Source organism: Dermacentor variabilis, chromosome 2 (genome assembly GCF_050947875.1).
Source record: "Dermacentor variabilis isolate Ectoservices chromosome 2, ASM5094787v1, whole genome shotgun sequence".
Lineage (NCBI taxonomy): Eukaryota > Metazoa > Arthropoda > Arachnida > Ixodida > Ixodidae > Dermacentor > Dermacentor variabilis.
In genome coordinates, this window is record NC_134569.1 from 41,523,704 (window position 1) to 41,595,792 (window position 72,089).

At 46.2% G+C, this 72,089-nt stretch overlaps 1 protein-coding gene across 3 annotated transcripts; it reads right to left on the reverse strand.

Moving 5' to 3' along the window:
- Window positions 1-657: 657 nt before the first annotated feature.
- LOC142571695 (acyl-coenzyme A thioesterase 10, mitochondrial-like) lies at window positions 658-25,171 on the reverse strand. Of its 3 annotated transcripts, XM_075680230.1 has the most exons (14): window positions 24,790-25,171; window positions 23,536-23,654; window positions 19,574-19,616; window positions 19,448-19,471; window positions 18,521-18,702; window positions 17,593-17,789; window positions 16,625-16,698; window positions 14,267-14,334; window positions 10,530-10,641; window positions 9,748-9,838; window positions 7,697-7,782; window positions 5,229-5,316; window positions 4,166-4,322; window positions 658-1,201 (listed from the first exon to the last, which is right to left on the reverse strand). In XM_075680230.1, exons 1-14 carry the CDS (start codon window positions 24,801-24,803, stop codon window positions 1,077-1,079), a joined length of 1,380 nt encoding a protein of 459 aa, XP_075536345.1. In that variant the 5' UTR covers window positions 24,804-25,171; the 3' UTR covers window positions 658-1,076. The 3 variants fall into 3 exon arrangements, with proteins under 3 accessions (XP_075536345.1, XP_075536346.1, XP_075536348.1); XM_075680231.1 differs by lacking the exon at window positions 19,448-19,471; XM_075680233.1 differs by lacking the exons at window positions 19,448-19,471; window positions 19,574-19,616.
- Between the last annotated feature and the right edge of the window lie 46,918 nt (window positions 25,172-72,089).

Consider the following 72,089-nt stretch of genomic DNA (forward strand, 5'->3'; position numbering starts at 1 on the left):
ACCCTATAAGCATGACAAATTTCATTGCTCTACTACAAAAAATTTCACCTGTGATCCCGACCTCCCCCCTTAACAATGAACACAGCAAAAATGAAATTGACAATTACAGGGGGTGCACGTTAAAGATCAATTTCTATAAATTTCCTAGAAAATGTTTCTGCACTCAAGAAATTGGGCATATTTATGAAAAAAAAATGTCTCTACACAACGAGAATGGGCACTGCATTGCATTGTAAAATATTAATGGCACTGAGGTAGACAATTATTTTTTTCTGCCAGAGATATTTGGAAATGCACCTAAGTGTAGTAGTAGTAGTAAAAATTGTGCTGAAAAAATGATTGCCATCTTCTGATGTTTTCTTCTTTTAGTCATGGAATTTTTACTGTGAAAGTCATGGAAAACCTTGAAAAGTCAAGGAATTTCGAAAAAGGAATTTGCTTGAACCACTGATGAAGTATGGTTGGTGTCATTTTTAATGTGAAGTGTTAGTGTTGGACGAAGCCACAAACACACAGTGCTTGTCCTTGTGCCTTCGTCTAACATTTGCACGTCACGCAAAGATTCAGCATTAGTGCTAGTCTTTCTTTCTTGTTGTTTTGTGTTGCAAAATGCTTGTGCTTCACAAAAAAAAAAAAAAAAGGCGTTAACTACAGTCACCAGAGGTAAAATGGGTGCTTTAATATATTCATTTTCATACAAGAGTGTGAAATTCAAGAACTGGTTGGGAAGGGGTAGCATGTTGTGAAATGCTAGAATCTTGTAAGTAAAAGCTAAATGCTGTTATGCATGGGTTTACGTAAGGTGTTTCTGGACACCAAAGGATCACTGCAGTATTAATACAAACATGTATTAAACAAGTGCTTTCTCTTTGCTAGTTGCATCCGTAGCATACAGGCAATAGTTATACGTATACAGCATCGTAAATGTGATCGCTATTGAAATCCCTTGGGGCATGAGTTGATCTGGCTGCTGTAGAATGCATCCTCACAACCTCAACTAGAGCATCCAGTTTAGTGTTGGTTGTCCTGCACAGACCACACTTTGTTGCTAAACTCATGTTCATTTTTTTGATTCATTATGGCTTGTGTTGGTAGCTTTTGCTGTTACTTTTGTTGTGACCATGGCTCTGGCTTGCTGCAGGTCGTCGCTGTGACATGGCATGGTCCAGGTACCGTTTTCCTTCAATGTACAGCATACTTTCTGCATGAAGAACAAGCAACATGAATTTATTAATGCGCCTTTCCTTAAGTGCAAGAAGTGCTTGAACAGAGTCAAGTCTCTCTTCATAAGGCACATGCTGGCCTCACATGAACAAACTTGCAAATAGGTGATGCACAGCTATGAGCTGGTAGAAAGCAAAACACTACACGACTGAAGTGTTGTTCTATGCCGCCTTTATGATGCTGCCTTCATTGATGGCATGTGTTTTTACCAAACTGTTAATACTACCTCAACTCAGATGAATGCACCACAAACTGTCTGTTACAGTGGTGCAAAAAAAAAAAAAAAAGAAGGAAAGATGCCTACATGACTTCATTTTAGAGAGAACACATCTTGCATCACACGTGCAGTGATGCTATATTTATTATTAGCCACATAGGTAATGTGGCTAATAACGAAGGAGTGTACGAGTCTGACGACGCTGGCCTCCCTCATACCCTGGTGTCTGTTGGTGATTCTTCTGATGAGCCTCATCGTGCTCATGATGCCTGACCGTTTCTCCGTTAGTGCCGTTTGATTCTGTGATGAGTCCGAGCACTTTAATCTACTTCACCCTGGGTGTTTATTGTCCGTCTTTGGTGCCTATGCAAATTTCTTCGTATGCAGCATGCTGGATGTAAGCCTTGGGGGGTCTTTCCCTAAGTGTCGGGCGGTAGAGGAGGAGTTCCAATTTTTCTGACGAGCAGACGAGACCGTTTCCGACGTGGTACTCTTCCACCACTTCGACCGCGGTCTGTAATCGCTGTTCGATTTCTCCATCGCTTCCCTCGCACACCCAGATCGTAATGTCATCCGCGTATATTGTGTGATGCACTCCCTTGATGGCATTGAGGCGCTCGGGGAGGCCAATCATAATGAGATTAAAGAGCATCGGCGAGATGACTGAGCCTTGCAGAGTGCTGATGCTGCCCATGTTCCTGTCTTCGGATGTGGGTTTGCCCAGCGTTAAGGAGACTTTCCTGTTTGTGAGGAAATCCTTAACATAGCTGTACGCTCGGTTTCCTAGATTGAGTGCGGCAATGCTGCATAGTATGGCTGCGTGAGCTGTGTTGTCGAAGGCTTTCTTGAGGTCTAATCCTAGAATGGCCTTTGTCTTGTTGTCGAGTATCTGGTGTTTGATTTGCAACATTGCATCCTGCGTGGAGAGATGAGCTTGAAACCCGAGCATGGTGTCCGGATACGCTTCGACATCGTCCAAGTGTGCGTTGATCTGGGTGAGGAAGGCGTAAGGAAGGCGTGCTCCATCAACTTGCTGACGCACGACGTAAGAGATATTGGTCGAAGATTGACGAGATCTGGGGGGTTTCCCTGGTTTGGGGATGAGCACCATTTTTGCTGTGTTGTGATTTTCTTTTCTTGCATTGTTTCATTCGACCCATTGAATAATTCTATCAATTTTGTCAGTCCCGTCAGGGTCGAATTAATGGAAGTCGAATGTATAGTGATAAAGAAATGGAAGCACTAAACAACTTGGCAATAGAAAACCAAGGCCCATATAATGTAACGACTTTATACTAATTTTCCTTCTTGCACCTCGTCAGTAGAAGGAGCGGTACTCTTTCTACTCCATCACCAGGATTGGCCAGTGGTGAGCAGTGATTGATAATAAAGAAATATAATTGAGCAAAAGGAATCACTACATTATAGCAGCCCAGTATCTGTGCTCTTTCGATTCTCTTGTAATCCAGATGTATCATCATCACATTATCCTAAAGAGCAGAGCTTACCCCGCTTTGTAGAAACCCTGAAAAAGCTTAAAGCCACATTTAACCTGAAATTCAATGTTCTTGTTCTTGTATGTACTTGTACCATCTGGACATTCTAAATGTGCCGATTGCCTTGTGTATTTATTTTATATGTTGTGTGCCTGGTCAGCTTCGAAATATTTTGAACTCAATGAAAACATTTACTGCGGCCTTCAAGATAGCAAGGCAATCCGCCTTGTTCAGTTTGATGACATCTCCACGTGCACCAGCACGAGATGAAGATTCATGCTGTAAAATTGGAAGTGAGAAACCACAAACTTTACAAAGGAGGTGTACAGGGCATAGCACATGTCCTGCTAATTTCAATTCATTAATCTATGTATGGTTTCATACTTCCAGTTTTGCAGTACAGACATGCACCAGCTCACCCACTTATCAGTTCTAGTCAAATATTCATGCTTGTGCAAAATTCAGACATCTGCTGTGAAAGCAATGAGGCCCCCCCCCCCCCCCCCCGACCTCAAGCATGCACCCCCTCTCTCAAAATTTCTGTATGCCAGCTATCCTGGCATAAAACGACATGCGACAACACCAGTCTGCCCAGCCACCCCACTTCCTGGTCAAGTGAATACCCCCCTGCCCCATTATATATATATATATATATATATATATATATATATATATATATATATATATATATATATATATGGTATCCTAGCTACTCCAGTGTATTATGTAATGTCCTGCTGAAATGTGTTCTGACAACCAAGACTGAATTTGATTGGTGCAAAATAATTATAAAATTAGTTGCATGCTATGCACTGCTTGCACTAAACAAGGTCAGTGGTTGGATTACTTGCTTCCCAGATATACAGTACTCACACAAAGTTAATCTCATGACTCCTTAATGAGATGGTAATGTTGCATACAAATACAAGAGTGTTTCAGCTCCAGATGATCAAACTTTACTATCATGGTTAAGCATGCTAGGTTTTGGAAGTATTTTGACTGGATGGGCCATTTTGGTTTGGCGTACAAAGCCTTGCGCAGTGGCACATTACTGACATAAGTCTTTCTGACAAACGTGCCATGCATGTGCAGCATGAAGCATGCATGAGCAAACTGTGTATATTATACGAGGTGTTGTTTTAAAATCTCCAAATATAGACTCTCTAGTGGCAACAAAAGCAGCAGTTGTTCAGGGCACCTGGCATGCATTCTCATTTCTACAACTTACCAGGATAAGACCTAGGGATCACTCTGGGAGCCGGATTTTCTCCATCGAGGCAGAAAGTGAAGTGGAAAACATTTGTTATTTCCTTTGTGCCTATGTCAGGTTTGATCACCGTTGCATTCACATTGACTTGGACAAAGTTGCCCTGGGTGTACACCACCTGAGTAATAATAGCAAGAGAGGTAGTCTTAATTGTCAAGGTGGAAAACTAGTACAACAGCCTGCCGGCATAATTTGTGTAGACGGCTTACTAAGTACCTTCTCTTTTCACCAGAGCAGTGAAAATCTAGGTGCTTCTGCTTGTTTCTTTAGCATGAAATGCTCACAGATACCAAACACGTTTCAGCTCAGCTTGAATAGCTCTCGCAGAGCTCCTGCGGCTTTGTTAGTTCTGCGGAGCCTTGCCAAATAATGTCTGTCATTGGTAATGAGGCCTTCACCATACCACCAGTTGCAGTGGGGTTTGAACCCTTGACCTCTAGATTCCGAGCCTAGTGCTCTACTGAATATAAGCCATGTGCTTAGAGCAACACTGCTGCTTGCCAAGTGTATGCTGCATGTCAAAGGAAGAGTAAGTATCCTGACAGCAAACACAGACTGTGAAGACATCAGATTAAAAATTGTAGTTGTTAAAGATGGCCATGAAGGTGAAAGAAGTAGAAAGAAAAGGATCTGGCTCACCAAGATAAATATTATACAGAAACTAGTTACCCTACAACTCAATAACTCTGGGTACGTGCAACTGCAGCAGGAGTTATCCCGACTGCATAGGGATAACTACAACACCTTGCCTGCATGTTACTGTGGATAAGTAGGCACAATAAAGCACCATGCACACATCGATCACAAGCAGTGACACAGAAATAAATATTCTAAAATAAAATCCACAAATTATAATGTCTTCCTGAGGATCACTGGTTATATTAGAGCATTTAAAGTAAAGGGCAGGAAGTGGTAAGGTAATTTGGTAAGGTAAGGTAATGTTGCTGCTATGCAACCATCTCATGATGCACAAAAAAATAGGTAATGCCATGTTTGGACTTCACTCGACATTGGCATTGCATACCTGTGAATCATAGTGGAGCAGAGAGCCCAACTCCACTGGCTTCCGAAACCAGATGTCATCTGTGTGGTACGTCTTGGGGCGACGTCCACTGTGGAAAAGGAAGATTATTATTTACAGTGCTTCTGCATCTGTTTCTAATCGTTAAATGGATTGTCGACATTACAATGGCATAACAAATTCTGAAGCCCTACAAGACAACTTACATTTAGCTGTTTCTGTGTTCATTTCATAGAGAAGTTGTAGCTGCAGAGTATGCCCTAATTATGCAGCACAACAAAATCTACTCGTAAGGAATCACACATAACAATATAGTTATATCCTTTATAACTGGCTAAACAAATCATTGCAATATAAAGTTATAACTTGTTCCACGTGAAAATAAAATGTGTGTAAAAATAGAATGAATAGAGAACACAGTGATAATGCAGTCCTAGTTGAATTATGGCGGAGGAAAAGCTGTCTAAAAAAAATTTGCACTACATTAAATAAAACAATGAAGGTCTGCCACGAATAACAATTCTGATGTCGGCTAGAGTTTTATCAATTGGAACGTCAAGCATGTTCCACATTTCAGAAGGTAATTTTGAGCAGTTTAAAGGACTTTTGGCACAGTATGCAAAACAACTGGATGCAATATATACATTCAGTCTTCTCTACATACAAAAGGAGCAACCTCAGATTTTTTGCTATTAGAGTAACACCTGACACACTATTTCATACACTGTTGTCTAAACGTGAAGCAAGGGGTCCCACTTTATGATTTAATTTCCACTATGTAGGAGCTTCAATGCCAACCTATGGATTTGTCAGGACAGGCGGGCACAGGACTTTGATGTACAGTATGGTCTACTTCAAAGGGAATGCATAACAAGTAATAAAGCCAATATAAATGAAACATTTGTTCCTATTATTGGAAAGGAGTGGTTGTTGTAATCAGTTGGGCATACTTCAAAAATTTTCATTTGTGATGTTTTTGTTTATACCCTACAATGTATTTTCTCTTCTGTATCCTGTCCTGCTTAAGGCATCAAATGGATGCTGGGCATATGTGAAAATAAATAAAAAATATATACATAAAAATTTAGCTGTGGGCCTCTATGCCATATTGCAGTGATAATATATGGCAGTATATTAACCTTGTGTTCTCTGTATAACAGCGGACAATAGTGCACACACTTTCAACATTGGAGCCCCTCCAGGATACTAAGGCAAATATGCCATCCAAGTGAGTGCACAGGTTCTGTTTGTGAATGAATTTCTTGACACTAGTCCATACGAAGCAGTAATGGACTATTGTGCTCACATTACGTCCATCCTTAGTGGCCATCACAAGGCTCATTATCATAGGTCAGCAGGAAAGTGGATACTCACTCACCAATATTTTCACAGGCTTTGTACTCACTCGCACTCGGGTACACTCACACTCATCGGTGGTCACTCACATTCCTACTCATGGCCACTCATACTCACCAACACTCGCTCATGTTCATAGTCACTTCCATTCACACTTACTGCCACCGCCTCACGGCCACATTTCTGTTCACTACCATTCTACCATTCATGGGCGCTCACTTGGATACATACTCACATTTGCTCACACTCACTAATAGTCACGTGCACACTCACATCCACTCAAAATTACTATCACCGACTTTCGTTTCTACTCACACTAAGTGGCATTCACTCCCAGTAATACTCACGTCCACTCAAGTTCACCAGCACTCCCTCACATCCACACCCATGTCTACCCTTCATCACTCAGTAAACTTCATTTCATACTTAGCAAGCAACACTGTGGGTACTATGCAAATAGCGCAGCCACAGATGCCTTTTTTGGCATGTTTATCAGTGCAGTTATTTTTATCTGCAACACTTTCAACAGAATAACTACTTCGTATTTTACAAAAACTTGCAGACACAAATTTATGTCAAATGACATGTTATTTGTGCACCTTTGTTCTTCCAGCATGTGGTGTCCTGGTCGTGAGTGCAAGCGACGCTCTGTGGCCGCTGATGGTAGAAATGTGTCACTCCGCTTGTTTGGTGGCACAAATAGGTTCTGATCTCCGATGCGTTTTATGTAATAGAATCTATTACATAAAAGGCATCGAATATATATATAAAAGCATGAGGCTTAATTTTACGTTTATGATATAATACTTACCTATACTTTCATACGTGACACATAATTTTTACGGTCATGATGCGAACAGTGAGAGAAGTCTCTAAAGCCTTGGTAGTGTTGCCTGCTATGTATGAAATGAAGTGTAATGCTCTATCTTGTGCCAGTAAAATGAGAGTGGAACAAGTATGGGTCAATGAACTCATGAATGGGTATGCCAATCTATGCTCAATATACCTGCTGAAAATTTGCAGCTTGCTTTCCTACCACTGATTGATTATTGACATGCCCTAACTATTTCGGTATGATGTTATGGCACTATAAAATCAGGAAAAATGACACTGACCTGAGGATGTAAACTGTTGCCCATGCCACTTCATAGGCATTTCTCATGAGGAAGCCACCAAATACCTTGTTGTAGAGATTCTCAAACTAGACACCCAAAATAAGAAGAAAGGAACTAGTGTGAAGCATATATTAGGTGGCAAAAAACTCGCAAACATCATTGGTTCATTTTTCTATGCATTATGATTTAGTTTGACTTGTGGTGGGCAAATAAGTTTTAAGAGGAATACTGACAAACAATTTTTATTACTTTATTGAACAGCCGTAGACCCAGTAATCGCGTTGTGGAGCCTCAATTCCTACAGAGCACAACAAATAATTCATTATGTTACTTTTTACTGCGTCCACTTCAAGATGTGCGCCAAGTGCAGTGCGGCTTCGGACGTGAGAAAGGAGACTGTTCACACTACAGAAACCTTATGTGGCGGTTTCACAGCGGTCACTCACCCACACACACATGCTACGACAATGCAGCCAAAAGCCAAGTCTATTCAGCACTCAACAGAACAAGAGGGGAGAGCAGGTTGCCTTGCATTTCGAAGAGAGGTGCACAGTCACAAGGGTTAATTTCGCAGCTTTCGGCGACGCAATCACTGGCCTTCAACCACTGCAACAGGCTGGTAGGCGCACTCTTGAGTTGAGTTGTTTGTGATATCACGTGACCACCACCTCCATTTTCGGTGATGTGGATAGGCTCCTTTTTCATGTCGGAAGCCACATTGTATTAGACGTGTTTCAAACAGGTCGCACAAAAAGTGCTGCAATTAATTATTTGTGGTGATTTGAAGGAATTTGTACCATAATTATGGAGTCCACAGCTACCTTAAAAAGCAAACGAAAATGGGACAGAACAGTTTCGTGTCAGTAGTCCTTTAATTTAGAAGTAATTATCCACATCAATAGCACTTCAAGCATGTACGTTCTCAAACTTGTGACAATGCAAAGACTACCTTTAAAAGAACATTTTGCACTCATCATTACGGCTATTTCACATGAATTGCCGCCTTCCAAAAGGTTATATTATAGTATATCACAACTCAGTTAAGAGCAGGCTAAAGAAAAACACAGATTTAGTTAAGATTATACATAGCAGACTGTTTTGAAAGGTGGATTTCTATTTCATTGAAAAAAAAAAAAAGTTTTCTTAGTGGGTAAAATGAAAGCAACCCTTTCCTTTTTTGAAATTTACACCCGAACAGCAGCACTGATGACATCATGTTTTTCATGGTATTTTAGTGCACCTGGGCTGTGCAGAAGTAGGTTCACAAAAATACTGGGTTGCAAAGTCTAATTATTTTCTTATACACAAATTATTAACTAGCATTGTTTAGAATGCACCACTAAGGAGCTAATACAATAATTTCAAGGCTGCATCACCACGTCTTCTTATTTTTGGTGTCCTTTTTCGCTTACCCAGCCTCCTCTCATGGTAAGATTCACCTAGCCATTGTTAAAGCAGCATAATCTGCCAATCAAGCTTGACTAAACATTTCGCTTACGTGTCCTTCTAAGCTTAATTCTCTGATAAGCTGAGCAGAAGAGTTGTTGTCCCTTTGTTTCCGCAGACTGAGTAAACTTCAGCGACTCTGAACTTCTGGTAAGACAAAGAGCCTTTCAAGCTTCTTCCACAGTCATCTTAAAGGAGCCAGCTGTAGCGTGTGGTCACGCAAGGAGCCTAGTATGCCACGAGGAAGCAGCTTTATGAAACCAGAAATCACATGATATGCTACCTATTAACACATTCACTAACGCTTAGGTCACGGTTGGTCATGGCAGTTATTCCCCCAGTGCAGATGCAAAATTGTGGGTCTTTCCTGTAGTACAGAACAGATTCTTTTGGTAATGCAGATGAAAACTTTTGTTGCCTTCAATTTCAAACAAAGAAGTGTCACCTCTCTGGAGCTAGAGAAAGATGTGAAGATGTGCGGACTCACTGGTGGGCCACAAAACATCTAATATATAGGACATGTTACTCTTGCAGTTGGGTTACAACATGCAAAACTCATCAGGACTTCAAAATTTAATGCTGCTGAGTGAATGTGGCCACATTACCTCGGGCTGACAAATGATGACATTGGTTAACCGTGCATCCTGCATCCAAATGGCCCCATTGGGGCACTCATCAGATTTTAGGATATATGTCCTGCAATAAAAATGAAGTGTAAGAAGCAGCTGACTACAGTGGTAGGTACTAAAACAAAACCCTTCATGAAGCAATTTTGTCTCGAAACAATAATCATCAATCTTGTGCCTATTTTTGTTCTTTAACATGTGCTTGGCACTTTCCTGTCAGGTACACTGTGCATACCCAAGTTTCCCAGTGTTTGTAACAAGAAAATAGTGGGTGCAATGCATTAAAATAGGAAATACAGTAGAGCTTTGTAATAACGAATATAGATATAACATACTGTCACATATAGTGAAGTAAACCTAGAATGTTTCTCTCCTATATCATCATGTAATGCATATATGCTTATAATGAATAACTGCTTAAAACAAATACATGTATATTTTCCTATCAGATGTGACTTTATTATAACAAGGTTCACCTGTAGTATGCACACAGGATCAATAATTTTTTTCTATGAAAACGTAATACCCTAAATGGTACATAATCTTTAAAATTAAAAAAAAAATTATTGGGTTTTACGTGTCAAAACCACTTTCTGATTATGAGGCATGCCGTAGTGGAGGACTTCGGGAATTTCGACCACCTGGGGTTCTTTAATGTGCACCTAAATCTAAGTACATGGGTGTTTTCGCATTTCACCCCCATCGAGAATAATCTTTAAAACTAAAGGCTATCTGTTCTCAGCAGGGTGTAAACAGCTTACTCTGGATCAAAGTCTTCTAGGAAAAGCTTGTGAAGGAGATCCCTCTCTTCTTGTGTTGGTGGTTGTTTGAGAATGCCACTTGCTTGGAATTTTTTCCTTCGTGCAACACTGGCTGCAAGGCAATGAAAAGGCAAAACAAACTTGTACTTGAAATTTTGCTACTGATGCAAGACTGTGCTAATCATACTTGTGGACAAATTTCTGTGGCTATATGAAGCAAAAGCTACGAAACATATGCGAGTGCTGCTGGATAGAGTCCCAGATTAGACTGCCACTTTTAATGGAATCAATATAAACTTTAGTAAAGCGAACGCTTTACTAACTGTGTTGAGGCGAGTTTCGCTGTCGCCAGCAATTTGACCTTCATTTGATCGCAGCTGTGCCCTAGCCTTGGCAACGCATCACGTGACTTGCCGCGCCGAAATCCGCCGCCGCCAAGCCGGCTTGGCACATGCGCTCGCCACAGCTGTGTCACTGCCTGACCATGTGCCTCGCCGCGCGCCTGGCTAAGAGCAGCACCACGCTCGCATAGTCAGTGCGAGCTTGGCCGTGGATGAGAGCGAGGCCGGGCTGTCTTTTCTTAGTGCTGCGGAAGAGCAGGAGGCTTTGAGCCATCATCGCCAAGTGGCGTCTGACCACACTGTGGCTATCGCCCGGTGAGCTGCTTCACTGGACAGCATCCAGAATGCAACAGATGTCGCACCATCGAGATCAATGTAGCAACTGCATTTGCACCCTGCCCGTTTGTGCTTCGACGCTGCGCATGTTCACGGCATCTTTTTTCATGTTTAGCACTTGTGCTTTCCCTGTGGCACAACAGGCGTCGCACCGTAGAACGATGCATGCCTAACCAAGCCTAATCACAGTCATGTCTAGCCACCGACCTAGGCACAGCCATCATACCTGGCTTAACAATGATTGTATATCTAAGTATAATAATTACAGCTAAATACATTAACACACATACTAAATACACTAAATACAGTGAAACCAAGACTTAAACAGGCTAAACCAAGCTTTTGCTTTGCATATACAGGGTTAGCTGAGGTAAGCCGCAGCCACTGTTTTCATTTTATTACATTCAGTATTTGCAGAAAATTTATATTCTAGTGCCAGCTTTTACTGTTGGTCGAAATCCAGAAAATGCTAAAATAACCTTTCGACTTAAAGACATCCACAAATCGTGACTTGGAACTGTTGCAGCTACAGGACATAACCTTCAGGGAACACAGCAGCATCCATCACAACCACTTCACCTTAAATTTGGCGTTATTCTTGGGCTGGTGTGTAACGCTCAAAGAATGCAGGTGTTGCAGTGGGCATTAACTTGTTCTCAGCTCACTTGGGCCACAAAGTTTGAGCATGAAATAAAGTGTTCTGTCTTTATTTTTTCGTCATGATTTCAAGTGTCCCTATGCCTAGCAGGACACATCACTCCAACAAAGCAGGAGTAATTCAAATATGCTAAATTTGAACTTGCTAAAGTGTGTTACTGCCGGGACTTCGTTTGTGCCCCATCACTAACACACTTTAGCAAATCAAAATGAATTATCAGCTCGTCCAAGTGCACACCGTGTTAAATTTGTTTTGGTCTCGAAACTGACCACAGTAAGTCATTATCATAATCAGCAGCAGCTGCTTTTTGTCCACTACAGAACTGAGATTTTTCCGAGTAATGTACAACTACAGTGTTGCATCAGCCAACTGCTTGCTATTAATTAAATTCATTAAATAAATTCTGGGGTTTCTCAATGTAAAACCATGAACTGATTATTAGGCATGTCGTAGTGACCAGATTCATTTTGACCACCTGGAGCTCTTTAAGGTGCACCTAAATCCAAGTACATGAGCATTTTTGCATTTCACCCCCATCAGAATGTGGATGGCATGGCCAGAATTGAATCTAAGACCATGTGCTCAGCAGCGAAACGCCATAGCCACTGCTGTGGTTGACTCCTTGCTATGTGAGCACATCTTATAATTCCTTCGCACACCACTCAATCCTCTGCTCTTTTTAGCTATCATTTATCTCCTTGTTTATATGGCTAGTGTCTGAGGCTATGACACTGAAAATATATTTTCTTATAAGTACCTACATGTACTTTATTATTTTTGAGTAGTGAGTGCATGCACTACTTGAACTATGAAGACACGTTTATTTTCTGGTGCTCACAATTTCAGTCCACAAAAAAAAAAAATAAATAAAAAAAAAGGACAAAGAGACAGAAACGCAAAAGAAATATGACGAATTGGGCCAATGTATCAAGACGCACAGTATTCTCAAATCTCTAGCAGACACTAGAAAGGTTTGCCTGGACACACCCGTGAAATATGACTCCACAAAACTATTAAATGAACTTTAGAACCCTGTTGCATTAACTAATGGGTGGGTGGGGAGGGGGGGGGGTAGAGTAAATGTCACCTTGGTTATAGCATTCTATTGTAGACTACTGCATATGTTAATCCAAAATTTTGCTTGCTGAATGAAGATGGCCTTTAACTTAACATTCAGTAGTATTTCTGCTGCAAAACCTCTGATGTATTCTGTAATTGTCTACACATTTTTTTTTAGTTTAACATTTCAATGTACCTTACTTCCGAAACTATTGAAATAGTGACCACTTAAATTAGCAGGCATATTCTACATATTACTGTCTTCAAGCCGAATGTAAAATATTTTCGTTGGTAAAGGAATCATCTCATCAAAAATGTTGTTCACATCTTGTCATTACATATAAAAGGAGAACTTCAGTATAATATTTTTTCCACATATGATATAACGAACGTTTTGATATTTTAAGTTCAGGTTGTTGGTAATGATAATTACTATAAGCTGTATAAGTTTCGCTATAATCTGGCAAACAATCTTTTAGAAAAGGTACATCAAAGATTTAAGAAATACAACAATGACATTTTGAGAAAGACATTTCACTTTCATGTTTTTATGTTTACCACAAGCATTAAAAATGCTTCAGCTGAATGAACATCATTTCTTGCTTTCTTTCCATCATCCCTAAAGTGTTTCATGAGGCTTCTTTTCTTTCCTCAGCACTCACTACTCCTTGTGGAACTGCAGCACTCTGCTTTGTCAACCTTCTCCTTACCAAGGCACTTGAGAGATATCTCATAGAATACATGTGATTTGATGCCAAGTGCACTTAGAATGGCACTTCACACTGAATTTTGATTGCTGTCCACTTCGCATGTGCTTTTGGAATGTTGGGGCACAAAAACGTAGGAAGATGTGTGGGCAAAATTGGACAGAGGTCAGTGAAACAGTAATGTGGACACAATACACTAGAGTAGCCCACTCATTATAAAAATTTGGAGTGACAACTAACGAACCCAGTATAAATAGCATGCATTTTGCATATGAAGTCACATTTTTCAATAGAACACGCAAACACAATGACGAAAACAGTTGACATGCAAACCCAAACAGCGTCATTTTAAATACCAGTGTGCCCAACGAGACACAGTGCAGGGCTTCGGTGAGGCCATCCAAGCTTACCATGGCAAAGCTTTGTTCCTCAGGCCACGTAGATTTTTTATTTTTTTTTACAAAATATGTAATATAGATTTCTTTGGTCAGTTTATTCTACTGTTCCCCCCTCTTAATATCCTCCTGATACTGCACCCTTTTACCAAATTCAGTGCAACCACATTTAGGCAAGCTATGCCATTATCTAGTATTACAGCTGGTATGTATGAACCAGCTCACATTAAGTTAATCTTACCTGCTCCTTCTTGAAAAATAGTTTTTTCTTCATCATTTCTTGGTATAAGCTTATTTACAGGAACAGTACTGAAAAAAGGAAAAGAAAGCATGACACTGTTACTCCACTGTGTGGCCGAGATTATGAAGCGTTTACCGGTATACTCATAGCACAATTAAAAATATAATCTTTGCTCTAGGCATTAATTGTTAGTACCATGTTTAGGATTACAGGCTAATGCCTCTACAACAAACACTCCTACAATGAAATGAGCTGTATAATGAATGATTCTGTGCGTCTTAGCCGAACAGCTTATCCGTTGCTTTACAGCGAATGCACGCAGTGGAACTGCTGCTGCCCTCCACAGCTGCCACTGAGATGCCGCGTGCATAGCGAGTGGCAATCGACACCACAGCAGTGATTAAGCGGGTGGGTCCAGACTCCAGTAACTATGGTAGGCCCTGGCCAGCAGGCCAAACAACCAGACACTTTGATGAGTCGATGCCATATGTAAAGCCCAGAGGCGCATACCACTGAACAATATGCGCAGACGAAAATAAGCGGCTTTTTCCCACCAAGTATAGCGAGTGTGTTCATGTTGGAAACAGGTTTTACTTTACTGAATGTGCTTAGCCTGCTCTACTGGAAGTGGTATTGTGTGCGGTCTTTACAATGAAGTGGCCTGTACAATGGAGTATTTTGTAGGTCCCAAGAGCTTCTTTATAAAAGCATTTGACTGTATAAACCTGTCATAAGCTTTAGACTACCGCTGTAACAGCATCCCAACAATATTCTTAATGTGACTGCAGGTTCACAGAATTATTAGTGTGTGATACAAAGTAAAACTACGACACATGAAGACAAGCTCGGGATATTCAGTTACCAGCGTCACATGTTTAACCCTTTCAGAGGCAATGACGTAAATATACGGCGGCGCGAACAAGTTCAAAATGGTCAATGCCATATATTTACGGCGCCGTCTGTACGTTTACAAAGCGTGCCAATTTCGTAACTTTTTCTTTTCTGTCATGTGCTGCCATTATGTGGGCATACAGGGAATTTTTTACGTGCATCTACCTCTCTTGGCTTTCGTTGCATTGTTTGTTTTAGAGCTAGTTTGCTCCCGCGCATCTACATACTACCGCTTGCGCATTGGCGCGTGCGTGGGCGGGCGGTGGTTTGGGTTTTGTTCCGCAGGCGGTTTCGGCTTTTTGCGCTTGCAAAACTGATGGCTATCTCATTACTAATCGCTCAAAGGGCGATCGGTTGTTTCTCGCTCGTTTAGTGCTCACTGGGGTGTGCATAGGAAGGATGCCACCGTGCATGCTTTCTGTTGCTTTCTTTTTTTTTTTTTTGACACTTACAAAAGCTAATTGCCTCTGTTTGGCAATAAGATAATTAGCGGAAGTTTGTCACACGTTTTGCTTTTTTGACGGGCACACAACCACACAGATTTCCTGAGTGAGCGCACATACGCAGTTCGATTACGCTATGGATGTACATATTAGTGTAACAGCAGGAACATTTGAGTCTTGCGAAATATTCTCGTGTGCGCATTTTCAAAGCCTTGAACTATGTGTATAACAATGCATCAAATTTTTTAATCTTATAAGTTTATTTCCTTCTTTATTGTTGTTATTTGTGAATGAAAAGTACAGATATACTGACGCAAAATATCTTTTTCTCACTTTACGGTCACCCTAGAAAAATTATGGTAAATTTTTTTCAAGGTAAGTCGCTAAGAGGAATTGGAATCTGCAATAAAAAAATCGACCTTCAAAGGGTTAAAAAAAAGAAGACGAAGAGATAGAAAGAGAAGAAAATGTTCACTTGTAGACTAGTGCCTCTCTATACTGTGGGGCTCATACTTTTATAAAAAGAAAAGGCCACTTCATAGTCACTGCAAACATTGACTGCATGGTGCAGTTATCAGAGTTGAAGAATTGCACTTTGGTTTCACTTAACAATACCTCCAAACGAATGCTTTGATTACCACTGCTAATCCTAAATGTGAGCAATAGGAACTGGCAGTGAAGAGCTAACTTTTTTAAAATGGATATTGCTTAGAGGCAGGTGGCTACATAACTGAGGCCTAGGCCTGTCACCACCGCCACAACCACTGCAGTGGTGATGGCAACAACGATGGCGACAGCAACAGAAACAAAACATTCTGCAAATGAATTAGTGATAAATGCAAACAACAAAATCGACATTATTTTTCTTTTTGTTACAGGCGTAACTTACCAGAAAAATTTAACAGCAACACTATAGCAATTTAGTTGCACAACTTCAATGTTATAGTTTTCTCTGGCTGTTAACAAGACTATACATAATGCGAAAATGTTCCCAGTTTTTGTCTCCAGGTATACAAATACTTACTTTGAGGCATTAGCTTGCATAGCGACCATCACAAACTTCGCAGTCAGCAAATGTCTGGTTTGTTCCGGGGCCAGCTGCAGTAATAAAGGACTGTTTAATTGTGCAGAACATGACATATCGAATTTTGCACCGCACAACACCCCAGCTCTACTAAAGCACAAATATAACGTCATTGCTTGGTTGATGGCCATAAAACAAGTTTACACACAAAAAATATCAGGAATGAAAACTGAGCAAGTTGGCACATGTTCGTCTTGTAATTTGTGCAGTAGTCATATAAATATGTCAACAACAGAAAAGGAAGTGCACAATACAAGCACTGATCCTGCCCACTTACTTTTCTGTTGTACCCACTTTTACATGAGCGCTACAGAAACTACAAGATGAGCACATGCAGTACATTGATTTCAGCACAGATGCAAATGCACACAAGCGATTTCCACCAATGACACAATGCCATTAGGCCTTGATACATAGGCACTGCATTTTCGCACTAGATTTCAGCATCTAATTTTACTTATGTTCTAAAGAACGTGCAGCACATAATGATTTGGGAGGTATATCTTTTTATTACGAAGTTCAGATTTCCTGTCTATCTTGTCTTGTCCTATCTTGTCCTGTTCTTCCATAATGTACCCATACCAACAAGTTTAAGTTCAGATGCTATTGCAATGTAAAAAGAAAGAGTGGGCACTGCAGAATTTGGTACTAGATACTAACAAGATACTAGTACTAGTCCCTAGATAAGTTACAGTGATATTCGAGCTCACTAGAGGCAAAGCATGCAAACCCTGCAGGAGTGTCAGAAGCAGAGAGGTGCTTTTTGGTCTCCACATATGAAAGCTGTTATAGTAAAACACTCAATAATCTACAGAAGACAGAGTGCCTCTTCTGAGGACCTTTCAAGGAACACATTAAATTTATACGGAGCGATGGTGGTCTTCCACAATATTCACAAAAGAACATACAGATAGGAGCTCCATGGTGACCTCCATGGATGTCCTGCCAACCCAGGAAATGTGGCCACAGAGTTTGAGGTCATGTTTTGGCCGAATTTCCATGTCTTCGCTGTGTATGCTGTCCACTAGAGCAGTCACCATGTTCACGGGCATAGGCACGCCGAAGCTCAGGCCTGGGTACTGCACGTGCCGGTATGACAGCCACACTGTGGATATGTTGAAAAAGAAGACTGAGTGAAACATTATCAGGAAATGCAGAGACCAGTAGAAGTATGTTCCTAGTCAAATATTGCATGTTCATTGATGCCACCTGTCTTTTCAGATTTCTTTCTGAACAGATTCACAAATTGCTTGCCACAAATAGCAGCTTCAAGAAGTTGACATTACTTGCATGACAAGTGATAATGTGTAGCTGGTGTCCTGACAAAGGCAAATCCACCTGTCAAAAAATTGGCACACTGAAGCTTCCCTTGTTTGCGCACTATTAATAAAGGTCTCCACCTGCCTGTGGCTACTCTGTCTTGTTTTGAACTGTTATCAGGTCTTTGATCTTTTAGTTAATTACTTAAGGACATATCAATTAAAGGGCACACACAGCTCACTGCCCAAGCAAGAACTCGCAGGTCACATCGAAAACTCCTAAAATTAAGGCGACATCTCTTACACATGTGAGACAACATACCCTATGAATGGCTTACTTACACAAACTAAAGAGATCACACAGAGGCTGTGTGTTACAGAATGTATTGACTAGCATCAGGCTTTGCAGCACTTTCTATACAATTTGTTTGCAAAAACCTGTTGCGACATATGACATTAAACAATTAAGCTAGATGCCATAAATGGTCTATCAAAATGTATTGCTGTGTGTCACAGGCAACATTGTTGTCAAGCTGTTGATACTATTCTGTATTTGTAAAAGTAACGATGTGCATGCCTGCAAACTCATCCATGTCCTCGAGAATACGACCAAAACGAACGAAGCCTTGGCCAGAGGTGTGGCTCTTCTGCATGGTTGGAGAGGTGGCCACTGGTATGATGCACTCATCGTAGCTGTCCAGCATGCTACGTTCTGGTAGTTCTTCTTGGGAATTCGGGAGCTTCGTGTGGGCACTTGTTCTGGTGTTCCAAATAAATATGATTTACATGGGTCAGTTATGTAAAGTGGAAAGCAAAAGATGCTGTTCAATTAAACAACAGCTGAACTTCTCTCCTTGAATGCACCATGAGTGTGCACACAACAGTTTACAGTGCAAACAAACATAAACATTGTCATAAACAAATCAAGGTGACATCAAGCCCATAACTACTGCAATGATTTTAACACTTTAGTTATTATTATTTAAATATAGAAGGGTGCTTAGAGTCAAAGTTTAGAGTCAAAGTGCACTTAGACTGACCAATGTAACTTCTTTGAAATAATGTACGCAGCAGATGAGGGAGGGCTCGAGGAAGGTGCACATAATTTCAGTGTGCAATTATTTTGGATTATTTTAGTAATCTAAACACCAAAACAACAGCCAGTGCATGAAGCACTTTGGCAAAAAGTTTCCTAAACATGGCGAAATGTATACCAACAGTGATTATGATAGTGTTTACGAGCAATGCGTTTTAAGCACCAACCATTCTTTCTTTCATATGCATACATATCATTATGCAAGACAGGTGAGAATAGAAAACATGCAGTGCACAAGTGGCCATCAGTGGCAGGATTAAAACAGAACTAAGCCTTAAGGAGAAGATATTGCTAGCATCAGCACTCGCAAAGCATGTCAGCATGTCAGGCACTACGTCTCTCTTATTATGATGTAACAAAGACAAAAAAGAGCGGGGAAAATTTGAAACAGCCAAGATAGCAACATGCCTGATAATCTTTGCATCAATATTTCTGAAAGAGAAAAAGCCAGGCGAATAGCATGTGTAAGCATCACAGCTATGTACAGATTCGAGCATTTTCAACAATGCATGCAGTGAACTTGGGTACACTTACATATCACCAATATATCCCACATGACTTTTGAGAGCTTCCATCACTGCAAATTCAAGCAACATTTTGATGTCATCACCAGAGCGAACTTTCATGCTTGAAGAAGACACACTTTTGTATTATTAAAGATAATATTCTCAAAGAACAATCTCATAAACTTGAATTTGTCTGCCAGGTTTGTTATGCTCTCAGAAAATATATTTCACATACTCTTGCCACATGTTATTTGCACTTAAGGCGAAAACCTAGCTCCTGAGAAATACTTTTTTTTTAACACAGCAGTGAACCTTGCACACAATGTGCCCTTAACAAAACACTGTCTTCAAGCTTGACAGCAATATACAGTTAACTTTCATTAATGATGAACCCTGCAAGACTTATTTGAAATATCTGATGTTCTAATTTCAAACAAGATATTCATGATGTGCAAGCTCCCGATGCTGTCTCTGGTGGTGGTCTAGATTCCAGGTCCCTCATTCTTCTCTCAGTGCTCATATCTCTTGACAATGTAATAAAGTGCTGCCTACGATTTCTTGGCATAGGCTAGCCATTTACCGGAGAATATCAACATTATGATCCTGGTCAGTACTACTTTTGGGTTGGCATGAAAAATGTAAAACCAAATGAGCTAACCAGGAGGCAAGCAGATGGTAAGACCACAGTCAATTAATTGGCGATTTCATTCGTCCTCGTCCGAGCATCTGCTAGCCTCCTGGTTAGCTTGGTAGAGTGAATTCCTTGGAAAGGCAGTAGTGCAAGTCGATATTCAGTCCAGGAAGAACTTTTCTTCAACTGTGAAGTTCTTTTTCTGTGATAAGTTGGCATAACAAGCGGATACTCACTCATGCTAATGTTTTCGCAGTCTATGCACTTGCTCACACTTGATGGCACTTACTCACGGCCACACATGCACACACATTCATAGTCACTTCCATTCACATTTACTGGCACTCAGTCACACTCATACTTGCATTCACAACACTCAATGGCACTCACTCACATACATATTCACATCCACTCACACTCGCCAAGAGTCACTCACGTTCATACTCCCGTCTACTCAAAATTACCACCATTTCATTTAATTCGTACTCATGTTAACCGACACTCACTCCCGTACTTACAACAACCTGTTGGGCAGGGGTGGGCAGCACAACCCGGACGAAAGACAAAAGAAAGTACACAATACAAGTGCAGACTAACAACTGGTTTATTTTTTCAAACAAGGGACTAAAACATACAGAAAATGTAAACGTGTAAAGTGACGCTTTGTCACACTCGTATCGTGTACTTCCTTTAGCGCTGCCCACCTCTAGGAACATGTTCAATCACCAACTCGCCCAGCTTGCCGTGTTAATTACAACAACTCACAGCCTTTGCCATTCACTAACGCTTTACCTCACACCTGTGAAATGAGTATTAAACGAGTATGAGTCAGTGTACTCGTAAGTGAGTATGCTGGCCTATACTTTCTGAAGAACCCGTACGGGTTTCCTTTGTAGCTTCACACTCCTCGAGGGTGGATGACTATTTTTTTCCTTTCATGAAACTGCTTTCACCTTTTGTATTTCCACAGAACTTATTGGTGTACTGAAATTTGGTTTGATGCAAGAATTTAAGAAGCACCAGAAAGAATATTATGTGCAACATGTTATTCTATTGGGTGTGATGTGATTGCTTTATTGGGTTGCGCTGTATGATGTCAATGAAATAATAGCGACAAAGTAAAAATGCTAGTCTGACTATGACAATGCAAACAGCCACAAGTACAATGAGCAACTAGCATGCACTTCTTGCATTCCTCAAAGGACAACCCAGTAACAATCGAGGTGACAAAAGTCAGATGAGCATTGCAGACTCTCCACCCAAAAGAAATGAATACAAATAAATGAGAATGCATCTCCTTCACTTATGCATTTTTAATTTTCTTAGATGTGAATTATATGAATTCTGTTTGGTATATTCGCTTAGGCCCCCTTAATGTTGGGTCACCGAATGTGTGCTGTTTCTAGATATTTATTTTCATATGCTAACTTATTTTCATATTCTGCACCATTTTTGCAAGCCTATCTTGCACTTATATTTTTCACTAACCAAGCACAGTATAGTATGCATGCTGTTTGTGCTCGTGAACCACTTAAAATGTGTTTCAGATTAATAATGGGAACATGAGACATCCACCCAATTGCAGCAATTGCTACAAAGAGTGATGTTCACAATCTTGTAGCCAAGAGTCTCTGTTTGAAAATGTGTGCAGAACCTCGACAATGGTATGTTTAGGTGTCCAAATGAAGACAAGTGTCTAGCTGACTTTGGTTATTCACAATTCTAAGCTGGCAATGCCTGGTTCTTAGCTGGATTTTATCAGTTTTAACTGGTTTCAGTGACTCACCAAAATGGATAAGTTCTAGTGGGGCCTTTCTAGCTAGGTTGGAATGCATATTCTCATCCACAATTTCAAAAAGCACATTTTAGCGGTGGTATTAGTAATAGTTCTTCAATTTTGATGGTGTGCTCTTCCAGATCAGTGGCCAGTGGTAAAGTCAATGGCCAGTGGCATAGCAAAGGGCAGTACAGCGGGCACGTGCCCATTCAAAATTTGTTTAAATTAAGCCTGCCCCCTCCCCTCCTTCTCTCCATCCCCAGTCAAGTTGGTGCCACTCCCTCACTGAAAAAATATTCTGGCTGTGCCAGTGTAAATGGCACTAAAGAAGAGGCATATAGCAGTCTTGAGCAGATGCCATTATGCACAGTCTTGAACCTCGAATTGAGTGAATATTGTGCAGTAATATCAATTTATATAAAAGGGATGACCATGTCTGCCTGACCCTTTCCAGAAAAACATATATATATCTGCCATGCTAACTTCCAAATCTAAAAAAAATAGTACAGTTGAAGTAAAGAAATGTTACAATTTGCTGAAAAATACTAGCAATTGTTTTATTTTTCAAGAACTGGCTATTTATTTCGTGAATTAATAAAGCATCTTATGTCAGGAAAGAAGAACTGGCTATTTATTTCATGAATTAATAAAGCATCTTATGTCAGGAAAGATGTTTGATGGCTTAACTGGTGAACGGGAGAATGGTAGCAACACTCAGGATCCAGCAGCAAGAATCTCCTCATATGTATGATGGAGAACCCCCGTCTCCTCTCTGTTAAATTTATTAAATTCTGGAGTTTTATGTGGCAAAGCAACAATCTGATTATGAGGCATGCTGTAGTGGGGGACCCTGAATTAATTTTGACCACCTGCGGCCTTGTTAATGTGCCCCTAAATCTAGGTTCATGAGTGTTTTTGCATTTTGCTCTAATCGAAATGCGGCCACTGTGGCAGAGATAGAACCTGTGCCCTCAAGTTCAGCAATGCTAGAGCATAGCCACTAAGCTACCGTAGTGGGTCAGTCTCCTCTCCTGGGCAAAAAAATTTGCAGGCTCTGTTCTGTAGAGATGCTGTGAGATTGCACCTTGTTCTTTAGTTGCATTAAGAATGATCTGTGCTACAGACAAATGAAAAGTTTCATGGTGCTTATTCATGAATTATTAATGTAACAGAAGCCAAAATTTGATTTGCCTTTATATGTTGGTTCTGAGTGGGATATAAAGCTGCTATGGGTAGGTGTGAATAATCAAGCAGTTCTGAAAAATAAAGTTCCGAGATCGCTGCTCCAAGACCACTGTATCCATATCCTTGTGATATCAGGTTCTACCTTAAACTGAACATAAATAAAATATTGTACAGTTACTGATGCAATACGACATTAGTAACCAAGCTGTAAAAGTCGGGTATTTATCAATAAGATTGCCAAAGTTGGCAGGTAGGCATATTATACACTGCCTGAATTTCACGGGAGGGGTAAACCTGTACTATCTGAGAATGCTAGCTAACTCGAATTTTTTTTACGTACAAAAAGCTAGTTGGACAAATGCAGCAAAAATTTAAGAAGTGCAGATAGTTCACAGACCTTCTGGCATTGTCTTCGGGCGAATGGGATCTTGACATGTTATGATACTGCGCACGAAGGAGACAGAAGTGCCCGTGAATCTGTGGCGACTGGCTCGCTTCAACAGGGAGGCTAAAGTTCTGAAACGTCACATGTAGATGCATTAATGATGGGCAGGCATCACATATTTCTCGTAGAATGCAACATAACAAAATGCGTTGCGGTTGTGATGGAGTGAATTTATACCGCTGTCATACGTGCACATCCGAGCTTTCTGGAGTAAATGCTAAACAATGCAAATTGGGCGTAAATTTAGCGCAATTGACTCAGATGAGGATGTATGTACATACATGATCTGTGTGACAGCGTTGCTAAATTGCTGTTAATTAACCACGTAAGAAGTGACCGAGTGATGATGATGATTCTGAAATCTACGTTGCAACGCCAGTCTCACAACGTTCAAATTATTTATCTGATATCATGACATACGATCGACGCTATGAGCTGCAAACATGCTGGACAGCACTGGTTTAATAAATGTTTTAGTAAGCAAGGGTTAACTCTGGCCTAATGCGAGAAATTATTGTCGTATCGTCGTTACGGATATATTGATTGCTGGCAAAGTTCTGACTGGTGTTGCAGAAGTCGCGGGGCGCAGTAGTGCTGAACTTAGCGTCACAAGTTGGCGGCTAGACGTAATTATATTTATCAAATCGTGTTTTTTACGAATTGTAACAACGTGTCACTATTTCGCATTATTGGCGGTGCCTCCAGGACACCAAAGCTAGAAGCCGGACTGGTCCGCGGGTTGGGGCCTCCACGGCCCCAACCTACGGGCCGCTCTGCTTCCAGCTTTGATCCCCCCCGCTACCCCTTGGGTGCCCTGAAGATCCTGCGCCGCCTGCTTTATTATAGCCTCAGGTGCTCTCCTGAAGTCTCCGTTTGCAGGTTACATGTGCCCTCCTGGAGCAGTGCTTCTAAAGAAAACAATCTATCGTCGCGAGGAAAATGGCGACCCGCGACTTATACAACACCAATCAGGACCTTGCCTCGATTGCTTATAGCGGAATTTCGAGACAAAATGAATATGCTAGTAAATGCCATCCGAGCCTTCAAACAATAATCAATAACCACTGGTCGCCACAAGTGTACAAGTGTGGTGTAGTGGAAAAAACACGAATCTTCTCATGCCTGCCAAAAACGCTCTTTCAAGTCTTACGAAACAAGTTAAATCGTGATCGAGACGCGAAGTTAATGAGCGCGACCAATGCTCACCTGCTCACAGTCATCGCGTCTGTCACCGAGGTATGTTCAGTCTAGAAGCAAGGTTGGAAATGTGTCACCGTGTCACCTGTGCACGCGGAGTATTACGCAAGCGGTGCAATCAAGCAGTCACATTAAAAGGCACCGCTCGCTCGTAGTCGTGGGATGTTTTTCCTTTCATGCTTTCATCACCACTTGACATCGCTGTTGGCAGCGCTTAAACTTGTCTGCATGCTTGTCTGATACGGAATCAGCCTTGCTGCTTCCACGTGTCTGTCCTTACGCATCCGCTTGCACAAAAGCCAAAGTTAAACGAATATGAGCCAATCGATTTGGCACGCGAAGGAACGTAGACGGGTGTGGCAGCGCTGGAGGCGTGCGAGTGCGACTATTTCACACCGCTCCGTCAACAAACGCGTGCGCTATTCAGCACCACCAACCGGTGCTCTATCATCATCGTTGCGTGAGCAAGAGCGCGAGAATTAAAATCGCAATATTCTGGCTCACGGGGCTTTAAATGGTGGTCGCTAGCCTGTAGCTATTTTAATAAAGCCAAATACCTTTACACTTTTGTAATGAGTGTATTTTCACAACGCTTATCTATAACTCAGAGGCGTCGCGTTTAAATGCTAAAACAAGCAAAATAAAGAAGGGAAAAAAAGCGAGAGGAAAAAGAAAGAAAAAAGAAGGGGTGGGGGCGGAAGTAGAAAAATTGATGTTAGCGAATATTAAATGCTCGTAAATTTTCACGTTCTCTCTTGGTTGTATGGAAAAGCACCCTTTGAAAGCAGACACAAAGGAATGGCTAAAATTCCTTTCTGTCTTATATAATGAGAAGCCAACAAACAAGGACACCAAGGAAAACATTGGGGAATTACTTGTACTTACTAATTGAATTAAAGAAATGATAAATTAATGGCAATAAAAGTGGATGAAAAGCAACTTCAGCTACCGCGCCACGGTAGCTCAATTGGTTATAGCATCGCACGCATAATGCGAAGACGTGGGATGGTTCCCCACCTGCGGCAAGTTGTTTTTCAATCCACTTTCATTGCCATTAATTTATAATTTCTTTAATTCAATTAGTAAGTACAAGTAATTTTCCCTATGCTTTCCTTGGTGTCTTTGTTTGTTGGCTTCTCATGATATTATTAATAAAAATCGGGCCCCTCGGTTAACCCCCCTTCTTCTCGTTCCGTCTTATGTAGCATATGTGGGATGATAACAAGCGTGGATTAATGGCACGAAAGCTGTTCCTGACAAGATCCTTCGCACACCGAAGGACCATCTAGAAACTTGATACCAATTGGTTCTAGTGAGCTTTAGCGTTACGCTGTAAAGCACGAGGTCAAGGGCTCAAATTCCGGCAGCATAGCGATGGGGGAGAAATGCAAAAAAAAGCCCGTATACCGTGCATTGGGTGGACGTTATAAAGAGAACCCCTAGGAGATCAAAATTGATCCGGAGTCCTCAACTACGGCGTGCGTCATAATTAGATAGAGGTTTTGGCACATAAAACCCCAGAATTTAATTAATTTATTTTAAGTTGGTGCTAGTGACGTTGTCGGGACTACACCTCTGAGCCACATACCGTTTGCCTTTGGCCTAGCAATAAAACCTTTCCTTTCACTGTTCTCATTTCTCGCCGGTTTATGTTTTCTCGAAGTGTTAATTGCGCCCAGATGAGGTCTACAAACGCGCCTAGACCCTTCATGTCTACGCATGTTAAGGACGTCACCGGGCCATAAGGGGCATTATGCAAAGAGCGCAGACTCGAGCATCAACTAGAATAAAATGTGACCAAAGCGGCGTACTGAGCGCGGAGACAGAGGCTCGCAAGAGGCGCCGGGCAGAGCAGGAACGTCTTCGTTGGCCACCGGAGCGGGGTTTAACGAGCACCTGCTGGCTCGTACGGAGCAGCGTCGAGTGGGGGCGGTGAGTACCGAAAAGCGCGGTGAGCATTTTGTCCAGAAGCGCGCGGAGCGGAGCAGCGTCAATACGCAGCGAAGAATGGCTCGGAGCGCGAGTTCCACAATTCCTAGTAAATGCGAATCCGGGCGCGCCGATGCGCAGTGACGAGACAGCAGCGGAACGAGAACGTGTCGTTCGCGGGCGCGAACCAGCACCTTGATCAAAACTTCGTGCACGGCGAGGTTGGTTCAGCGTGTGTATTATGTGCGATAAACTCTGGTCTCTGCCGGACGTGTCTGATCATCATCATCATCATCATCATCATCATCATCATCATCATCATCATCATCATCATCATCATCATCATCAACGATCATACATCATCGTATAATTGACGATATTAGTAATTAACTTCATAACTAATTACACTATGACCCATATTGCAATTTACAGATTGTAGCCGTTGAGTTCTGAAGGCGGATCCGCTTGGAACGTATTCTCAGGATGACACCAGTTTCGAGATATCAATTCCCAAACTCTGCGGAGAAATGCGTTGACGTTCCAGTTACTTTTGTGCTTAATGCATAAAACGACGTTTTGTGAAGAAAGTTAATGGAAAGCCAATCCATTTCTCCGCAGTGTTCGGGAATTAATATATTGAAACTAGTGCCATCCTGATAATTCATTCCAAGTGGATCCGCCTTGTGAACTCCACGCCTAGAATTTGTAAATTGCAATATGGGCCATAAGGTAATTAGGTAAAAACTTGATTAGTGAGTTTTTGGTAATTAGTCGAATATGCATTTCAATTCTTTGTGCAAGTAATGTCCGCCTCCTCGAGTAGACCAGCGCATGAACCAGAATTGTGCTATCTGCCACAGGCAGCCTTTAAAAAAAATTTGAAAGTGTTCGCTGAAACTCCCGGTACATATAAATGATGGCATTAAAGCGCCTGGGGACCTATCCGTCAGCACACCCTTATAAATTTGCAATTTCCAACTGTCTGCCCTACGAAGCACGATCTTACCCCCAGTGTGGAGTAGCAAACCGGACGATCGCCTGGTTGACCTCCCTGCCTTTCCTCTTCATGCTTCCTCCTCACCCAACCGCCTGCTCTCCTGTAAAGAGTGCACTGCCACAAGAATTCTATTGTTGCAGTGAAGCACCTTATTCTTTTTTTGTCAGCTTGCGATGAGTCCAATTTTCACTCTCAAGTTTGAAGTACATGTTTAGCTTGTTATTACCAATTGAATTTTTCAGAGGGATAGCTACCAATGTTGTTGCGAGATAGGACGCAGTTTGTTGTGACGGATTTATGGGTCTCTTGCTTGAGTTCAGCTAAACCTTTGCTCTGAGCACAGCACGCGGCACATCTACACGCGTGGTAGAAACTCGTTTGTTTGAGAGTTTTGCGGAGCGAAGGCGGCAAAAAAATTGCTGCCGTTATTTGCAAGCCTCGCCTCATGGTTTCATTTTTTTAAAAGTTTCAGCAGCTTATAAAGCTGGCACTACTTTCTCCCATAGTCAAATGAAGATGACTGAGAACGCCGAGGCTGTCAATCCACCAATGGCATGCATAAATACGGAAATGTTCATAGAAGTTTAGCTTGCGCTTGTGGCTGTATCTTCATGTGTAATTGTCTCTTAGTTTGTGCGCAATACCTGCCGTCATGCTTTATAATAAGATACCAACTGTCCCAAACCAGCACCCTGCTCCGCCAAAGTTATATTTCGGAAAAGCGAATGGGTCTGGAATTACGTGCATAGAGAGATTGCTTGACACTTCTGATCCTTTGTTGACAGTGTTATCCTCTCAATACAGTTTACTTTGATTTGAGCCTACAGATACAACTATTTGTAAATTTTTGCTCTTGTTTTGAAGGCATGAACCACAAAACATTCATATTTGGCGTATTTAAACTCCCGCATCTGCCACTTGCAAGCGGAGAACGCCGTGCGCATGATGTTGCGAGCAGTATAAAGAAATTCATGGTGAGGTTGTTTTGTGGAGTGAGGAGAATTAAGGAATTTTACATTTTTGCCCTACACCACCGGGCGAAACAAAATGACACCGACGTCAGCAACCATGCACGCCAATGTAGACAGGAAAACGTTGATAACCTGCATAACAATTAATTACGCCTGAAGCAGGAGAAAGAAAAGAGCGAGGAAAGGAAACACGGCACAAAAAAAAAATAGTGCTGTCGTTGAAATAAATTAAGTCGTGATACTTGTCAAGGACAACGCAACATGAAGCCGAGCAGAAAGCGCTCATTCCGTGTAATTCAGTAGGTGCACCCTCCCCATTACAGGAATGAGAAGCGCAGCAGTCGTCGAACTACATTAGACCGCATTAGGTTCTAAGATGATGTCAATAAGTTACACCGAGCGGAAGCGTACGCTGTACTTTTGTGTCACATACACTCCGTCTTCGCGGTGGCTTTCATACGAAATCTGTATTTAATTTATTTTCGTTGCGTTGTTCTCTCTCTCTTCTTTCTTTCTTTTTTATTGCTATAAGACACATCTAGCGTAAGCATAGTAGAGCTGTCTTCAAACCGTTAGTGCAACACATGCATGCGTTTGCATTATTCTGCAGGCGGCGACGACCGCAACAGACCGTCTCAAACTTCTTTAAAACTCGCCGTTGCAACACAGGGTGCTTCAGCACCAGCGCGCTTACAGGGTTCCTGCATTGATACTTCTTTCGTTTTTTTTTTTGCTTCTTTTTTACTTGATGTGATATTAAAGAAAACGCATCGCTTAGTTTCATAAACCACACGCACCGCTGCCTTTTTCCTCTCGTCGCCAGTCCATCGAAGTTGTTCACGCCGCGCGAGCATGTGGCGACGCGCGAACGGCTGACTGACTGCACACGCCCACACTACCGAGTTCCCGCCAGACTTAGCCCCGATCTGAATGAAATCGCTGGAAATTCACTTTAACTTCCACAGCTTACACGCGCGTTTATTGGCGTGTCGCAATGATGCGGGCGGGGCTCAAGGACCTGCAGCGGCGGCGGCGGCGGCGGCAGCAGCAGCAGCAGCAGCAGCAGTAGCAGCACCGATTAGTGGGAGAAAACGCATCCCAAAGAGTCCATTGTGTTGTGTGCCACCAGTTGCGAAATCCGAACGGCGCCGACACTCCCTTCGAGTAACGTGACCCGCGGCGCCGTTGCCGTCGGTGCGTTGCGCCAAGTACTGGATCGGTAATCGCTCTGGTCGCGTCGCTCTCTCTCTCTCTCTCTCTCTCACCACAACGAAAGTGCGCGAGCGAACGCATATTCCGGCCGGTCGTCTTTAACAAAAGAAGGACGACACTTTAAGAAGAGACGAAGGCGTGCAGGGTGTTGCGTTTCGCCTGCGACACGTGGTTTTGCCGGCGCGACTGCGGCGGGGCGGCAGACATTTTGGCCCGATCGTCGTCGCCGCAACACTCATCGCCAGGTGTTTCCAGGCGCGACTGCGGCGATGCGACCGCCTAGGGATCATCCTCGCATTCCAGTCATTGTGCCCGAAACAGGCGATGCCAAAGCAGGGATCTCATTCCAGTCATTGTGCCCGAAACAGGCGATGCCAAAGCAGGGATCTCATTCCAGTCATTGTGCCCGAAACAGGCGATGCCAAAGCAGGGACCATCCTCTCATTACAGTCATTGTGTCCGACCGGCAGCGCTACAACAGGGTGCTACGAGATCGTGCTCGACAGGGTGCTACGAGATCGTGCTCGACATGGTGCTACGGCATCGCTACGACAGTGTGCGTCACCATTAGCCCATTGTACAATCACGTGCTCGTCTTTTGAGGGGTTCCTTCTTGCCCTCAACTGCGAGAGTATAAAAACAGCTGCCCCCGGACGCCAAAAGGAGGGCTCCGATTTCTTCTGTTGAGTGAAGTGCTCTCCCGTCTCTCTACTTCGGTCAAACCTGACCACCAACTCTTTGCGATGTTAAAATAAACAAGTTGTTTCGTTGTTACCAGTCGACTCATGCTTTGCCGGGACCTTCGGATGCTTCCAGTTGTACCCCAGGCCGCCAGGCCAACGCTACCCTTGGGGCTTGCGACCCAGGTACAACCACGGGCGTCAGCGCCGAGTTCCCAACAGATCGTACCAGCAGTCCGATCCAGACAACTGTCTGCCAGCGGTGAGATCGCGACAACGGAGGCCAGCAGCGAAGAGATGCAGTTGACTGTATGCTGAGCAGCTCAACGACGATCCGGGAGCAGTGCAACGAGCCCTGTGTGACGACTGGTTGCCTGCAGCGGAACGACTGCGCGGAATTCCTGCCTGCGAGGTTTGGTGAGTGCGGGACTTTCTTCTTCTGAGCTTTGCCAGGCTTTTTGTTAGTGTCAGAAACAGAGCTGGTAATTGTGGTTGTCGTTGCTGCCGGGTTAGTTTGCGGCAAGACAATAGTAAGCAGTAGAGAAAGCAGCATTCAGAGCAGCCATGGATTTGAAGTCGTTGCGCAAACCGAAATTGTTGGAGCTTGCAAGAGAGTTGGGTCTGGATGTCTCGGACAAACTCAGAAAACCAGAACTGCTAAAGGCTATTCTTGAGTTAGAGGCTGAGGATGACGAGCTGTCGGAATGCCTTGAGACTATTGAGGAGAGGTCAAAAAGACAGGAGCGCGAACTTAAAGAGCAAAAAGAGAAACAGGAGCGCGAACTTAAAGAGCAAAAAGAGAAACAGGAGCGCGAACTTAAAGAGCAGAAAGAAAAAGAAGAGCGTGACCGTCAACACGCTTTGGAAATGAAGCGTCTTGAGGTAGAGATGGAACGCGCTCGTAATGGAAGTCAGGCACACGGTGCAGGAGAACGAGTATTGTTCAAAATGACTGACCTGATGCGGCCGTTTAAGCTTGGAGAGGACATTGGTTTGTTCCTGGTTAACTTTGAGCGAACGTGCGAGAAGCAGGGGTTCTCTCGGGAAACGTGGCCACAGCGCTTGCTCACTTTGTTACCCGGCGAGGCGGCCGACGTAGTCGCTCGCTTGGATAGAGAGGAGGCAGAGGATTTCGACACAGTAAAATCGAGTCTGCTAAAGAAGTACCGGCTGTCTGCGGAGGCGTTCCGTCGGAAGTTTCGGGAAAATGAGAAAGGCAGAAGTGAGTCATATACAGAGTTTGCGTATAGGCTTATGTCGAACATGCAGGAGTGGCTCAAAGAAGAGAAAGCGTTTGGTGACCACGATAAAGTTCTGCAGTGTTTCGGGCTAGAACAGTTTTATAGTCGGTTACCTGAGAACGTGCGATACTGGGTCTTGGATAGGCCAGACGTTTGTACGGTGGCTAAAGCCGCTGAGCTAGCCGAGGAGTTTGTGACGCGTCGAGCTCGCGGAGCTAAGGACGGTCAAAAGGGTGAATTTGGCTCGAAGTTTGAGAGGCCGAAATTCACGCCCATGAGATTAAAGGGGGACACGCGTAGTGCGGATGCGAGTGAAAGCAGTCCGACCAGACGTAAAGAGACGGCGGCAGCCAAACGCAGAAAGCGGTTCGAGATGAGGCGAGCGGGCGTTTGTTATACGTGCCAGAAGCCGGGTCACTTTTCGGCGCAGTGTCCGGAAACAACACCAAAAGTTGTGTTTTTTTCAATAGGCAGCACTGACGAGAACATGAAGCTTCTCGAGCCTTACATGCGAGACCTCCTCGTGAACGGGAAAGAGTGCCGAGTGCTTCGCGATTCCGCAGCTACGATGGATGTAGTTCACCCATCTTACGTAGAACCCCATATGTTCACGGGCGAGTGCGCGTGGATCAAGCAAGCCGTGGAAGCTCATAGCGTGTGTCTGCCGGTAGCAAAAGTGCTTATTGAAGGACCTTTCGGAGCGCTTGAGACGGAGGCGGCAGTGTCATCTATGCTGCCACCCCAGTACCCGTACCTATTTTCAAACAGGTCCGATCACCTCCTGCGCGAGAAGGGGCTTTTGTTTGGTGAAGCTAGTGTTCAGGCCTTAACCAGGTCGAAGGTTCGGGAGCTCGCTGCAAAGGCGGTAGTTGCGGGGCCGACGTTATCAAACAACGAAAAAGGGTCAGAGGCGCAGCAAGCTGATATTCAGAGCACGCCCGAACAGAATAAAATTGAGTCTGTAGCGTTGAAGGCGCCAGATACTGGAGAGGAAAATCCCGATTCGGGAAAGTTAGAAGAGCTATCTACTGATTTGCTCATCGCGCCTACGTCAGACGGACTTGATAGGTTGCTAAAAGTCAGCCGGTCGGCTTTGATAGCCGAGCAAAAGAAGGATGGCAGCCTAGAAAACATTCGCTGCAATGTCAAAGAAGGTATCGCCAGGAAAACTGCGCGTTTTGTGGAAAGAGGTGGAGTCCTGTACCGGAAGTATCTAGACCGCCGAGGAGTGGAGTTCGATCAGCTGGTCGTGCCTCAATGCTATCGTCAGGATCTGTTGCGCTTGTCACATGGGGGTTCGTGGTCCGGACACCTAGGAGTTAAGAAAACTAAGGACCGTCTCTTGCAAGAGTACTATTGGCCAGGGTGTTTTCGGGACGCAGACCATTTCGTGAGGACATGTGACACTTGTCAGCGGGTGGGCAAACCAGGGGACAAATCGAGGGCGCCGTTGAAATTGGTACCTATCATTACGGAGCCTTTTAGACGGCTCGTTATTGATACTGTGGGACCTCTGCCGGTAACAGCCACGGGGTACAGACACATTTTGACTGTGATCTGCCCAGCGACAAAGTTCCCTGAAGCAGTGCCGCTTAAAGAACTCAGCTCAGTTGAGATAGTTAATGCACTACTGTCCATATTTGCGCGAGTTGGTTTCCCTGCGGAAATCCAATCAGACCAGGGCACAGTGTTTACTAGCGCTTTGACGACAACTTTTCTCGAAAGGTGTGGGGTAAAGCTGTTACACAGCTCAGTGTACCACCCACAGTCGAATTCCGTTGAGAAGCTCCACTCCGTCATGAAGCGCGTGTTGAGAGCGTTGTGTTTTGAACATCGAACTGACTGGGAGCTGTGTCTGCCTGGGGTGATGTTTGCTTTAAGGACCGCGCCGCATGCGGCTACGGGGTTTTCGCCAGCTGAACTGGTGTACGGTCGCTCGCTTCGATCTCCGCTTCGCATGCTTCGAGAATCGTGGGAAGGTAGGGGCGACGACCCAGTCGTGGTGGAGTACGTGCTTAAGCTCCTCGAACGCTTAAGAAGGGCGCAGGAGTTGTCAGGTGAAGCAATGACAAAGGCCCAGCAGAGGGCCAAGGTTTATTATGATCGGACAGCCAGGGCCCGTCGTTTTGAGGTTGGCGATGAGGTCATGATATTGCGCACATCGCTAAACAACAAACTAGACGTGCAGTGGGAGGGCCCAGCGCGAATTGTTCAGAAACTGTCGGACGTTAACTACGTGGTAAGTCTGCCAGGAAAGCGGAAAGCACAGCAAGTTTACCACTGTAATCTGCTCAAACCTTATAGACAACGGGAAGCAGTGGTGTGCATGATGGTAAACGTTCCTGAAGAGCTTCCAGTCGAGCTTCCGGGACTAGGCTCAGTGACGAACAGGGAAGACACCGGTCAAGTCATTAGTGACCTTATCAGTAAAGCACCGCTGTCGCCCGAGCAGAAAACCGAACTACACCAGCTATTACAAGAGTTTCAAGGTCTGTTCTCTGAGAGGCCTGGTAGGACTTCTGTACTTACTCATGATATAGAAGTTACCTCCCCAGAGCCAGTACGATCCAAGGCGTATCGGGTGTCACCCCGCCAGAGCGATATTATGGAGGCTGAGGTAAAGAAAATGCTACAGCTCGGTGTTATTGAGGCAGGTGAGAGTGATTATACCTCCCCTTTGATTTTAGTTGAGGTACCGGGCAAGGAACCTCGTCCTTGCGTCGACTACCGCAGGCTTAATTCCATCACTAAGGATCAAATTTATCCGATCCCTAACATCGAGGAGCGCCTTGAGAAAGTTAGTAGCGCTCAGTTTATTTCCACCCTAGATCTTGTCAGGGGTTATTGGCAGGTTCCACTTACAGAAGAGGCTAGTAGGTATGCGGCGTTCATTTCACCAATGGGAACATTCCGTCCTAAAGTGTTGAGTTTTGGTTTGAAGAACGCGCCATACTGTTTTTCAAGCCTCATGGATAAAGTGTTGCGGGGACAGCAAGAATTCGCTTTACCGTATCTAGACGACGTAGCGATATTCTCCGCATCCTGGTCTGAGCATATGACACACTTGCGGGCAGTGCTAACCCGCCTGCGCGAAGCAGGCTTGACAGTAAAGGCTCCTAAGTGCCAGTTAGCACAGGCCGAGGTTGTCTACCTCGGTCACGTGATTGGTCAGGGTCGTCGCCGCCCCTCTGAAATAAAAGTGGCCGCTGTGCGAGACTTTCCGCAACCGCGCACCAAGACCGATATTCGGTCGTTCTTGGGTGTCGCCGGCTACTATCAGAGGTACATCCCTAGGTACTCTGATATCGCGGCTCCCCTGACGGATGCTCTAAGAAAGACAGAGCCTCAAACAGTCGTCTGGGACGAGACCAAGGAAAGAGCTTTTAGCGCCCTAAAGAGTGCCCTAACAAGCCAGCCTGTGCTACGATCGCCAGACTATACAAAAGGGTTCGTTGTTCAGTGCGATGCTAGTGAGCGAGGCATGGGCGTTGTACTGTGCCAACGGGAAAATGGAGAAGTAGAACACCCCGTCCTGTATGCTAGTCGTAAGCTGACCAGTCGTGAGCAGGCGTATAGCGCCACCGAGAAAGAGTGTGCGTGTCTCGTGTGGGCCGTTCAGAAATTGTCATGCTATCTAGCCGGCTCGAGGTTTATCATTGAGACGGATCACTGCCCTCTCCAATGGCTGCAGACCATCTCTCCCAAAAATGGCCGCCTCCTGCGCTGGAGCCTCGCTTTACAACAATATTCCTTTGAGGTGCGTTACAAAAAGGGGAGTCTCAACGGTAACGCCGATGGCTTAAGTCGAAGCCCCTAACGTAGGAATCAGCCTCAAAATTGTTTGTTACTGATGTTTTTCTTCCTGAGGCAGGATTTTTTTTTAACATATTGCTTTTGTTTAGTGTTTCAAAGTGATGATATGCTTTCTAGTGCAATTTTTCAGTTTGTGGACGCGTTCTGAGTGATGCTAGACTACTGTAAGGAACTAGGCAGTGGTATAAAAAGGGGAAAGAGCCTGGCAGGGCTTAGTGAGGGTTGTGCCGTGCTTGCTGACTGAGCGGTTGAGTTTCAGCGTAGTTCTAACGCTTGCCGGGAACGAGAACAAAAATGTGAACTCTCCCGAAGTCACTTTGCAGTGTCCCGTGCGAACCTGAACAAGAGAACGAGGCCTTCTCGGTGTGCTGCGCTCAAGAAACGTCGAGGGACGCCCGACTTCGGTTATGAGCATCATCGAGCGACATCCCTCCGGACAGCGGATGCAGTCCCCTGTCCATCGGGATCTCCTTCCCCCGGCGGGGCGGTCTGTTGCGTTTCGCCTGCGACACGTGGTTTTGCCGGCGCGACTGCGGCGGGGCGGCAGACATTTTGGCCCGATCGTCGTCGCCGCAACACTCATCGCCAGGTGTTTCCAGGCGCGACTGCGGCGATGCGACCGCCTAGGGATCATCCTCGCATTCCAGTCATTGTGCCCGAAACAGGCGATGCCAAAGCAGGGATCTCATTCCAGTCATTGTGCCCGAAACAGGCGATGCCAAAGCAGGGATCTCATTCCAGTCATTGTGCCCGAAACAGGCGATGCCAAAGCAGGGACCATCCTCTCATTACAGTCATTGTGTCCGACCGGCAGCGCTACAACAGGGTGCTACGAGATCGTGCTCGACAGGGTGCTACGAGATCGTGCTCGACATGGTGCTACGGCATCGCTACGACAGTGTGCGTCACCATTAGCCCATTGTACAATCACGTGCTCGTCTTTTGAGGGGTTCCTTCTTGCCCTCAACTGCGAGAGTATAAAAACAGCTGCCCCCGGACGCCAAAAGGAGGGCTCCGATTTCTTCTGTTGAGTGAAGTGCTCTCCCGTCTCTCTACTTCGGTCAAACCTGACCACCAACTCTTTGCGATGTTAAAATAAACAAGTTGTTTCGTTGTTACCAGTCGACTCATGCTTTGCCGGGACCTTCGGATGCTTCCAGTTGTACCCCAGGCCGCCAGGCCAACGCTACCCTTGGGGCTTGCGACCCAGGTACAACCACGGGCGTCAGCGCCGAGTTCCCAACAGATCGTACCAGCAGTCCGATCCAAACAAGGGTAGGATAAGGGGGGGGGGCAGGGGAGGAGAAGTGGAAGCACATTTTGATCCTCTCTTCTTTAAGCACCGCCTTGACGAGCCCGTAAAGCGAGCCTTACGGTCAGCGGAACCTGCGTTGAGACGAGGGTTTGCACTCGCGTCGTGCGTGCGTGTGTCCGTTGAGAGGAGCACACCCTTCGCGAAAAGCTCGCGGGCCTTACGATTCACGCCATTGATTTGACCCCCACTTCTTCGCCTGCTGCCCTGCAGTTCGCGAGCTCGCAGCAGCGACCGTGTGTATACACCGCAAGGGTGCCCTTTTTAATGGCCGCTACGCGAAAGGCCCCGTTGCGGAACACTTCTCGATTCTTTGCCTGTAGGACCGGCGGGTCGAGATAAGCTGCCAGAGCCCATTTTCGGGCCAGGGCGAGGAAAAGAGAAATCGCCTCCGATCCGCTTGAGGAAATAAAGAAGGCGTGTCAATGGCGCTCCTCAACTCCCCCGCCTTCTTCGCGAAGCGCCCGCCAGTGCGTCTATGGGGCTCACCACGGGTGCGGCAACGGCCGTTGCTACGTCGGGCCGGCGGAACTGCACTGGGAGTGTGCAGCAGCCGGATAGGGAAGGTCGTTTAGCGTAGTGAAAGAAGCGTGGGCCACGAGTTTGTTTGACGTCGGCCGTGGATATCTTAAAGCGGGTGGAACTCACGCCCGTCTGTTCGCTTGTTTATAAGCGCAGTGGACGCTGGGATTCCGTTGCATAACTTTCGCGTTGCCTGGCTGTGGTTTGTTCCGAGTGCACGTCATGTTCGAAACTTCGATCGTGCCTTATGGGCCGGAAGGGAACCTTTTGTTATGCTGGACGAGTCGGCTCACTGAATGTGAAGACGAGCTGTAGCACCGGGGTATGGGTGCATAGAAAAAAAAAGGACTTGAGACTTACGCAGGCGACAGTGCGAGTACCGTCCGCCATTTTTCTGTGCCGCCTGCAACGAAGCCTTTTCTTCCGTTGTGAGTGGAACGTCGAATACGTGAGAAGGATGGAAGGGACGGCATCCGTGCTAAGGGAGTGTAAGAACACGCTGCTGCTCCATCAGCGACCTTCGACGGGCTTGAAAGATAACGAAATGTGGTTACTCTGATGCGTAACTTGTCGGCGGTTCGCATATAGAACGACGACGTTCCTTGCAATTTATTAGCGATGACCGTTTGTGTTCTGGCGAGGCGAATAAAGGTTGTGAGAATGTGTGTGGATTTATGCCGCAATACTTTTGACGTTCGGTCAACATGCGCGCACTTTGTTTAATATTGTCTGACATAGTTAAAGAGAGTGTCAGAGTGTAGGACGAGTAGTTATTTGAAAGCGGTAAGTTTTATCATTTGAATGTACTTTGCGTACGATAAGGCACGCGTCATACTGCGTAACATTTACTCTGACAGCACCCCATACGTGCTCCAAACCATAAGGATTCGGTGCGAAATTTAAGAAGCGACTGTTTGGTCTTTACTTCCTGAAGCGATGGTAACCAACTTTCTTACGGCAAAAGTGAATGCACAGCCTTGAAAGCATAATTTATCCGTCTAAACTACCTTAGCGTTGCTTTGTAGTGTCTCTTCAATGTCTTTTCTTGCAGCGGTGTCACGTAGGGAAAGCGTCATCTACAGTCTGCAGAAATAGAACTTATTAATCCACTATGACCGAAGACAGCTAAGGAATAAAATCTCTTTACAGATGCGTTTTTTATTACCGATGAATAAGTTGCTAATATGAAAACCTATTATCTGTTTATATGTTACTATTGTTTATATGAGCATCTCCATGTGTACGTTGCGGGGACGCTCGACTGTCTGGAGCCCCAGCCTGAAACGTGACCGACAACTTCGGGAATACCTGCCCCAACCCGTGAGTGACATCGTTGCCTAACTTTTTTATTACCTACTGCAGAGTGGACTTTCCGCGTGCAAGTGTCGCCTATTGCTCGCAGGAATAAACGTTGTTAGGTTTGACACCGCTGGTTGCCTTAACCGCCCGAACCCAACGTAGCTACGATTGCACGCGCTACGGTTTAGGGAGTACTACGGAACGACTGTGTGTGGCTGAATCCGGAGTTTGCCTTCAGTCCTAGCTTAATGTAGGCTGTAACCCTACAACGTGGACAAAGTAACCGCCTCCTAATATTTTTTATGCTAAAAAAGCTTTGTGTGTGTGTCTAAATACATAGATCAATATGCTACGTCCTCTGATGTATTTCCCTGTTAATTCTGTATTCTTAATTATTATGTCATCTCACGGCGTTCCAAACGCACTTCATGGTGTATTTTCGTAGTCTGTGATAGCAGAAGATCTAGATAAAATTGATTTAAATTTTATCGAAAGGTGACGGCAAAAATACGATTAAGTCAATTTCACGCAATTCGAAATGCATCCGACTTCATAGTCGGGTTGGATATCGCGTAATCCCTTCCGAATGCATTTAAAAAGATGTATTAAATAAAATGTGCTGTGTAATGAACAAAATGACTCAAAAGGGTTAACTTATGGAGATTCTTATCAATTACTGAGTCACGTCTCAGCCTTTAGCTGCGATAAATGTTATTGTAGCATCTGGGGTGTTTGTCGAAGAAAAGCATTTACTACCTGTTTTAAGATTGACTCAACCGATAAAGAAAGTGAGGTGCGACTGCGATGGGGGGAAGAGAGTTCTTGAAATGTTAAATCGGCAATGGAGTCTTAGAATTATTTTATCGAAAAGCTGCAGCGGTGAAAATTTTAAACTCGCACTTTTTTTTCTGGGATGCAGAAGCCCTTTGCATATCTATTATCGAAGTTGGGAGTCGACATTTAATTACAGGCAATCACATAAGACCTTGCAATAAAGTTCAGTGCTTTCGCTCGTAATGCAAAGCAGTGACGTGATAGTTGACGCGATGTTAAGCGCATTATGTGTTTCACTGTTTCGTGCAGTATCGGTTACAGTAAACACGCTCCGGTTGGTGCGAGTAATATATCCTTTCGAGAAGCAGAAGACAACCTAAACCGAGGCCCACTCCCCAAATGGGACGACGACGTGCTGGAAGACTAAAAAAGAGCGCTGACGCCAGCAGCAACCAGTAGAAGAGGTCGAGGTAAACATCCGCTGATGTTAATATTTACCTCTTTTAGCCCCAATCGGTAGTTAAATAGGCGGTAAACTTTTTCTTTATCATACTGACATGCTTGGCTGACAATATTTGCGCGATATTTTTAGCAGTGCATGGTTCGAAGAAATGCAATGTAAGGTTCCCTGATTCTTCTCGAACAACCTCATAATGTCATCGCGAATTTCTCAATAATAATTGCGACTCTGTGCACACGCAAACGTTGGCGTACACGCTGCTGCCTGCAATCGAACGAAGAAGACTTCTTGCTTTGAAGAAGTCTTTCGAGGACACCGACATTTTTGTGAAATGTTAAGTTTAAGTTGATCCTAATAAGCTAAATAAGTGATATAAATGTTGTTCTGGGTTAAAAATTTATTTATGTGGCGATAGTAATTTTTACGCAGCGTGTAATTGTGTTCTGTGGCTGCAGTGTAACTACATTTGTTGTGTGTTTTGTCTATTCCAAATATCTGTCTTTATATATGCTAATGTGTACTGAACTCATGCACAAAACTTTGCGTTTCATGTACTGTTAGACTATAGTTTTGATTCATCTGGTGCCCTACTGAGTGCCATATTGTGTGGCATTGTTCTCCCTTTTTGCACATATTTGTTTCCTTTGCTAAGTGACAAGGAGTAGCCGGTGCCGCCGTAAAGCCGCCAACCTCTCCTAAAGTTCATTACAATAAAAAAAAAAAGGCGGAAAGTTTATTAGGTCAGATATAGCTGGTTTGTGGATCGTTCATTTTAACGAAGACCGAAAATTCACACCTAGTAGCTAGTGTATATTGGCTCAAAACAATTACATTGTAATGTATTTAACTTCAGAAAGCTTCTCTTCTGCGAAAAGTAACTTGGCAGAGATTTTTATCTCATGAAAAACCATAGTGATGCCATTTTTTTGAAGGAAGGCAGCGAGGTCAGCCTGAGCTAGCGCGCTCCAACCTGCTACTCTGCACAGGGGCAGGGGAAGTGTAAAGACGGGATGAGGGATGGCGATGACATAGAAGAGGCGTGCACAACGATGAAGGCAAGTTCAGCATTCTCGTGGTCATCAACGATGTCAAAAAAGGAAAAAAAAGCCGTTCAGAAGTGTCATCCGCTTCCCGGAGCTTGGCCGGAGTCGCGAATTCCATTGAAACTTCACAAAAACGCTCAACGAAGAAGCTTGTGTGTGGGCTTCTCATACGTGAGCAGCGCAGGCGTCCGCAAGGCGAAACCACCTTCTATAGCAAGGGGAAGGAAGAGGGTTAGGCTAGGTTAGGTTTCGTTAGATTGGGAACGCCGCGGAAAGATATTAGTCCCGGACCTGATTACCGGACCAAAACGAATTTCTCTTCAACTGCGAAGCTAGCTCTTTTTCTGAGGAACACGTATGGTTTTCCTTTGTAGCTTCGTGTTATAGTCGGGTGTATATGACAAGTTTCTTTTTCTGATTTCCATCTCAGTGACTGGAGACTCCAGCCTGCTGTGGATGGATTTACACTTTTTACCGTCGTTAAAGGTTACCAACAACCAGGCTCTCACGAGAGAAAGCGCAGTGGTATCAATACATTAACGAGGTGTATAAAAAATGCTTGGCTTTGAGGAAAATCTGGGAAACACGTCTTTCCACGTGTGTCCGTTCCAACGTTTCTGTTGGTGTATTCAAGAAGGTTGCGCTGAGCGTAATTTTTGTTTCCTTACTGAGACGCGCTGGTCACCAGGTGCGTTCAACTGAGCGTGCCACTCGCCAGCTTTTCCGTGCCCTGCTATAGTTCTTCCCTTTAGGTTTTTTTTTTTTTTGCAACTGCAGCTATCGGGAAGCTCTCAGGGCTCGCTGCTCTTTACGTCACACTGGCGTTGACCCAATTACCACCAGACTAGATGAACCGGAAATCCTGACCTCATCTGTTTTCATACGCCCGGTAAGCACGAACTCTTCGCATGACTAACGAGATCTTAGCATGGGGGATATATTTATATTACATTCACTTCCCCGCCTCCTCTTTTTCTCAACGGCTACTGCTTTAAACGCGAATACTCCTGAAGCAAAAGAGCGAAATAGGGACGTTCGGTACATGTACTCAACCCTTTATTATTATTATATGTTTTTTCGTTATGCCCGTGTTCAGATCGCTAGCCCAATAGCAGTGGCATGCGTGTAACAATAAAGTACTACGTGGAAACAAGCACGGCGAAACAAGCGAAAGAAAGAGGCAAGATGCGAGTACGTATTGCGCTGCGGGGAAGTCAAGCGTTCCTTGTTGCCGTAACGACTCCCCTTTCTGAATAGACACTCGCGGAAGGAGGCACAAAGCGAACGACGAGCGTCTTGACCGGGCATCGACATCACTCGCTCCGGTAACAGCGAGAGCACCCCACCCACCTCCCTTCATATATATATATATATATATATATATATATATATATATATATATATATATATATATATATATATATATATATATATATTCTTTGCTACGTCTTGTTCGCTCGCTCGAGATACGTTGTGTCGCCAGCGTCGAACTAATTTTTTTTTTCTTTTTGTGCCGGTGGAACTGATGTTTCATTCCACTATTTGGGCCAAAAATGTTCCCTTTATTTTGTTTCCTTCCATTCGACACCGTAGACGCATGCTCGCACATAGCGAGAGAAAAACAAAGGCAAATGAAAAGAGGAGACCGGAAGGAGGTCAAGAAAGGCTGGGACGACGCCCCACCGAGGCAAGTTGTGGGGTAGCGAAAGGGGACAATAATCAAGGACAAACCAAACTGCCGTAGATGGGTAGATAGAAGGAGGTCCGGAACTGGGGGGGGGGGGGGGGGGTCGGAGTACAGAAAGGAAAAGAACGCGGGAAGCGGAGAGGACGGAGAACGTTTTACGATCGGCTGCCGTGCGCCGCCATAGCGGCGAGTCGTAAAAAAGTAGTGGCCCGGGAAAGTAAAGAATCCCCGGGAGCTCCACGAGCGCGCGCGGGCGCACGTTTTGTGTTGGTCCCCGGAGTCGCCGCGGTCGTAAAGGTGCGCGAAAGGGGCAGCGGAACAGCGTCCGCGACAACGCCGGCGCGCCAGCAGCAGCGGCAAGGCGCGCGCCGACGGCGGCGGCGGTGGCGGCGGATTCGGTGGTGGCCCACCGAGCCCGAGACCAGCAGGGTTCCCAAGGCGGGGTTCCCCTTTCGCTTCCGCGCCCTCCTTCCTCCGTTTCCTCTTGCCGAGAGTAAATAATGTTCCGGGCGGGCACTCTTTTTTTCTTCGTGCTCACGAGCGCACGCGCGCGCGCCTCTGGTTGCTCGAGGTCTTCTTCCTCGCGCGCTCTCTGTCCCGAGTCGTTCCGCCGGTCACGTGACTGCCCCTAACTCTCGCGCTCCCCTCTGCGGGACACCTTCCGATCGGACGGCTCCCCATCCTACCTCCCTGACCTCCCCGCACCTCCCTTCGCCGGCCTTTGATCTTATTTTGACGGATTACGGGCAGATCTCCTCTGTGCGAACCGTATAACGGCGCCTGGCCGCCGCGTCTGGCCTTTTCTCCCGCAGCTGCAGCGGTGGCGAGTCGAGTGTGCTCAGAGCTCTGGTATAGAGATTAGGACCAGCTCTGATTCTCTCCTTGCTTCTTGCGGCGGCCTCTATTCGTGTTTTTCTTTGCCTGCCGTGTTTTTCAATGTGCTTTTTTGTGTGTGTTTCTGCCGACGTATCCCTTTGTGTACGCGCGCGCGTGTGTGTTGGTAAGCGACTTAACGGCGCGTAATCAATGTTGACCCCGGGTTTAGCTTTTGCGGCCAATGTGTTACACTTGTTCTTCATGCCATTTTCTCTTAGTTCAGAGGCATGCTTAACGAGCACGATCACATAGGCGCGTGTACGCGGTTAGCTCCGAGGCATAGTCGTTAGCATATTCGCCATTTACTCGGCGAGGCGAGGTCACGTGCCGACATCTAGTCTGTTCAGTAGGAAACCAGCGAATGACATTAGGGCTAATTGCGAGTATTATAAGTTAAACCAGAAGGCACGCTTCATCGGTACCATATCAGACTACGGAATAACATGTGTGGTTTCTTTTCAGTCATGTACTGTAGACTTCGTGAATTAATCTAATATAGCCAAGTTGCGCACCTCAGGTGGCACTTCGAAGGCTGACAGCGTAGTCCAGACTCCTTAGGTGCTGTTCTGCGTCACCTCCTTTAGGAATGTCATAAAGTAAAGGATAAGAAAGGACCCGTGTACGTAAAGCCATGTGCATATTTATTGTGTCCGACGAATAGAGAACGAGTGGGAACATAGGAAAGCCTGGAGGTGTTGCTCTGGCTTACTATTTGAAAAGAGAAGATGAAGGGAAGGACACAACATGATTAGCTTTCATTCACGGCGGGGTGATGTAAGAATGTTATTCCTGAACGTTTTGTTGAGAAGCTGAAGATTTCGATAAGAATTATCTGGCATGTTATAGGGCGTTTCTCACTGAGGTCTGCCTTCGTACCGAATTTATACTGTAATGACTTCGCAAGCGGCCAAAATGCCAGGTTATCGCGTTGTGCAGACTTAAATGGAAATTTTCTTTTGCGAAGCAGCAATAAGAAAATACAGCGGTGATTCAGCGGCAAATGCGAGAGAAATGCGTTAGCAATGCGTCGCAGCTTTTAGAGGTCCGGAATTATTATTTAAACCGTGTTCACCACATTGCAGAGTGTTTTCAGTAGCTGGCCAAACACAGCATAAATATAGGAGAAAGTTCCTCTTCCGAGTGTCCTATACACTGAACTGAGCAAGAACCCACCTAGTTCACGCTTCCCGTTGAAGTTATTCGGAAGTACTCTACATAAGGCATACAGCAGGGGATGCGCAACAGATACAGATACAGACACAGACGCAGATTTATTCGTCCTCGTCGTACAGAGTTCCAATATCGTAAAGTGTGGACGCTGAGCAAGCAGCTGCTCAGCTTGGAAACCACCCTGCGCCCTTGGATCACACGCCATTCGGACAGATGTATTTCACACACAAAATGCAGAATAACAACACCTACGATTATTTCAAGACACTGTTTGAAGTGCGGTGAATCCTACTTGCTTTCATAAGTCAAAGCCCAAGCAGAGTAAAAACAAACAAAACAGTTATGTAACGTCGACACTCCTACGGAAACGTACTGGCTTCAATAGGCCAATAGTAAGAACATTCATATATAAATAATGAAAGGACACGAACATTGACTAGTCAAACAGGTCACAATAATAATTACTAAACATATTCAAATGAACAAAGCTGGTTCATTAGTGTAGCCTATGGGGTCTGTTAAACAGAAATATTTTTTTGCTCATTAAGAATATTAAGATATCTTGGTAAATTGTATGAGTTCCGACAAACCTAGTTCCAAATACATCAATGACAACGTTCTCAGCTAATAACCCTGCCAGGCGGCTCTGGAGCGCTAGATGACGCGTGACTTCGTTCACATAAATACTTTCACGCGCATCCACAAAAAAAAAAAGGAAAGAAGCGAAGGAGAAATAGACACATGACACTGTAGTATCAACTATAACCAAAGCTATAAATACGTTACTTGCAATTGGATTTAGAGAGAGAGAGAGAGAGAGAGAAAGAAAGAAAGAAAGAAAGAAAGAAAGAAAGAAAGAAAGAAGGAAAGAAAGAAAGAAAGAATGAAATTTTATTCTGAGCAAGCGCCGTCTGCGCCTTAGGTGGGCGGCCTCCTTAGTAGGACGTTCTTGAGGGATGGTTGGTTCATACTTGAAGGTAGGTCAAAACTGCGCGAAGAAACGAGTACAAACGGAACGGACAAACTCATGCATTTTCACAACTTTTCAGGTTTTTTAATAGTGTCACCTTCGCCTTTACTTAGGTGTGAATTTCTGTGGCGACAGCTGCAGACTCGCACCTTTCCGTCCCCTTACCTCCTCCACCGCATTCATCCCGCCATTTACCTTTCTCCCTCTTGTAAATTCTGTGTATCTCCCAGAGCAGACTTAAACCATATCATGTGGGGGTGCCCTAAGCACCCCCTTCCCCCTTTCCTCAAGCAATTAATATCTAGTGAGGAGCAGTGGGAGGCTGCCTTGCGCAGCTCCAGGCCCGATCTTCAGGAGGCCATCCTGGAGTGGGCTGAGAGGATAAAGGAGGCCTACTACAAGTAGTTCCTCCCCCCACCCTCTATTCCATTGCCCCCTTCCCTTTAAAGAGGGATAAATAAAGTTTTTCATCATCATCATCGGTTGATTGTTGTTTTTTCATTCTGTCATCTTCTTTGTCTTCCGTACCTTTTTAAGTGACTAGTGTTGACCTTGTTTTAATCACGTTTTATAGGTACCATCGCACTTTTTCATTGCCTCACTTGTCGCCTACACTTCGGTTACTGTTAAGACGTGTGCCGTATTCGTTTCTTTTGACCGCTCAATGTTTGTGCCTAGCATACATTGGTTCAGGTTTTTTCCCCCTAATGTTTATTCGGTACAAGCAGCGTTATACAGTTAACCTGCAGAGTTCTCTAATGTTATCTGCACAAGTGTGAGCGACGATGTGGTCACCTGCCTGGGATCTTGCTTGAAATAGCCTATGCTTTGAGTTTCAAGAGTAAACAGTTGGCAGTCTGCGCTCGTGGTGTATTGTGAGTTCCTTCCACTTGTCCTCGTTTTTACCCGCAGTTTTAACCTTCAATCAAGGCATCCTTATTCCAGGTAGCCACGGGCCAAGGCCGTCTCCCGTGCCCGTTCGATGAAGCTGGGCTGTCTCTTCGGGTCGGGGTCTGATAGCTTGGCCTCCCACTGCTCTTCGGTTAGTGTTTCGATGTCTACGGTGCCATTTTTTTGCGACACATCCCCATACCATATGACATAGGGTATCTGGGGCATTACAGTACGTGCAGAAGTATGGATGCTGAGTTAGTGAGACTCAGTACAATAGGATGCCATGAACGAAGCTGCTGGTTTGTAATTTCCTGAGGGTTACTGCCTCTTCCCTAGTTAGGTTGGGGTGAGGTGGTGGGAAAGTTCTATTGTATAGCCTGTAGTGTTGCAGAATATCTATGTACTTTTTCGGGACTTCATCCGTTCTCCTTGGCGCGTCCTGTGAGAAAGCCCGATGAACGTGAGCTCGGGCGCAGGCGTCGGCTGCCTCATTCCCAGCAGGAACACGTGTCCTGGAGTCCAAACGATGAATATTTCTGGTAGGTTCTTCTTTGCCGTTTCCGTGAAGATCTGTAGGGTTGGCCTGAAGATTCTCCCTTTCGAAAAATTCCGGCAAGCTGCTTGGGAATCTGTGAGTATTATTGCTCCCTCCCCACAGGTTGAGATGGCCAAGGCTATTGCTGTTTCTTCTGCCGTATCTGTTTCTCTGGTTAAGATGCTAGCTGCCGTTCTCTTTTTACCCTTTTTTGTCAGCTTTAACAAAAATAAAAAAAATAATCGATTGCTTGACATGACAGCGAATTCTGGGTACCGTTTGTCTTGATGTGGGGGAGCGAGCTACGACAGACTTCAAAGCGGACGTTCACTACTAATATGACCCTCCCCCTTTTTTCTCTTTCTCTCTCTCTACTTCTCCCTCCCTCCATTTTTGCACTGTATTGCCTTGTACCCCAAGAAAGTCCTATCACCAAGGCGATCGGCCTCGAGAAACGACACGCTGCGGGTCACATCAGAGCGACTATAGCCGGCTCTCCTTTCCCACGGCGAAGCTCACTCGCTACGTTGTCACCGCATCGCTCCGGCGGGGGCCCGAAATGCAGCTACAGAGCCAGAGACAATGACGGTGGCAGCAAGGATTGCTTCTTCTACTTGGGGCGCAGGCGTCGCTTAGCGAGGCGCTGCCGCTCACAAGGACCGAGGCTGAACACTGTGATGGACGAAGGAGTGCGACGGACGGCCGGCGCTGTAGCGATGGCTATCGCATTCTTGTCCCCCACGCCCCCCTCTTCTGGCTGCAGCTACGGCGCGGGCAGCGGCGCCGACGATTGCTTGCCGTTCTCTATATAGGGCACACTCCAGATCCGATATCCCGGGGATATCCTCCAACTCCCTCCCCCTCCACTTGTTTTCGCGCTGCTACTGAGTGCCGAACAAACCAAAGCGGGTCCTCACACTTGCGCCGAAGAGCCCACTAATCGAGCAAAGAAGAGACAGGGTAAAAAGAAAAAGAATTAAGCGCATGGGCAAGCGAGCTGAGAAAGCCCAGGGAAGAGAAAAGGCCGAGAGAGAGATGCGTCGGAGATTTTGGGTCGCTGATACATTAACGCCGCTTGTGCGAACGCTTGGAGGAGGAATCTGAGGGGCTTCGTCTTGCTTTGCTTGGGCGGAGGAGAGCTGCCGAAGAACGACGGCATCGCCGACGGCGTTTGACTCCCGCCGAGTTCGGGCTTGCGCCTCGTTTCCTTGCCGCCTCTCAGTGGTTTTGTTTTTGTTTTTTGCTCGGGTGTTGCTGTATTGCTGCGGGTCGCTTGGTTGCACCCTGATCCCTCTATTTCTTTTTCTCTCTTTTTTTCACTGCTCGCTCGCATTCTGGCCTACGGCTTTTCGTCGGCCGATCCGCCGTCATTGCCTTTGCGTCGGGATCATGGAGCAAGCTTTGTTTCATCGCACTATCAATTATGGTGGCGTCCGCGCAGAGAGGGAGCTGAGAAGGGTCAACTGAACCCAGGAATAAAAAATAAAAAATAAAGCTCCGGTAAAGGATTCGGAGCGGTTTTATAGAAGGATTCCTTTCAGCGTTAGCTGTCCATTGTTTTGTTTTACGTCATACTCACACCTCGTCTCAGATTAGATTTCTCTTCCACTTATTTTTCTTGACTTTTGTTTTACCTTGAAGACACTTTTAGAAGTGGAGTTTATTGTACGTATATCTTTCGGATAGAGACAGAGGGGCTCTCATTTTAAATTTCCTCTTGAGCAGTGACTTGCGTAACTTACTTTCATTAGCTGCTGCTCCGGCTGGCTACCCCTTAATTTAGAAAGCGCTTACGGTTTCGCACTCAGTTTCACGTTTTGACTACGGTGTACCAGTGGGAAAGCGCCAGGCGTCCAAACCCTGAGGCCTCAGAGTAGACGGGAGGGTGGCTATCGCTCTTCTACGGTGCTCGGCAAGAGCTGAGCGGCCCCAGACTATTTATTGCTAATCCAGCAGCTGGTTACCTGGACAGGAATGGCAAGTGGCTAATTGCCAAGTCTGGAGGCGCATCCTGGCCCGGCGTCCTGGTGTCACTGCTGTCTCCGTGACGATGCGTCACAGACGTGCGGCTATCAGCGCGGGCAAACTTCCCTGGTAGAGGCGTAGGATTTTTTGAGAGGATGATCCGGAGTGGGGCCCATCGAGCCGCCTTCGCCTATGGCCAGGGCTGTGTCCGGGTCGATGCAGTATGAGTCAGGCACTTTCTTGAAAACGCTGCGCCCGGTAATTTCCTGTCGGCAATGCTATGTCGTGCTGATGCCGTTCGTTACTGGGAAGTACCGGGATCGCAGTGCTAAAGAAAGGAAATGTGGCCAAGACAGATGACGTTTATCGTTGTGTGGCAAGATACGACTTAAAGGGTGTAAACTTTTCTTAGAGTGGAAGAGTGCAGCGTTTTTGTGAAGCGAATGGCGACCATGCGCACGAACAGCAGTGGCTTCTCGTTAGCGTCGTCCTCATACGAGGCGCAGGCTAGCCTGCAGGCGAAAACGTCTCGGAGGGGTTTCGGCGCTGAAGAGAACCTTTGTATCCTGCGTGAAGATTCAGCAACGAGGCCGTTTGGCGACGATTTGAAGTGGATGACAGCGATCGAAAACCTGAAGCGAGCGCGGTGGCGTCTGAAGAGGACGCCGACGAGATGCCACTGCAGTTTGTGCGCATGGTTACCATTTGCTTCGCGAAAACGCTGTTGTTGCGTTTCGCCTGCGACACGTGGTTTTGCCGGCGCGACGGCGGCGGGGCGGCGGACATTTTGGCCCGATCGTCGTCACCGCAACACTCATCGCCAGGTGTTTCCAGGCGCGTCTGCGGCGATGCGACCGCCTAGGGATTTCGTTCCAGTCATTGTGCCCGAAACAGGCGATGCCAAAGCAGGGATCTCATTCCAGTTATTGGGCCCGAAACAGGCGATGCCAAAGCAGGGATCTCGTTCCAGTCATTGTGCCCGAAACAGGCGATGCCAAAGCAGGGACCATCTTCTCGTTACAGTCATTGTGTCCGACCGGCAGCGCCACGACAGTGTGCTGCGCAGCGCCACGACAGTGTGCTGCGCAGCGCCACGACCAGGTGCTACGAGATCGTGCGCAGCGCCACGACATGGTGCTACGGCATCGCTACGACAGTGTGCGTCACCATTAGCCCATTGTACATTCACGTGCTCGTCTTTTGAGGGGTTCCTTCTTGCCCTCAACTGCGAGAGTATAAAAACAGCTGCCCCCGGACGCCAGAGGAGGGCTCCGATTTCTTCCGTTGAGTGAAGTGCTCTCCCGTCTCTCTACTTCGGTCAAACCTGACCGCCAACTCTTTGCGATGTTAAAATAAACAAGTTGTTTCGTTGTTACCAGTCGACTCATGCTTTGCCGGGACCTTCGGATGCTTGCAGTTGTACCCCAGGCCGCCAGGCCAACGCTACCCTTGGGGCTTGCGACCCAGGTACAACCACGGGCGTCAGCGCCGAGTTCCCAACAGATCGTACCAGCAGTCGGATCCAAATATCTGGTTGCCAGCGGTGAGATCGCCTACGACTTCAAACAACGGTCTGCCAGCGGCGAGATCGCGACAACGGAGGCCAGCAGCAAAGAGATGCAGTTGACAGTATGCTGAGCAGCTCAACGACGATCCGGGAGCAGTGCAACGAGCCCTGTGTGACGACTGGTTGCCTGCAGCGGAACGACTGCGCGGAATTCCTGCCTGCGAGGTTTGGTGAGTGCGGGACTTTCTTCTTCTGAGCGTTGCCAGGCTTTTTGTTAGTGTCAGAAACAGAGCTGGTAATTGTGGTTGTCGTTGCTGCCGGGTTAGTTTGCGGCAAGACAATAGTAAGCAGTAGAGAAAGCAGCATTCAGAGCAGCCATGGATTTGAAGTCGTTGCGCAAACCGAAATTGTTGGAGCTTGCAAGAGAGTTGGGTCTGGATGTCTCAGACAAACTAAGAAAACCTGAACTGCTAAAGGCTATTCTTGAGTTAGAGGCTGAGGATGACGAGCTGTCGGAATGCCTTGAGACTATTGAAGAGAGGGAGACAGAAAAAGAAGAGCGTGAACGTAAAGAACAGAAAAAGCGAGAGCAACAAGAGAAAAAAGAAGAGCGCGAACACGCTTTGGAAATGAAGCGTCTCGAGGTAGAGATGGAACGCGCTCGTAATGGAAGTCAGGCACACGGTGCAGGAGAACGCGTATTGTTCAAAATGACGGACCTGATGCGGCCGTTTAAGCTTGGAGAGGACATTGGTTTGTTCCTGGTTAACTTTGAGCGAACGTGCGAGAAGCAGGGGTTCTCTCGGGAAACGTGGCCACAGCGCTTGCTCACTTTGTTACCCGGCGAGGCGGCCGACGTAGTCGCTCGCTTGGATAGAGAGGAAGCAGAGGATTTCGACAAAGTAAAATCGAGTCTGCTAAAAAAGTACCGGCTGTCTGCGGAAGCGTTCCGTCGGAAGTTTCGGGAAAATGAGAAAGGCAAAAGTGAGTCATATACAGAGTTTGCGTATAGGCTTATGTCGAACATGCAGGAGTGGCTCAAAGAAGAGAAAGCGTTTGGTGACCACGATAAAGTTCTGCAGTGTTTCGGGCTAGAACAGTTTTATAGTCGGTTACCGGAGAACGTGCGATACTGGGTCTTGGATAGGCCAGACGTGAGTACGGTGGCTAGAGCCGCTGAGCTAGCCGAGGAGTTTGTGACGCGTCGAGCTCGCGGAGCTAAGGACGGTCAAAAGGGTGAATTTGGCTCCAAGTCTGAGAGGCCAAGGTTCACGCCCATGAGATTTAAGGGGGACACGCGTAGTGAGGATGCGAGTGAAAGCAATCCGACCAAACGTAAAGAGACGGCAGCCGAAGCCGAACGCAGAAAGCGGTTCGAGATGAGGCGAGCGGGCGTTTGTTATACGTGCCAGAAGCCGGGTCACTTTTCGGCGCAGTGTCCGGAAACAACACCAAAAGTTGTGTTTTTTTCAATAGGCAGCACTGACGAGAACATGAAGCTTCTTGAGCCTTACATGCGAGACCTCCTCGTAAACGGGAAAGAGTGCCGAGTGCTTCGCGATTCCGCAGCTACGATGGATGTAGTTCACCCGTCTTACGTAGAACCCCATATGTTCACGGGCGAGTGCGCGTGGATCAAGCAAGCCGTGGAAGCTCATAGCGTGTGTCTGCCGGTAGCAAAAGTGCTTATTGAAGGACCTTTCGGAGCGCTTGAGACGGAGGCGGCAGTGTCATCTATGCTGCCACCCCAGTACCCGTACCTATTTTCAAACAGGTCCGATCACCTCCTGCGCGAGAAGGGGCTTTTGTTTGGTGAAGCTAGTGTTCAGGCCTTAACCAGATCGAAGGTTCGGGAGCTCGCTGCAAAGGCGGTAGTTGCGGGGCCGACGTTATCAAACAACGAAAAAGGGTCAGAGGCGCAGCAAGCTGATATTCAGAGCACGCCCGAACAGAATAAAATTGAGTCTGTAGCGTTGAAGGCGCCAGATACTGGAGAGGAAAATCCCGACGCGGGAAAGTTAGAAGAGCTATCTACTGATTTGCTCATCGCGCCTACGTCAGACGGACTTGATAGGTTGCTAAAAGTCAGCCGGACGGCTTTGATAGCCGAGCAAAAAAAGGATGGCAGCCTGGAAAACGTGCGCTGCAATGTCAAAGAAGGTATCGCCAGGAAAACTGCGCGTTTTGTGGAAAGAGGTGGAGTCCTGTACCGGAAGTATCTAGACCGCCGAGGAGTGGAGTTCGATCAGCTGGTCGTGCCTCAATGCTATCGTCAGGATCTGTTGCGCTTGTCACATGGGGGTTCGTGGTCCGGACACCTAGGAGTTAAGAAAACTAAGGACCGTCTCTTGCAAGAGTACTATTGGCCAGGGTGTTTTCGGGACGCAGACCATTTCGTGAGGACATGTGACACTTGTCAGCGGGTGGGCAAACCAGGGGACAAATCGAGGGCGCCGTTGAAATTGGTACCTATCATTACGGAGCCTTTTAGACGGCTCGTTATTGATACAGTGGGACCTCTGCCGGTAACAGCCACGGGGTACAGACACATTTTGACTGTGATCTGCCCAGCGACAAAGTTCCCTGAAGCAGTGCCGCTTAAAGAACTCAGCTCAGTTGAGATAGTTAATGCACTACTGTCCATATTTGCGCGAGTTGGTTTTCCTGCAGAAATTCAATCAGATCAGGGCACAGTGTTTACTAGCGCTTTGACGACAACTTTTCTCGAAAGGTGTGGGGTAAAGCTGCTACACAGCTCAGTGTACCACCCACAGTCGAATTCCGTTGAGAAGCTCCACTCCGTCATGAAGCGCGTGTTGAGAGCCTTGTGTTTTGAACATCAAACTGACTGGGAGCTGTGTCTGCCTGGGGTGATGTTTGCTTTAAGGACCGCGCCGCATGCGGCTACGGGGTTTTCGCCAGCTGAACTGGTGTACGGTCGCTCGCTTCGATCTCCGCTTCGCATGCTTCGAGAATCATGGGAAGGTAGGGGCGACGACCCAGTCGTGGTGGAGTACGTGCTTAAGCTCCTCGAACGCTTAAGAAGGGCACAGGAGTTGTCAGGTGAAGCAATGACAAAGGCCCAGCAGAGGGCCAAGGTTTATTATGATCGGACAGCCAGGGCCCGTCGTTTTGAGGTTGGCGATGAGGTCATGATATTGCGCACATCGCTAAACAACAAACTAGACGTGCAGTGGGAGGGCCCAGCGCGAATTGTTCAGAAACTGTCGGACGTTAACTACGTGGTAAGTCTGCCAGGAAAGCGGAAAGCACAGCAAGTTTACCACTGTAATCTGCTCAAACCTTATAGACAAAGGGAAGCAGTGGTGTGCATGATGGTAAACGTTCCTGAAGAGCTTCCGGTCGAGCTTCCGGGACTAGGCTCAGTGACGAACAGGGAAGACACCGGTCAAGTCATTAGTGACCTTATCAGTAAAGCACCGCTGTCGCCTGAGCAGAAAACCGAACTACACCAGCTATTACAAGAGTTTCAAGGTCTGTTCTCTGAGAGGCCTGGTAGGACTTCTGTACTTACTCATGATATAGAACTTACCTCCACAGAGCCAGTACGATCCAAGGCGTATCGGGTGTCACCCCGCCAGAGCGATATTATGGAGGCTGAGGTAAAGAAAATGCTACAGCTCGGTGTTATTGAGGCAGGTGAGAGTGATTATACCTCCCCTTTGATTTTAGTTGAGGTACCGGGCAAGGAACCTCGTCCTTGCGTCGACTACCGCAGGCTTAATTCCATCACTAAGGATCAAATTTATCCGATCCCTAACATCGAGGAGCGCCTTGAGAAAGTTAGTAGCGCTCAGTTTATTTCCACCCTAGATCTTGTCAGGGGTTATTGGCAGGTTCCACTTACAGAAGAGGCTAGTAGGTATGCGGCGTTCATTTCACCAATGGGAACATTCCGTCCTAAAGTGTTGAGTTTTGGTTTGAAGAACGCGCCATACTGTTTTTCAAGTCTCATGGATAAAGTGTTGCGGGGACAGCAAGAATTCGCTTTACCGTATCTAGACGACGTAGCGATATTCTCCGCATCCTGGTCTGAGCATATGGCACACTTGCGGGCAGTGCTAACCCGCCTGCGCGAAGCGGGCTTGACAGTAAAGGCTCCTAAGTGCCAGTTAGCACAGGCCGAGGTTGTCTACCTCGGTCACGTGATTGGTCAGGGTCGTCGCCGCCCCTCTGAAATAAAAGTGGCCGCTGTGCGAGACTTTCCGCAACCGCGCACAAAGACCGATATTCGGTCGTTCTTAGGTGTCGCCGGCTACTATCAGAGGTACATCCCTAGGTACTCTGATATCGCGGCTCCCCTGACGGATGCTCTAAGAAAGACAGAGCCTCAAACAGTCGTCTGGGACGAGACAAAGGAAAGAGCTTTTAGCGCCCTAAAGAGTGCCCTAACAAGCCAGCCTGTGCTACGATCGCCAGACTATACAAAAGGGTTCATTGTTCAGTGCGATGCTAGTGAGCGAGGCATGGGCGTTGTACTGTGCCAACGGGAAAATGGAGAAGTAGAACACCCCGTCCTGTATGCTAGTCGTAAGCTGACCAGTCGTGAGCAGGCGTATAGCGCCACCGAGAAAGAGTGTGCATGTCTCGTGTGGGCCGTTCAGAAATTGTCATGCTATCTAGCCGGCTCGAGGTTTATCATTGAGACGGATCACTGCCCTCTCCAATGGCTGCAGACCATCTCTCCCAAAAATGGCCGCCTCCTGCGCTGGAGCCTCGCTTTACAACAATATTCCTTTGAGGTGCGTTACAAAAAGGGGAGTCTCAACGGTAACGCCGATGGCTTAAGTCGAAGCCCCTAACGTAGGAATCAGCCTCAAAATTGTTTGTTACTGATGTTTTTCTTCCTGAGGCAGGATTTTTTTTAACATATTGCTTTTGTTTAGTGTTTCAAAGTGATGATATGCTTTCTAGTGCAATTTTTCAATTTGTGGACGCGTTCTGAGTGATGCTAGACTACTGTAAGGAACTAGGCAGTGGTATAAAAAGGGGAAAGAGCCTGGCAGGGCTTAGTGAGGGTTGTGCCGTGCTTGCTGACTGAGCGGTGGAGTTTTCAGCGTAGTTCTAACGCTTGCCGGGAACGAGAACAAAAATGTGAACTCTCCCGAAGTCACTTTGCAGTGTCCCGTGCGAACCTGAACGAGAGAACGAGGCCTTCTCTGTGCGCTGCGCTCAAGAAACGTCAAGGGACGCCCGACTTCGGTTATGAGCATCATCGAGCGACATCCCTCCGGACAGCGGATGCAGTCCCCTGTCCATCGGGATCTCCTTTCCCCGGCGGGGCGGTCTGTTGCGTTTCGCCTGCGACACGTGGTTTTGCCGGCGCGACGGCGGCGGGGCGGCGGACATTTTGGCCCGATCGTCGTCACCGCAACACTCATCGCCAGGTGTTTCCAGGCGCGTCTGCGGCGATGCGACCGCCTAGGGATTTCGTTCCAGTCATTGTGCCCGAAACAGGCGATGCCAAAGCAGGGATCTCATTCCAGTTATTGGGCCCGAAACAGGCGATGCCAAAGCAGGGATCTCGTTCCAGTCATTGTGCCCGAAACAGGCGATGCCAAAGCAGGGACCATCTTCTCGTTACAGTCATTGTGTCCGACCGGCAGCGCCACGACAGTGTGCTGCGCAGCGCCACGACAGTGTGCTGCGCAGCGCCACGACCAGGTGCTACGAGATCGTGCGCAGCGCCACGACATGGTGCTACGGCATCGCTACGACAGTGTGCGTCACCATTAGCCCATTGTACATTCACGTGCTCGTCTTTTGAGGGGTTCCTTCTTGCCCTCAACTGCGAGAGTATAAAAACAGCTGCCCCCGGACGCCAGAGGAGGGCTCCGATTTCTTCCGTTGAGTGAAGTGCTCTCCCGTCTCTCTACTTCGGTCAAACCTGACCGCCAACTCTTTGCGATGTTAAAATAAACAAGTTGTTTCGTTGTTACCAGTCGACTCATGCTTTGCCGGGACCTTCGGATGCTTGCAGTTGTACCCCAGGCCGCCAGGCCAACGCTACCCTTGGGGCTTGCGACCCAGGTACAACCACGGGCGTCAGCGCCGAGTTCCCAACAGATCGTACCAGCAGTCGGATCCAAATACTGTTCACTCGCTCCGCCGGGGAGAGGATATCAGCGAGCGAGCAGCGCACTCCCTAAACGTGCTGGCCGCCCCAGTGTACCGCACATACGCAGTGGCGTCCACGCCAGCCTGCTGGGCCCACTGGCCAGACGAAGCATATGTAGTGCGTGCTGAGCCGGGCGATGAGACAACACCGGACGACACGCCATAGAAATACCGTCCGCGAACCTTGGCGATGTTGTGCCCTGTCGCAGCCTGGAAGTTTAGTATCATGGGTGGGTGGATTTCGTGGATAAATTTATTCAGTTTAGTGGTGCCAAAGTGATACCTGGGATATGAAAGACATTAAAATGGAAATCCCCGCATTAACTTATCATCAGTATTCAAGAAGATGTGCCTGTAAGGACTGGCGTCTCCTCTTGTCTTAATTCATAGATGTGTCCCAAAGGATGCAAAAGTTTAAGAAATCGATAAAAAATCGGCAGAACCCATCACGATGACGGTCGATGGTAGTGTGTTAGCGGCTGCTAAGCAAGAGGTCGCGGCATCGAATCCCGGCCACGGCGGCCGTATTTCTATAGGGGCGAAATGCGAAAGCACCTGTGTACTTAGATTTAGATGCATCTCAAAGAACCCCAGGTGGTCCAAATTATTCCGGAGTTCCCCACTACGGCGTGCCTCATAATCAGATCGTGGTTTTGGCACGTAAAGCCCCATTATTTAATTTAGTTTTAATTTTTGTAATCGGCTAGCATTGAATCAATATAGCGACAAAGCGTATTTTCACCGTCGAAACGAGATAATACGCATGGAACGTCTGCCGCAGCGGGACTCTTTTTTCGCGCTTGCCTAAGAACACTCGGCGTCATCTAGCGTCATCGCTGCTAAGCCTGTAGTGGCACTCAAAATGCATGGTGCGCCCGTGCGTGCGCGCGCTGAGAGCCGCGTCATGCGGCGACCGGGCTCCTCTCTCGCGCTTCTTTCTGGGCACGCTGTGCCATCTAGTGGCGCTACCGAGAAGTTCGCGCGTGGCCTTCGAGAGGAGACGCGGGGCGCGCCAGTGCCGGCGAACGCTGAGAATCGTTCCCTTGCTTGCCGTATTCTCAGTGGCACATAGTTACCCAAGTTGTCGAGAGGTTCATTGAAGAGTGCCTCATATACCCAGTGCGTTCATGGCGCAGCTCGCTAAAGCGCTGGCGTGAAGGGCGTTCATTGAGAACGGCAAATACACAATACATTTGTGGAGAAGCGGGGCGCGCCGGTACCGGCGAACGCTGAGAATCGTTCCCTTGCTTGCCGTATTCTCAGTGGCACATAGTTACCCAAGTTGTCGAGAGGTTCATTGAAAAGTGCCACATATACCCAGTGCGTTCATGGCGCAGCTCGCTAAAGCGCTGGCGTGAAGGGCGTTCATTGAGAGCGGCAAATACACAATGCATTTGTGGTGAAGCCTGCTAATGCGTCGGGTTGCTGTCCTCGAGAAACCCTGTTGACGTGGGCTCGATTCCGCGCAGGATCAGAGAAATTTAAGGGGTCTTTTTCGTCGTTGTAGAGCGCCACATTGCCAGTGGCGCACACCTAGTTACACAAATTGGCGTCAAAGGCGTTCATCGAAGAGCGGCACACACTTACTGCCACACACCCAGTGACCCAATTCGGCATCAATGAGGTTGATTGAAGACCAGCACGGACCGAGTGGCACATACCCAGTGCTCCAAACAGGCGTCAAAGAGTTTCTTCAAACAGCGATGCCTAGTCAGTCCTGCATCTGCAGTGACCCATGTCGGCGTGAAAGAGTTTGAGCGGCACGTATGTACACATTGGCACATACTGAGTGACTTAAGTTGGTACGATGATTGGTTTCGAACCCAGTTACTTCAGCACAGCAGCCCGATGCGCTAACCCATCGACCACAGTCAACCCGGTGACCCAGGTAGGCGGGAAAACGGCTAGTACAAAGATAGATAGATAGATAACCGCGAGGAACTTTATATATTGCGACAGCAGTTTAATCGGTGAAACGAATGCTTCCCGTCGGCGTTTCTGTAAGGTTCTGTCGAAGTGGGATGAGATCGCATCCCGCACGCCGTAAGCTTCGGGTATGAGTGAGAGCGTGCGAGGGTAAGCCGAGAAGGATGGTGGCTTGATTGGCGTCATCTTCTCGCACGTCCAATATTGGAGGTCACATGATCAAGCGCGCGCAAAGAGGGGTTGAATGGAGGTGAGCGCGCAGTAACGTGATGAAACGCGTGCTACGGGAGAATGGGGTCAGCAGGTGAGCAAGTGAGTGTGCGCCTTCTCTCCTTGCGCGGCCGTGGCTGCACGTTGTAGCGATTGGGAGGTCAATCCCACCGTTCGTAACGAGTTGTCAAGATTGGAGTCGGGCATGAATTAGAACGTAGCTGGCCCATGCCGTCGTCCAACTTATCCACGCTGAGGACGTTGTTGAAGGGAAGGACTGCTTCTCATCGAGAACGAGGAATATGGGTTTATTTACAGTATCTACATAAGGACGTTGCAGTTAATCAGTCTAGCATGACTGCGAGAAAAAATACACTGAGCAACCGCACAACAGCGGTTTATAAACACTCGGTCCTCCCTCGATCCCAAGGTGAGGAAAACGTTCGACCAGGCACCGTAGACGAGGGCTTACACACACACCTCTTTGCGCGAGGCTCACGGTCCCCAACCGAGGTCAGACGGTCTTCGCAGAACTCGGGGCTTACGTCAGGAAAGGCGTATTTTATTCCCCGAGCTGACCCCCGCAGCACGGTCGCCGGTTGTTCATTGTCTTGCGTCTTGAAATGCACGTGGGAAGGAGCCTCCGAAGACGTTCCCTCGGCAACTCCCCCGCTCGCCGCAGATCAGGTCGGCGGTGGCGTATTTAGTCACAAAGCCAGGTTCGTCGAAATCATATCGGCAATCCCGCGACGCAGGGCGGCGGACGGACCGCATTGTCCCCCGCCCACAGTCGGCTTGTGACGCCATGGCTAGAGGGTTGCGGTGGCGTTTCAGGAAAAGTTGACGCCGCTGTCGCAACTGGCTGGCAAAACTTGCACCTCAGTGGGCCGTTCTTGACAACGTGGAGCGGCTGAACGTATACGTAGCCCACACGCCCTATCTTGGAGGTAATCTGCAGCTGACACAAATATGACAGGCGAACCGAGATTGCTGGTGTCTTCGCGTGCGCTGTCTTCCCTGACGCCTTGTGTTGGAGGTCGTGGAATCTCAAGTTTCGGAGACGCGTTGAAGCGAGAGGCAACATGAAGCACATTGGTGAAAAGACCTATGCTACATTTACCTAACGCCTCCTTATGACGCATTGCTACATTGATTGGGTGCATGCAGGACAGCAATAATGGAGACGTCCGCTAGACGCATGATGTTGGTTTACTTAGGCTGGATAATGACGAATTGAAAATGGTATCTTTGAATAACGGCGGTAAGAATGCTATATTGGGCAACGATGATGGGTAATAATTCTTTCTGTGCTAAATATTATACCATGTCGACGAGCTTTAACAAACTTCTTTGTGTGACATCTACGAAATTCAATAGAACGTGTACTGTGAAAACTTGTGTGATTTAGGGATCGGCCAACTGGCTGCTTGTATGCACACATATAGCAGACACAGCCTGTGTGAAAACATCATAGTTTTATTGCGGTTAGCATTCTTTGGATACTTCACGCGCTTTTGAACCTGTCGTTATCTTTCTGCCTAACAAAAAATGGGGGTCGATGCCAAGTCTAGCGCAGTTTAAAAATATGTTCCCAACACCTTTCACTGCGCTCTTCAATTAAAAAATAAATCCTCTAATGTTGGCGTGATAGAGGTTAGATACAGACAGGCAGGCACAGTGACGTAGCCAGAATTTTTTTCGGGGCTAGGGGGGGGTGGGCACGCACTTGACCGAGGAAGGGGAACGTAGAAGGGAGGCTGTGCAGGCGGCCATCCTTGTACACAGAAATCTTCAAGAGGTGATGCAGGGGACATGTGCCTGGTGTGCCTCCCCTCCCTTTGGCTACGCCCCTGGTGTCTTATTGCTTGTATCCTACTTTTTCTTCGGTAGTCTCAACGTATTATCGACAAACATAGGAAACATTAGGGTTGCAGTATTTGCTCACAATCTCCACAATCTTTGGCATTGCTTATTCAGCATGTCGAGCAACACGCGGTTCCAAGACTTAAAGCCAGCGTACCAACACACACATACACCACACCGTGGCTGCCTTGATCACGCGTACGACTGCCCCCCTCCCTCCCTCACCACACATACACACGCGCGCGCGCGACCACACGCCCACACGCCCACACACGCACACAAGCACGCAGGCAGGTACAGACGTTGGCGTAAGAACGGCCGACCAATGGCAAACAGCGCATACGAACGAAAAGCTTTGTGAACTGGTCCCCAGATTATTAATTTTCCCCGGCACGACAGCGTTGGATAGACTAATCCCACTCTATATTCATTGAGCAGTCAAAACAAGCATGCGTCTTTTCTCACGCAGAGGTGACCCAAGTTGTGAAATCATGGCAAAAGAAAAAGACTAGTCGGTATCGATCGTACTTTAACGTAATAAACTTGTCAGGCCTCCTGTGCAGCTGGAGGCGAGATTAGATCACCGGTAATAGGAGCCGTGTTCAATATCCATCGCATTCGTTGCCCCGCTATGCAAAAACGCCTATAGGGGTTTTCTGAAGCGTGATGCTCTCTAGTGCTATAGGGTCACTTCGTAATTAGTAAAATTTCGATCGCACTCTTCACCGTACGCAAGGACGACGTGCATGAGTAGTCTGATTATTTAGTGCTTTGTATTGCTTTTATGAATTTATGAAAAAAATGTAACATTATTTCTTTTTTTGTTGTTATGATGCAGTTTGCACGAATCCCTAAAAAAAACTTTTCTGACGTGTATTTGATTGTTTTTCAAAGCAACCCAAACGCAAGTTTTCATTCTTGCTTTGACGCTATAAAAATCACATCAATTCAAGAGTTAGTGGAAGTTTATTGGAGTCTAATAAATTTATAGTTCGCGATCCAACAGAATCACTCACATTGGCTTACAACGTTGAATGAGCGACTATGTTTTTAATCGATTGAGCAGAAGGATTCAGGTTCAATTCTCGGCAGCGGCGATGGCATTTCATTGATGAACGCTTCATTGTGTATCCGTGCAAAGTGTGAACTCCTATCCTCCTTCTCATCTGTCAGTCCCCTTACTCCTACCCCAGTGCAGGGTAGTCAACCGGACTCAGCCTGCTTCATTGCTTGACTTTTTTTCTCTCAGAAGGGCCTAACAGAGAAGAGTCCTCAGACGGTCGAAACCAATGCTAAGTTGTTCGTTGCGGCTCCCCCCCCCCCCCCACTCCCCTTTTAAAAAAAAGTATATCGCACTTGTCACCATGAGAGCAAAGATAACCTAATACGTCGCGTCAGATGTTTCTGGTTGCCTTCATGTGTGCTGGGCTGAGTGCGGGGCTTTCGAGCGCACCGAGGTAGAGCCACCGCAGGGTGGTGGGGTCGATATTAGGCCGTGTATACAGTTCGTAGTTATCGCGACTTCGGAGCTTGAACTCCGGACTATAACCCTGACAGGGCAAGATGCTATGCCTCTTCGGCATCCCGCCGACATCACTTGTCATACAGACTAGGGTACAGCAAAAGAGAGCCCAGGAAGAAGATAGGACACTGTGCTTTCGGTTATTTGTCACACTGGGCTAACTAGTTAAGGGGACTAAGTTATCTTGGCGTTTCGACACCTGTAAGTATTGATATAGCAGGAGATGAAAATTACAAAACGGCTTGACCATTTAATGCGCACACGTGTCAACGACCCAATACTAGCGCGAACTGCTACATAGCGAACGAGACTTTCTCTCTGGTCCGAAAAGGCCAAAGGAATTGCTCAGGGTTTGCCAAGTTGCGCCAGTACACACGCAACGCTAGCGCTTAGGTCGGAATGCTCAGCGAGCGACCACGGGCTTGTCTTCGCAGTTGAGTGTTGGCATGCGCATGGGAAGGAACTGGGGACCCGTGCCGTTGGTACTGGGTGAGCGGAAGCCCATGTGGCCACAGCCACGTGGGCCGCACCCGCTGCACGTGTCAGCGGTGCTCCAGAATTCGCACGAGGTAGACCGGTAGCCGCACCCGTCGCGTACGGATTTCACGAACAGCTCGGCGCTCTGGGCACGGTCGCAGTCTCTCCGGAAATCTGCGAGGAGGAGGAAGGGGAGAGAGAGAGAGATGCACGATGGGTAAAATAGGCCATCTTACGTAATTGATCGCTCGAGTAGTAGGTCGCGTGATCGTTCGACTTCATATGACTGTGTGAGCGACTAACAGAATATATGAACTATTTCATTATTTCATTAGCGAGCCGACTGCTATTCTCTTACGCTTCATTGATTGGTCGTGTGTCCGCCGCATGTCTTGTTGGACGAGTGAGCGACAGATGACCCTGCATTGTTGGTTAGAATATTACGTCGGTTTTCGCTCTTGTCTCTTTCACGGGTGACTGAGTAAACGGCAGTCCATATATGCCGTGCCGCCGTTATACGTACACTATGCAAGCCGCTGAAAGATAGCTGTCTTTCTTTTCTATAACACTGTGGTCCCACACGTGCCTTCAAGCCCATCTCTTATCTCTACCTCTACGTCTGTATGTATAGACAACAAGTGTTCGTATTCCGAGTGAATGTTTTCCATCTATCGATTTGTTATAACGACTAGGACAGACGGAACTGACACCCGCAGAGTGTTGGACTCAGTCGATCGAGGCGTGTTTTACAAAAGTAAACCAAACGTTGTTTCATGCTTATCTGACGCGTTCTTGCTTCTTCCACAGCTCGTAAAAGTAGATTGAATTAGGTGCAGTGACAAACGGGGAGGTTTGAATACGTCTTATGGCGTTCGAGTGAGCTGAAAGCACGAGTAGTGGAAACAAAAGGCCGTTAGAACGATCACTGACTCAACGCTATTTTTTCATTCACTATTTTCGCTGACACACGTTTGCCAGACGCCGAAAGCGCGAACAGCTTGGTGCCAGTGCAAGTATCGCGTTCTTGTGCCCTTAACCAACGTCCTCTTGCCTGATCCTTTAGAACCCCGTCAAATGACTGATTGAGCTGCTGACAGCCTTGCTCAATGAAACTTTTATGTTCTCCCTCCATAGCGTAAAAGGGAAACCCGACGCTGCAATTATTCAGCCCCCTTGGGAATGCGTGTATTCTGCTACGCTTTGACATGGATTCGTTGACAAGGCGCGTTGCAGTTGCTTCTTGTGGTTCAGTTGTGCTAAGTGCCGGCCTCACAACCTTTCATTAGAGAAATGAGATGTTCAACGATCATTATTATTCTACTTCATCGAGTAATTTCCAGCTCATAACTAAATCACGACACGTTTGAGTGTGCGTGCCACTAAATATAGATGGGAGGTAAGCAACACTCAATATATAGATATTCACTTGTTACATTCAAAACAATAAATTTAGTTTGTGATGCTGTGTAAACTATTCGATTGTACAAATTAGAGGCTGGATGATAGTAATGGTTGTCGCGCAAATATCTTGCTACGAAGAATAGGAGCTTCAAAAACGTTAATGTGAAAATCCACAGGGTCGTTCAAAGCCAGAAGAATGAAGCTTAAGCCAGTCCCTGTAGTGCCCATTCTCATTATGGATCAATCAAAAAGACTTTAAGGGAGCTTGACGTCGGCCAGCCGGCCTAGACAAGGCGACATCCTCTGACGCCGCCCCGCAACCTCTCCTGAGCCCATCTGCGCGTTGGCCCTTGGGAAATATGCCTTGCACGCGAATGTCTAAACATTTAAGGCATTGTTTGGTTTGTGGTAGCATTTAGCGACGCCTGCTTCGTACTCAGCTCGTGCCACACTCTCCGCATGCTACCCACTCGGCTCTCGCCGGTGCTATCTGTGCGGGGCTAGAAATTACGCTTGCATATCACATGGTGAAGGCCTATTTGACATGAGAATTTCTTTTATCTTTCTTATGTTATTATATATTTTTGGACTCTCCCATCGCGAAACAACTTTACTGTGCTGATGTGGTTGGACGTCGCATTTACAGATGCCTATTCATTCCTGACAGGAATGGCCAATAGTGCGGCGAGCAATTCGTGCAGGGGCGATGAGACTATAAAGCACCTTCTATGTCATTGCCCATCCTTTGACACTCAACGACGTACGTTACAAGCGAAACTCAACCCGCTAAACAATAGAGCGCTCTCAGAAGAAGAGATCCTTGGACCATGGTCTATGCATTCTTGCACGCAAAAGGCCACAGAAGACCTTCTGCGTTTCTTGAAGGGCACTGGATTGCATGAACGCTTGTGATAGTGGAGATTCCACTGCGACTGACTGTGAATGACTGACTATTATTTTTATTTCTCTGCTTATCTGTTCTTCCCTTTTCCCCTCCCCAAGTGTAGGGTAGCCAACCGGCACGTCCTTGGTTAACCTCCCTACCTTTCCCTCTTCGTTTCTCTCTCTTTTTGTATCTTTTATGATTAGACTTCAGACTTGTCTCGTGAGATTTACCCTTTCTCTTTTTCCTTCCTCTGTGATTTTCTCATTGGATTATCAACCATGCTGGTGGCGATGATGATGACGATGATGATACTGGTTAATGGCTTCCTCTTTGAATCAGGATGGTGACAAATAATGGCCTAGCCTCTGGGAGCTACGCACGATTCTCTATAAATCATCTGAATTATTCGCTAGTAGCATTATATCGTCCATAAATTAGATAAATCAGATAAATCATTTGAACTATTCGCTAGTAGCATTATATCGTCCATTGAATTAGTCCAGGAACCCTCTGTTGTACAAGCTGCCCGTTACGGGTGTAAGATAAATTAAATTGAATTTGCTATCTTTCAGTCGTCTTTTTAATCCGTTAACGCAATATGGCGTGAACTTAGGCGAATTGGCAACTCATAGTAAACGTAATGTAAAGCGCGAACAGCAGTGAAGACAGGGAATCCTTGCTTCTGTTTTCGGTGAATTTCTACGATTATTGCGCATCCTCGTCCTTCCCAGGCTTTTTGTACTCAGTTGTCGCTATATATTTTCAGAGGTCTACGAAGTCGGCATTTATACCCTCGTGCTTGAGAATATCGCACAGCAAATCCCTGTCGACGTCGTCGTACGCTACCTCGTACGCATCTAGGAACCCTATTCACAAATATCTGCTCTGATGCATTAAAATTTCTGTGCGCTGAGTGAGTACAACAACATTGTCCTCTAAGTGTCAGCCTGGCCTGATTCCTTTCCGTGGTTCCCTTAATATTTTGTATTACTCCATTCATTTCGACAGCTCAATGGTTATGGCCTGCAGTGCCATTCTATATACCGGAGGTTACTGTAACTCCTCAGTATACGAACTTATCTCCGTTATCCTATTTTATATTCATTGCCTGTTAGATTGGATTATTCCTGATTTTCCGCCACTCGTTTGAAATTTTTATTGTTTGAGACGCTTACCGGATAGCACTAGTCAGCTGTGATTTGCTCTTCGGACCCAGCTTGCATCAGCTGTACTGATATTTTACACGTTCCTGCTGCTGTAATATTTCGGACATTTCTTTCTGAATTTTTATAGTTCGCTACGTTAAATGTTTGATACTCCGGGCCCTTTGTTGATGTACTTTCCTGAGCTGGGAGCACCTCTCTTATTTTCTGCCGAATTTATCTCTAATAACCCTCCTCAGGTACAACAGTGCGTCATTCCTTTCTTAGCTGTTGCCGTTTCTATCCCGTGTGAGGGTTTGTGCATCTTTTGTGGTCTTTCCTATATTGAACTCATATGGTTCCATAATTTTTTCGAGCGCAGGCGCTGTGGCGCCCCTCACTCGCCATTTTATCGCGCGCACATCGCTCACCCTTCCTAGACAAGATGCAGCTCTTCTGTGAGAAGACGCCGGGGGTGTAGTAGTCCACGTGACCGGTCGCCGCTATCTGTCCTCGAAGGCCGCCAACGAAGTCCGCACTGGTGTGAATGAGATCCACGTACTCGGCCGCTGCCGCGTTCAACGTCTCTCCAAATTCTTCAAAGAGTGGAGCCGACACGTCCAAGCCTGCGCGCACCAGGCCACGTGATGCGCTCGCCGGTGCAGTTTTAACGCGCGCTAGTTCTGATGACATCGTCGACCCTCCTTGTCTGCAGTCTCAATGGGGGCTACAAGCATGAAACTCAAGCTCAGAGCATATCTTACTCGTATTATGAAGGACACAACTGCCGCTAGAGGAGATCTCTTTCGGTTCATGCAGTTCCGGTCCAATTCGACACCGGGCTGTGAGGTACACAAAGGAGTTGGAGAGTGCCACGTCCGGACTGTAGCACTAGTAAGGGGGCTGTTGCGGTGCTTCGGGGACCGGGTAAAAGGGACATTGTTTTGACATGGAATATGTTAGTTAAGAAGAATAGTTAAGACTGTAAAGTTGACTTTTTTTCATGTCATATGGAATTGGTAGGACCGTTGGACGCGCGAATTTCACTCACCGGGGAGAGTAAAAACGTGCCGATAAATAATTTCTGGATATAAAGATTTCAGAGCATCAGTCTCAGCCTTCATTGAACAGCCCTCGTATTTAAATACGCGTTTTCATTTTTTCAGGTCGCAAGACGTTGCGTATAATTCAAAAAAGCTTTTCGTTTGTAAGAATTGTTTGTCGTTGATGAGCAGCTTTGTTTAATTTGATATGTGCTAACACGATTGCTCAACGCATGTTGTTAAGATTGAGCGCATGATCCGCTTTGCGAATTCAGACAATGGAGAGAGATTCATGAAGCTTTTCCGCAGCAAATACCACCCTCTTCGCTAATAACATGTCCGACATCGCGATTTCACGGGACCTGCTCTTAAGGACAATTAAAGCGTATGTCAGTTTTCTGAATACCGAGTCTCGTGAAATTTCGAGTTACAGCGCTTGGCGCTGGGATTGCAGCCGAAATATGCGGCAGAATGGCTACGTATAGCTCAGCAATTCAACTTATAGTATAACAGCGACTAATTGCTGTTTTTCGACGAGGAACAAAATTAACCAAAATAAAGCTTGTGCTCATTTCTAGCAAAAATGCCTTTCCAGCTCGTTTCTTACCTGTCTGCATTTTTTGGCAAGTTTTCTTTCGATGAAACATCGTGAAAACAAGCTATCCTAATATAATCTTATAGTGTTCTTGTGAAAGACATTTCTTGCTTCGTTTCTGCCCTGGAAGCGTGCTCTCTTTTGTCCTTTGAAGGGGAAGACTAATGTGAGCTCCGCCGACAAGTTCCCGCAGGACAAGAGCCTGAAACGGACACTTTACAGAATGCACGAGGTATTTAAAAGAACACTGTTTGAGATCACTATATATGTTTACGCTTTATTTGATATGCATGGGCACTTAGCTACGTCTTGATCAACCTCTGTATCAAGCATCTAGAACATTCATTCCAAGATAGCAGCTTTCATTCTGACACAGCACATGAAAACGCATGCGGTTCTAGTCAACCTGCACGTCGGTCACAGCGACTTGGCGTCATCGCCATCCTAAATGTGATAGTGTCTTTGCTTTTTTGGACAGAAAGGAGCTTAGTGCTTATAACGGTGGACTCTTATTACTTGGTGTATTTAGGCTCTAGGGCTCTTTTGTGAAAAGTGACAGGAGGCCTGCATGCTCAGTTTTTCCTTGAATACAGCTTCTTTTTCCTAGACATATTTCTTGACGCGTAATCCTGTAGCAATGCATAAAAATTCTGGCGAATGACACAGGCGTGTTTTCTCACTTTCTTAAAGAGCCCAAGGGACATTTCCTGAGGCCTATTGCTTTTTGTGCACTTGTGTTGCAATGCCTACGGCATTGCTCTCAACAATTCTATTTTACAGCGTATTCTGTCCTTGCTCTTGCTTCTGCTATTCTGCTTAGCTGCTTCGTAGGAACATTTAGCCTGAAGCAATATTGACTCTTCAGTTGTTTTTTATTAGGACCTTGCCAGCTTATTACATGGTTCACTAAAAAATAAGAAAAATGAAATACATGAAGGGAAAGGAAAAATAGGCTTGCAGAAGTCTTCTCCCACGGTGTGCTGTGGGAGAAAGAAAATTGATCGGCACCAGCTACAAGGAATACCGGAGCCGCGTTAATGAGGAGAGGTTAGCCTTAAGCGAAAAATTTAATTAATGCTAGCCACAAGCTTACTTTGGTTTTGAAAATACTAGCACTTCGCTTGCCAAAATTGTGGAGTTTGCAACTTGCATAATATTTATTATTTTCCTCTACCGAGTTGGAGACCCTCCTAGCTTTAATTTTACCCTCCTTTCGCGTCCACGAACACTCGCTGGTAATTTTTGTTTGCCTACTTTCACGTTCCCACTGCAGAGTCGCCGCTTAAGGCCAAACTACACGCACGCGTGCCGGCGCGCCGAAGCTCGCGCCCACGTGCGTTGCGTTTTCCACGCCTCGCGAGTAATGACGGTTTGAAGCTACAAGACGCGCGCCAGCGCGCACCCGCTTACCTCACTATTTTCGCCTTGGTACAGACATCGTTTCGTATTTTTGTGAGGCAGCCGAAGCATCGATATTTGTCGGGAGAAGATACGCTGGGTTCGCGCCGCGCTTCGACGCGTGCGATCTGTCCTCCACCATCTGCGCATGGGCGCCAGCTTTCACGCGCCGGCAAGCGTACGTGTCGTTTGGCCTTCAGGGCATTTTCTTTAATCGCCGCCACTGAAATGGGTCAGGACAGGTGGTAAGGGTCAGGTCTGTGGAACGCACTTTGGTGCGTTAACTATGAACGCTTTAAACCCCAGCGGGATACGAGAGGAAAGTCAGTGGTTGGCGAACGAATCACTCTATGCGGCTGCGAAGCTCTGCGCGATTGACGCCCGAGGCTGGCACAACTCGCCTGTGACGCGGCCGACCCTCTCGCACAACTTGTGGATGACCGAGACGGCTGCGTATCGGGCCACGTGCGCTCCCAGTCCGAGCCCCACGAGGTGTACGTTGCTCAGCCGCAGGCCCCGCTCGTCTCTCAGCCGCCGCAGCAGGCACGCTAGCTTGCGTCCCACGGGTCGCGAGTTGGCCACGGCGGTCCAGTAGTTTCGGGACGCGGCTTGACGCCAGCCCACAACCAAAACGTGGTTGCAATTGTCCTGCAGGCACGTGCGCGTCCTATTCGTTAACAAAAAATGTTTCCTCCTCCTTCCCCCCCCCCAAAAAAAAAACAAATAATGAAGAAAAAGGCAGTAAGGGAACGCAGAAGGTACGCGCTTGATGCTGGAAGGGCACCTGTAAAGCGTATTGATACACCCTAGATTGGTTAGTATCTTAAGGACACTTGGCGGTATTTCGCGTGCAACCGTTAATTGTCCCGTTAATTGTCGCGTAAATTTCTAGTAGATCACCGTGCTGCGCGTGAAGGAGTACGATGATTCAAATGTGCGTAAGTTCATGATACATTCCTGCATGACTTCGCGTGAAACGCAATAGATAAAATTTTGTTCGTTAGAGATGGAAACAAGGCAGTACTGGCCATAATAAAACAATGAAACGAAAATAGCGTGTTCTGCAGTGATTTCCAGGAACATAGGTTGGCACCGTCCCTCTTCACATCGATTGCGACGTTCCCGCACACAAGCGTACGCTAAAGAGCCGTCCTTTTATAAATTAATTTTACTAAGTAATTCATGTGAACATCCTTTCCTGGCACCGCCCACAGTGGTAAGTGCCATGAAGGTAGAAGAAGGAGGAGGAGGAGAAGAAGAACCCATCCCAAATTACAGCAGAGTTACACGCTTACGTTGAATTTCAATCTTAAGTTATGTCGCGTGGGAACCCAAGCAAAAAAAAAAAAAAAATAGGGAACGAAGCGTAGAGTTCGCCGTGTTCGGCGCGAATACCTTCCGCACAAGGAGGCGTTTTCATGTTCTTTAAACATGCGAATTGTAGCGCGCACAGGGAACAAGGAAATGAGAAGGCACGAAAGAATAGATACACGTAACGCTACTATAGAACAACTGCTAGCGCTAGTAGCACTATGTGCGTGTATTATTTTGTGCCTTCTCGTGTCCTTGTTCCTTGTCCGCGCTACAACTTCATCGTTTCAAGGTGAACAATTAACAAGCTCGTATTGCCGCAGTCATTGACTTCGTTTCTCGTTCCTGTGGAACTTGATTTTTTTTTCGCACAACTCTTTCACCCTCCTCACCGCCTGTGCACGTCGCGCTATACCACGGCTGTTGCGGCGGCGTTGAATGCATGACCGCATTCAATCAACACTCTCAAATTAATATTGCTGAACGTAGAACGATTCTTTGAGCAAACGATGATGAACGTAGAGGGTCACTCGAGTCGGTGCACGAAGCTTAAAGCTCCGATGCTGAGCCGTTCTCATACACTAGCACTCTTGAAAATTTATTCACTGCTTGTATAGAGGAATATTATGAAGACTAACAGAAATATCGGAAGTTACTTACGGTGCCTCAACGAGCCTGCAACTTTGAAACTTATCTAGTATGTTACTCCAAATTAGCACTTTACGCGAAGTTGCTTTTCGATGTGCTTAGTAGTTAGCAATACGTTTAATTTTTCCGGCAAGCGCGAACAAAAACTTCAATTAGCTTAAATCCGTAATTTTCTACTGCGCCCCCGAAGACCCTTACTGTGAAATCTTCGCAGAATTTTCCTCCCAAGACTCCCTTTGTGCTGTCATCAAGCTTCCTCTCGGTACTTCCGATAGTTTTTAAACGATGCGCCGTGTTGAACACACCGCACAGCTTCAAAACGCAGTCAATTCACTTTTATAGACTTGCATAGCACAATTACCCCGCACACTTTTCACTTCGACCAGGCGTTTCTTTTTAAATGACCAACACCTTGAAAAGTTATTGCGCTAGCTTTGTCGATTGTTTAAAGCTTTTGCTGATATTTTTCAACTGTCGTTTGCAACAGACTTTCTTTACCGCATCTTGTTGCAACAACTACTTCGTTGTAAGAGTCACAGAAGTAGCACACAGTCAGAGATAGATAGATAGATAGATAGATAGATAGATAGATAGATAGATAGATAGATAGATAGATAGATAGATAGATAGATAGATAGATAGATAGATAGATAGATAGATAGATAGATAGATAGATAGATATAGAGAACCTGTTTATATAAAGACAGATGTATTTTGCTACTTGCATGTAACTCCGACATGCTATTTTGTGTTAGTAGGAAAGTAACCAAAGATTTTAGAAAAGTCCTAAAAAAAGGAATAATACATGAGGACAGTCGATTAAAGTGTACCATTATATTTACTGCTAAAATGTCCTCTGTTGCTCTGTAAAAACAGCAAAGAAATTGTCTTG

Coding starts and splice junctions, on each gene's coding strand:
- LOC142571695 (XM_075680230.1), bottom strand. Junction 5,317..7,696: donor GCAACAGTTTACATCCTCAG/GTCAGTGTCATT, acceptor CCTTTTCCACAG/TGGACGTCGCCCCAAGACGT. Junction 1,202..4,165: donor GATCCCTAGGTCTTATCCTG/GTAAGTTGTAGA, acceptor TTCTTCATGCAG/AAAGTATGCTGTACATTGAA.